General features: G+C 39.6%; 1 protein-coding gene and 1 pseudogene across 1 annotated transcript; both read right to left on the bottom strand.

The window, feature by feature from the left end:
• Positions 1-21,260: 21,260 nt before the first annotated feature.
• Positions 21,261-53,226, bottom strand: LOC119543822 (annotated as a pseudogene).
• An 8,074-nt stretch (positions 53,227-61,300) lies between these two features.
• LOC119544231 (GTP-binding nuclear protein Ran) lies at positions 61,301-62,346 on the bottom strand. Its single transcript, XM_037849524.1, has one exon. It carries the CDS (start codon positions 62,308-62,310, stop codon positions 61,660-61,662), a length of 651 nt encoding a protein of 216 aa, XP_037705452.1. The 5' UTR covers positions 62,311-62,346; the 3' UTR covers positions 61,301-61,659.
• Positions 62,347-72,089: the final 9,743 nt, after the last annotated feature.

Below are 72,089 nucleotides of genomic sequence, written 5' to 3'. Positions count from 1 at the left end.
ACACACACACACACACACACACACACACTTGCAAACACCTCACCACCTTAAAATGGTGCTAGTTCTGCCCAGCTCAGGGCTAGCAGTTGATCAAGTACAATGTTGACTGAGTTCCTTCCTCTATAAGAGTATTCCCTTTAGACTACTGAGTCAGCCTCCTTATCCAAATAAACGTCTGCTATATTTTGTCATTAGTAATGATAAAGACTAGCTGGGGACACTGAGGTCGGGCTTAATGCATACCATCCAAATGGAAAATTTGAGAAAGTTGGAAGCTTTAAAAAAAATGGCAATTGTGTTTGCCTATTTGCTTTCAAAAATGAGACTCTGCCTTATATTAAGATCCTGTTTTGTCACAATGCTCTGGGCACCAGCCCTAGGATTTAGAGTCCAGTGTTTTACACAACATTGTAGGGGGTTTAGGAGCCTGAGCCAGGGACTTCTGAAAGCCTTTCAGGGCATGCAATGAGTGCAAGAAATGCAAGGTCCTAGCTGATAACCTTGGGGCTGACAAAGGATGCTTAGATGGAGAACCTTTCCTTGGAGAGCCGTCCCTTGGAGATCTAGGGAGAAGGGCTTCCCCAGCGGATCAATGCCAGAGATCTCCCAAGTGCAGGGTGACTACCACAGTGCCTGCTGGGAGGCTGATGGAACAGAGTCCAGATGCCGAGAGCTGCGTTTCACTGTGGATCTGGCATGACCCCAAAGCCAGCCTTCACCAAGTCCATATGGGAAACTCTTCCATAGGAGGATCCTAAGGCATGAGCTCTGAGCACTTACTGAAATATCCATGGGAATAATGAATTGTATTATCTGATTGGAAGCAGAAGCTTCTCTGAGAACAATTCTTGCATTTTCAGTTGATGTGACCACAGAACTCAAAGCATTCCATATGTCATTTATTGGAGCTTTATTAAACTCTAGAGCAACTTTAAAAAAAATTTTTTTTTTATTGTGAAATATAACAAATATGCAAAAAAGTAATAAATTTAAAAGTACGGTTTAACAAGTACTTATTGAGCAAATTAGAAAGTATGTTATGGGTTACAGTTCCACTAATTCAGGTATTTCCTTCTAGCTGTTCTAATACATTAGAGACTAAAAAGAAATCGTTATGATGATTCAGAAGTCGTAATCATTTGTCAAATCCTATCTTCTCTGTTACAACACTTTGCTCTCATTTGATCCTTCTCTCTTCAGGCATATTTGGGCAATGCCATTCTGACTTTTAGAGCAGCTTTTAAAGGGAGTTCTCTCAGGCTCAGAAATCTAGAGCTGTGGAATCATGGGATTAACTATCCCTGATTTTACATTGCTGAACTTCATTTCCGCATAAAGTGAGCATGTGTTATAAAAGACAGTGTGTTCAGCCCATGAGTTAATGGTGAGCCCAGGCAATGTTCTTAGAATGGACTGGGTGTGGGTGGTGGGTCTGCATTCCTCAGTTTCCTCAACTAGAGAGCGGGGCAGGAATGGGCCGAACGATAAGAGGAAGTAGGTTGGTACCCACAGCCTATGAGGTTTTCCTCAAGTTTCCATTTGGAGGAGTACTTGACTTCTCTTCATTCTTCTGGAGTCCCTGATGCCTCTTCCAGGCTTTGTTTTAGAAAACAAAGAGTATAATTTCTTAGAAGAGACAAATATCTTCCTTTCCTTCATTGCTGGGGTTGACCCTGAATGGGAATAAGTGTGTAAGTCACCTAACCCAGTTTTGAGGCTGAAGACCATAAAGTGCTTTGTAGTCATTAAGTGCTCCACAGGTATTTTAGGGTAATGTGTTTTTCATGTCAGTCTTATACACAAATTTTATGCCAATTAACTACAAATGTGCTTCACTCTGAAATTCTACTAGATTTAATGAGAGCTGATAAAAACTCAAAAATAATAATGGAAAACCAGAACAACTCCATATAGCTTTCTTCATCTTGTTTCTGTGCTTCTTCCCAGTCCAGGTCTATTAATGCCATTCTGAGTCTGTCTCTTGGAGAAGTAGTATACTGATTAGGAATACTTTTGCCTGCAGGTAACAAAATAATCTAAAAATGGCTTAAACAAATAGGAATTAATTTTTCTTACATCATCAAAAATCTGAAGGTAGCAGTTTTCTCATTGGTTTGTTAGCTTAGTCTTTTTCAGGGCTGATGTCTGTGATTTTCTTGGCTTTCCCCTCATGGTTGCAAGATGGCTGCTGTAGCTCCAGGCAACAGGCCCCCTTTTCAAATGAGGAAGTTGAAGAGTATGATACTTTAAAAATATTGTCTGTAATTCTTTGACACCTCCCATTGAAAAGTAGAGTCTATGTCTCCTTCCCTTGAATCTGGGTAGGCTTGTGACAGCTTAAACCAATATATGTTAAATGAATATGGTTAAGTAATACCATGTGACTTCTGAGGCTAGGTTACAGAAGTCCGTGCAGCTTCTGCCTGGTTCTCTTGGAACACTGTTCTATGGATTCTCCCCTTGGGATTCTTCCTCTCCAGATACTTTCTCTCAAAACCCAGATGACATGCTCTGAGAAGTCTGCGCAATGGAAAGCCCAAGGTAGGTGTTCTGGTAGATAATCCCAGCTGAGCCCAGCCTTTGAGTCATCCCAGCCCAGGTGGCAGACATGGGAATGAAGAAACCTACAGATGATTCCAGTTCCTAGCCCTTTGAGTCATCCCCAGACTTCATGGAGCAAAGGCAAGTCATCTACCCTGTCCAAATTCCTGACCCCTAGAATCTGTGAGCAAAATCAAGTAGCTTTTGTTTTCTGACACTAACTTTGGTGTGGTTTGTAGTGCAGGCATGGATATCTAGAACAGGGAGAAAGGCAGTGCCAAGCATATCTGTCTCTGATGAAGAAAGTAAAAGCTTTTCTAGAAGGCCAGTGGACTTCCCTATGTAACTTTCTGGTCAGGACATGGACACCCCCATCAATAAGCTGGAAGAGTAAGAAAAACTTTTAATTAAAGATGATTTGTTACTGGAGTTGGTATGCCAAACAAAACAAAGGTGCTATTAGCAAGGAGGAGTGGGATAATGGATATTGAATAAGCAAATAACAGGGTCTGCTACAATAGCATATTTTTAAAAAAATAACTTAAAACATATACCTGAGTGTATATATATATATATATATATATATATATATATATATATATGTATATATATATATATGTATATATATATATGTATAGTACATATGTACAATTTAAACACTAATAAAATACTTTACTCACCAGTTGATAAAGAAATAGAAATCACCAACAAATCCGAAACCCCCTGAGTGTGCCTTTCTGATGCTCTATAAAGAATTTCTGAACATCATTGGACATTCTGTAAGTATATTCAGATCGCATATCCACGAGGAGGACAGATAGACTGTCAAAAGAATGTTACAAAATGGAAGACATTTGTGGCATTTTGGAATGTGAGTCAGCAACTGTGGGTAATAGCTTTATGTTAGAAGCAATACTCCGCTGACCACAAAGTACGCAGCAAGACATTCTCCAGCTTTGTGTTTACTCTTGAACTGTACATGTTTTATTAATCAGAATGCATGGCTCAGCTCTGCTTCCGAGGAAGACATTTGGCTTTCCAGAGAATAGCTGGAGTTTTTCAGAGCATACCCAGACAAATCAGGCACCCTTTTTCTTTGTCCTGAGCAATATGAGAATGAGTTGGCACACTTGGTTTTTCTCACTGTTTTAAGGGTCTACTTTATAACTCCCTGTCTTCTAGAATGTTTGTTTGGGCTTTGTTGCTTTGGCAGTGCCCTTCTTTTCTAATGATCTTTGAAAGACATCTCTTTCTCCCTTAAACATATCTCTACTCCTCTCTCTGGCAGCTATTATTCATTACTTTACTTCTCCTTGTATTTTTTCTCCTTTTCTCTTTCAACTTTGTGAACAATACAGAGGGAAAGTTTGCTATTGTGTCCTATTTTTCTTACCTTTATTTCCCTAGTGCCTAGCACAGTGCCTTGCAAATGGTGGGCAGTAGAGAAATACTTTTTGGAATGAATGGATGGATGATTAGATATTCATTTGGAAGGCATGGATTCAAAGTAATGTGCAGCACAGCAATTAAATGAACAACTCCACGCAATGGGTCAGAAGTTTAAGTAAGATTTTGCTGCTCTTCCATTGTCATATGTTGTGAATTTGCAAATTCGTTCATTCATTCATTCATTCATTCACTCCACAACATTTATTGTCTAATTTGCACCAGTCCCTGGCAATCTAGTTTCTTCATTCCTACCCTGGGAGGGGAGATAGGCACTGTGTTTCTAAACACTAAGATCTCCCTATATGGTAGGTTGGGCACATTCCGGGTTGTAATGGTTTGGCTCTTGTCCAGAGAGATGAACTCTTCCCAGTGAAGCATCCACCAAGAGTTCAGTATTAAGGGATAAGGAGCCTATGAGAGGAGACCCCCCTGGACCAGCAGGGAAGGCACTGGATCTGAAGGCCTGTTGCCTAAATCCTGAGGCCTGATTTTTAGAGAGTTGTCCAAAATTGGGTCTGCTTCTAGATGGGTACCCCTGGACTAAGGGATAGAATACTGGGAGGGGCACTGTTTGAGCAGCTGAAAGATGTACTAAAGCCAAGACCTCCCCAGCTGACCTCTGGCTTTCACGTGTATGAGAACTTGGCAAGCCTGCACCAGAGTCCTTTCGCACTGACCGGCCACTTAATAGCCAAGAGTAGTCACAGTACCAGAGCTGCCTCAAGCCACCTCAGCAGGGGTCCTCAGAAGATGCTTCTCTGCAATACCCAGAACACTTGTAAACCTAAGAAGATTCCTGGCCACCCCTGGGGAGGAGCTTCCATACATGTCCAAATGAGCAAGCCAGGCGACCCCTATCTGGAACGGTGGAGATGGTGGCACCCCTATTTTAATTTAAGTAATATTCTAAAATCCCAAAGCTTATGTTTGAATCCTGCCTTCACCACTTACTAGCTGTGTAATTGATAATCTTGGGCAAGTTATGTAGCCATTCTGAACCTCAAGTCTCTCATCTGTAGAATGAGGTCCTAGAAACTAGTGTCTAGTGCCTGGTGCCTAGTACTTAGTGGTTAGGAAGATCCAATAAGCTCTTACATGTGAAGCAATCTTCTCAGTGTCTGATACATAGTAAATACCCAATGTATGGTAGTCTTATTGCTGTTTTTTTGTTGTTGGTGATCTTATTATGATAAGCAGGAAGGACTCAAAGGATATTGCAGGGATATGTAGGTCTCTCCTGAATCCGAAGAAAAGATTTGCGCTCCAGGTTTCCCACTCCCAGCACTTATTTGGGGGCCTTGATGATTCTTCTCTGGGTCCCACTTTAGGATTGGTCTGGGATTAAGGAGTGATGGAAAAGGCAGAGTTTTTCTTTATTTTCTCTTTTTTCCTTTTTTATATGAGAACTAGGTATCTCTATCCAACTGGACTTCTAGAGTAGGTTTTTTAAATGGAAACAAAAGGTCTTTGTCTCCCTTAACTTTTTCCATGCCCTATTTTGGCCTGGTTTCCCACAAGTACATTATTGCCTCTCATTGGCCTTGCTGTTTCTCTCTGCCTTGCCTCCAGCTCCCAATTCTAGTCAGGAGAGATGGCAAACTTGTCTGAGGACATGAGGTTCAGGCCTTGAGGGTACAAGATTAGGTTCTGCCTGAAGAAGAGGAAGGGAATATCCTCTCATGCTCAATTAGGTCCTTATTCAGAAGTGATTATTTTAAACTCATAATTTTAAGCTCAATTTCTCATATAGTTCTTCTCAATCTTTTTTGTCATCATGCTAGATTCAGTAAACACTATCAATGGTGTACTTGGGGCCAAATGCTCTGTTTCATGTACAGTTACACTCTCGCTCCTCCCGCATTCCTAGAATGCAGTTCTCTTATTTTTATTACTAGAGAAAATGCCCCAGATTTCCAGTTATTCAATTTACAGAGCAAAGGAAGAGACATTATACAGAAGGTCACTGGTGGACTGAAGAAGTAAATTACCAAAAAGTGATTTTATATTTTTTTATTTTGCCCTAGAGCACTTTCTTGTTCAGATTCTAAAAGTTGTGTATTTTAACCTAACATGCCTTTAGCTTCAATTTTTGAAAACAGTAGCTATTGTTCTAGAATTGTAGAAGATGATTGAAAAATAAAAAGAAACTTTGATGTTACTGAATTGTCTGGTAATATGTATTCAATCAAGTGACAATGGGGCATCTTATTTTTACAACAGTGACCATGTGCTGGATACCTCTGGCATGCTGGGGATGTTTCCACTTGTTTTTTGGCTCTAATTTCACATGTGCTAAGAGTTGAGTATCTGAGAAACTGCAATGGCTTTAATGTGGAATCATCCTGGTAGATTACCAAAATGTATTGTTCTTCTCAAAGTAGTTGGAGAGCTTTCTTTCTAAGGAAACTGTGAGCTCTGTACTAAGGCCAGAAAAGTAAAGACTTGGATAGGAGCAAACTTTAAACTGAGCACAAAATAGCTTCAGAGCCACCAACTACTTTATTTGGATAAAATGAATATTTTAAAAGCAAAGAGAAAAACAAAACAAAACAAAACTAGATGTGTTTGGATAGCATTAAACTTTATGGCAATAAATTTTGGTTTGTGGCTTAAAAGCCCTCTCAATTCTTTTGCAGTCAGTCTGTAAAAACAGCTGGCAAGGGCAATGGCATTTTCTAATTGAAGAGAGAAAATAATGATATAGCTTCATGAATGAACTTTGACCTAGAGTTTTGCTTATGTATAAAGCAGCAAGTAATTTCACTGATACTGAAACAAAAGGCAAAGGGTTTGGGGTCCCCTGAGCCCAACTTTTAATGGAGGGCTGTCCAGGGCAAGAATTGGGAGGTGAGATAGAGTAATGTAGATTTTGCCAGATTAATACTTCAGAGCAAATTACTTACAAATTCTTATCTTTCTTATCTGTTTTCCAAAGTCTACTCTTTCCTACTATTCTGGTTTGCTAAGGTTGCCAATATGCAAAACGCTAGAGATGGATTGACTTTAATAAAGGAGGTTTATTTGGTTAACAGAGTTACAGTCTTAAGGCCATAAAGTATCCAAGGTAAGGCATCAACAATAGGGTACCTTCACTGAAGGATGGCTGATGGCATCCGGAAAACCTCTATTGGCTGGGAAGGCACATGGCAGGCGTCTGCTTACTCCCAGGTTGCGTTTCAAAATGGCATTCTCCAAAATGTCTCTAGGTTTAGCTTCTCTGGAGCAAAGTGTCAGCAAAAGTCTGCTTCCAGTGGACATCTTCAGAATGTCACTCTAAGCTGCAGCACCAAGCTCCTTCTGACTGAGCACTTGTAGGGCTCCGGTGATCTAATTAAGACCCACGCTGAATGGGCGGGGCCACACCTCCATGGAAATAATCTAATCAAAGGTATTACCCACAGTTGAGTGGGTCACATCTCCATGGAAACAAACTAATCCAAAGATTCCAACCTAATCAATACTAATACCTCTGCCCCCACAAGATTGCATTAAAGAACATGGTGTTTTGGGGGACACAATACATCCAAACTGGCACACCTACCACAACAGTAAAGGGATCTTCCTCTCTTTCTCTTTCCACCTGGAGTTTCATAGCTGCTCCTCAACCCTTAATTTCTTTCCTTCTTTTCTTACAAAACCATTTAACTCTGTCCCAATTTCATCCTCCAAATGGGCAAACCTACCTCTTTTACCATGTGCAAAAGACAGAAAACCCTAGTTACTGGAAAACACTCCCTTTTCTATAGGGGCATCTGAGTCATGTCTCTGAGTCACTGGAGCTGTTTCCTGCGTACACCAGGGGACTTTCCATGTTTAATTCCCTTTCTTGTGTCCCCCCTGCCCTGTATCTGCTCCACAGAGTTAGCTTTGACTCCTTGAGAGTCTAAAGAGAAGCCTGCCACTCCTGTAATTCCCTTGTTTAGCTGAAGGATGCTGGGGTTGGCAAATGCTGCCCTTGGCAAGACAACTTCTGTACATCCTGTTTTAACTGTTTGTCTATCTCACACAATCTGAGGAAAAAAAATAAAACATGCACATGGAAAGAATTCAAATAAAAATGTAAAATGATCCCCCTCCTACCCTAATTTCCCATTTTCCTTCCTCAGAAGCAATTACTGTACCTAGTTGCTTGCATACACTTCCAGAGATAATCTACCTAGACATGTAGATTTGTCTGTCTCCATGTATTGGTCTGTCTAGGCATCCGTCTATCCATCTTTCTATCTCCAGTCCTCTTTTTTCCACACAAACGCAGCATACATTACATGCTAATCTCTACCTTGTTTTTCATTTGTTTGCTTTTCGAAAAAACTTAATCTATTCTGGAAATTTTTTCATATTCTGACTGTAGTTTGTTACACCAAAACTGGGATGCAGCGTGTGACAAGGATTCTTGCTCCTTTGTAGATTTGTTTTCATGAAAAGTCTTAAAGATTAACATGATTGTACTGCATTTAAAAAAGTATTTAATGGGATGGGGTTATGGTCTTTATCAAGATCAGCCCTGCAGGTGTAAGAGAGGTGGGAGGCAGACAGGCCTGGAAGCTTGCGGTCCTTTAAAGGGCTGCTGGAATAAACCAAGTGTGGTGGCAGTGGGGGTGGAAGTAGTAACCACAGATAGGAGAGTCCTAGAGCCCTGTCCCCAACCATCAGGGTTTAAAAAGGCTGCCCTTCAATTAGATGGTATCAACTGGATCTGGATGACGTTTGAAGGTATTACAAACCACTTTTTACTATTGTTTTGTTGTTGTTGTTGTTGTTTTTGTGTTCTTTATTTAAATTGTGGTAAAATATACATAACATATAAAATATTTTAACCGTTTTTAAGTGAACAATTCAGTGGCATTAGGACATTGACAATATTGACAATATTTTATCACTTTTTCCAGAACATCAATCCAAACAGAAACTTACATCCATTAAACAATAAATCCTCCCTTCTTCTTCCCCCATTTGTGTAACCACCATCCTGCCCTCTGTGTTTATGAATTTGCTTATCCTAAACATTTCGTGTAAGAGAAATAATACAATATTTGTCCCTTTGTGTCTGGTTTATTTTACAAATGATTTCTTTGAGGTTCATCCATCATGTATCACCATGTATCAGCAAATCATTCCTTTTTATGACTGAATAATATTCCATTGTATGGATTTGCCACATTTTGTTTATCCATTTCTCTGTTGATGGACATTTGGGTTGCATCTGCCTTTGTTTTCTAGTATGCCCACAACTTCTTCAGAAGACCTTAGCAGATGCTGATGGAGCCTGGCCCCTGTCTCCTTGGTGCAGGAGGATGGCAGTCCACTGTGAGCACTGTGGCTATGCTGGTGGGCTTTCTCTCTCAGCCTGAGTGTGGGTAGGCAAGGATTTCCAGGGAGCTAATACATCCCAGGAATAGCCTTCATTCATAATGAAAGGGAACTGAGGGATAAATGCCCCTGTTTTCTCACCATTCAGTGGGACAACTCGGAGACAACTCACAGCATCTGCGCTATGTACTATGTACTGTATATTGGCCTTCTTCCCTCCTCTGCTTACTTCCACTTGCCTTTGGTGCATCCTAGTATCTCTTCTCATTTAAATACTTGCATTCAAATCATTGTCTTGGGACTTGCTTCTGGGTGAAACCAACCTTTAGATTCTGGGACACCACCCTCCCTGTCCTTACTCAACTCTAAAAAGGCAAATATCATTGTTATGAGTTGAATTGTTTCCCTCAAAATGATACTTGCAAGTCCTAACCCTAACCCTGTGAATGTGACCTTATTTGGATATAGGGGCTTTGAAGATGTGATTAGCTAAAATAAGATCAAACTGGATTAGGGTGGGCTGGACACTGGGGAGAAGGCCATGTGAAGGTGGATGTGTTAGTTTTTTCTAAAAGGTCAGTAAAGCAATGCAATTCAATATAATTCAATTCTGACACTGCAGTTAGGCCAGACTCCATGGGCTAAGGGAAATTCTTTTGCAAGTTCAGGGGCGCAGGCCACATGGATTTCTGACCAACTGACTTAATTTTTGGGTTCCCACCATCACCGCAGGTTTGATAATTTTCTGGAACCATTACAGAACTAACTGAAAGCACTATCCTTATGATTATGGTTTTATCATAGTAAAAGGATACAACAAGCCAAAAGAAGACTCCCATGGGGAGGGTTTCATATGCAAGTTTCTGTGTCCCCTCCCAGTAGAATCAGAACATGTCATTCTCCTGGCACAACAATGTATCTTACCAATCAGGGACCCTTACAGGAGCTTGCAGTGCCCAGAGTTTATATAGGATTTCATTAGAATCAATGCCTGTGTGGTTGGACTCAGCCTCCATTCCCCCTACCCTTTCAGAGCTTGGAGTGGTCCAACTGATATGATGTGGCTTAAAGGGCCAACTCCCTGATCATACTAGACTTTTACTTAATGCATAAATCTAAGACTGCAAGTGTGACTGGCCCCACCCTGCCATCTCTTTAGCACCAGGGCCCACTGTGAATAACAAAAGACATACCTATGTGGGAAATTCCAAGAATGTTATGGTTACTTTCCCAGGAGCTGGGACAAAGGCCAGACCTCTTGGGAGGTCAAATTCATTACTGTGGAGTGGAAGAGGCAGAGATTGCAGTGATGCATCTATAAGCCAGGGAAGGCCAAGAAAGTTGGCAAACACCAGAAACTAGAAGAGGCAAGGAAAGGATACTCCCCTCCAGTTTCAGATGGAGCATGGCCCAACTGACACCTTAATATTTTTGATTCTGGACTACTAGCCTCCTGTCTTATTGACTGTTTCTGAATCCATTGGCTCTCTTTCATCTATACCTACCCCCAACCTGGCCATAGTCCCATTCTCATTTCCAGCAGAGAACCATGCGAGGCGGTGCTGACTGTGGTCTGTGCACTATCTGTTATCCATCTGAGCAGACTCCTGTGGGAGTTGACTCATGCAGTTGACATAAAGCAGCACCTTGTTGGGCTCATGTGAGAAAACAGCAAGCATGAAATGTCCAGCTCAATATCCTGGCAATACTCATTCCATGCATATCCTGTAGATTCCCAGCCAAGGTCTCTGCCCTTTTCTAGTCATTTTATAGCTTGCTTGATCTTAGATGTTTTCGCCTCTTATTTGAGGGGTTTTTGAAGGCAGAAATTGGTGAGGAAGTTTGGAAATGCTGGTGGGATTTTGAATGTGGAAATTAGCTCCATATCAAGGGTTCTGTTTGTAGTCAACCAAGAAGCATGCTTTGAGAGTCCACTAGAGAGAAAAGGGTGAAGCCGGCAAAACAAATCATAGTGACTTGACCAGAGCTTTTTTGGCAGAAATCTTGTATCCTTTTAGTGAAATCATTACACATTCCTGGACAGATTCTTACTAATAAACAAAAGGAATGGAGACATTGTAATTGAGATTTAGGCATGTATTATATGTTGAGTTCTAATTCACCCACGTATCTATATAAAAGCAAAGTGTTATGACTTAACTGTAATGGTTGATTCATCTAGTAAATGTCTGTTGTACCTCACAGAGCTCCCCTTGTGTTAGAAGGAAATGTAGCTGGCGGTGTCAACCTAATTGTCACCAGTCACTCCATGTGGCCTGGCTGTTGAGACCTGCCCTGGAAGCCTGCAATGTGGTGTGGAGATTGGATCTGTGCCTCAGGAGCATGAGGGTTTTCACATATGCATAAATCTGCTCAAAAAAAGAGGGGGGTGGGGCCAGTAACAGCTTATTCCAAAGATATTTATCTCTGGTCAAAGATCTGTTATTTGTTGCTGATTATGAGAATTATAGAAGTTGATTCCTAGAATGAACTTCTTAAGTCATCTTTTCCATTTTGAAGATGAGAGGCTGAAGCTTAAGAAGTTGAAGGAACTTGTTTAAGGTCATTAGCTGGAAAGTGGCAGAGGGAGGACCAGAAACCTGGACCCTTGTGCTGTTGACCTTTGTACACGTGTTTCTCAAGCTATTTGAGAATAAGGGCCCCCTTTTAAATAAAAGAGAAGTTTTGAACATTGGAAGGATAGTGGTTGTGCTTTTTAATAGTTGTGGCTCGTGAATACAACATATGCACCTGTATATGTGGCCACTTTGCAATAACTCGGCCCCACTGTGCCGCCATGGAGTCCTGCTAAATGCCAGGATTAGCCTGGTCTTTCCGTCTTTGCACAGTGGCCATTTCAGTGGCTCATTGTTTGCTTTTCCCCTGGGTGGTGAATAGAAGCAAGAAAGGAAGCTGAGAAGCTGGACTCTTCCCTTTCCTTTAACACCTACATTCAATCAGTCACCAAGTTTCCCTAATCCTTCCTTTGAAACAGCTTGTAATCAGTTCCTCCCATTTCACTTCCACTGCCACCATGCTAGTCCCATTTTTCAACTCTTTGTGTCAGAATCATTGAAACAACCTCCAAGTGGCACACCAGATTCTGTTTCCTTCCTCTTTTAATAATCTGCCATGAACACTATTGTTAAGTTTATCTAAAACACCAGTTTCTTGTCAGTCTCTTTCTGAGAAACCTCCAGTACTGAGAAATCTATTGTTTCTAATATGAAAATACCCCCCACCCCCAGTTCAGCTTTTGAAGTCCTACACAGTCGATTCGGCTTCTCTTAGTAATTGTGCTATTTACTCTTCTCTGGCCTGCATTTGCATCTGTGTGAACATTTTTTTCATTTGATCTCAGGAGAGACACCTTAGTTTGGCTTGCATAGGCTCTGGAATCAGAGAGTCTTGGGTTCAAATCCCAGCTTGGCTAGTTGTTGATTATGAGACCTTGGGCAAGTTTCTTAATCTCTCCAAGCCAAAGTTTCCTTAGTTTTAAAATGGTCACAGCAATGCTTATCTTTCAGGGCTGTTAGGAGAATTAGAAGAAGAAGAAAAAATCTCACAACTGACCAGTACTTTCAGCCTTTATAATTTTATGCTGCATTTTCCTAACATGAACCCTTCTTTCTAATAAGCCTCTGTTCTTCACTGACTTCTAAATGTGCCATGTTAATTCTGGATTCTAAATTTTGGTGCAATCACGTCTTCTCTCATGGGAAGTATCTTTTATTCCTTCTGGAGCTATCCAAATTTTCTGTACTTTTCTCTAGGTCCAGCTCAGGATTGATTTTAAATTCAGTCTCCCCTGGAAGTCTTTCTTAAACCATTCCACCTGTCTCTGTCCTCTAAACTTCCCAAATGAATAAAACAGACAGGAAGCTGTTCATCACTTAACCCAGTGTTTCCCAGAGTGACTGGTTTCATGATCGCATTGTATGGAAAATAGTGCATCCTATATCCCTGTATTACAGCTTCATATTTCTCATTAGCACAATAAAGGCTCATACGTTCTGAGAGATCCTACAATAAAGAAGATTATTTAATTTTGTTCATCCTGGAATTTGCACATCTATTTGACTGTGGAAATGTTTTTTTTTTCCATATAAAAATACTAAATCAAGGAGTGTGTGTTCCTAAGAGCACACTCTGACAATGGTTTCATGATTTTTCTCTCTAGGGGATATTAGTTCCTGGAAGCTGATTACTGACTCATATTTTTCTGTTTCTCTCAGCATTTAGTCCTGCACTATGTATCTTCTAAATGCTCAATGAATATTTGTTGAATGAAACAAAGTTTGGAGTAATGGAGAAGTAGAGTTTTTCTTTTTTTAAAAATTTACTTTAAAAATCATTTTAATTCTCATTGTGGTAACACATATATAACACAAAATTTCCCATTTTCACCATTTTAAATGTACAATTCAGTGGTGTTAATTACATTCCCAATGTTGTACTACCCTCACCACCACCTATTGCCAAAACTTTTTCAGCATCCCAAAGAGAAACACCATACCCATAAAGCAATAAAGTTGTATTCTGCGACCCCTCCCCACCCCTCTCCCCTAATAGAGGAGTTTAACATGTTTTTCTTATCATTCGGGGCTCTGGTCAAAGTAAGGCAAAAAAGGCAAAGTAAGGTAAAAACAAAACAAAACTAGGGCCTGAAATGCAGTTTGGTAACCTGTGGGTTTCAATTAAATATGCCATATTTTTATTCCATTTGTTTAGAGGGCAGCAATTTTATTACACTTGTATATTCCCATTTATTTTTCTTCTTAAATGGACTTGGAATTGCTGTTTAAATAGTTTCAAAAGCACCTGAATATGGACTCGTGTCAATGGAAGGAAGCTTGTGTGCATATTTTCAGATGTGCACATGTAGTATCTATTTCTACAACCCATATACATCATTTAAACTAGATTTCTTTCAAAAGGAACTTGAATATTATTTGGATTTAAAAACCATATGTTGGGGTAAAAGTTTAGAAATAATGAGACCAAAATGATATAATGACATAAAGTTATAATCTTGTAGTGGTCTTTTCTCTGGATATGCTAAATACAGTTTGATTTATTGGAATGACTTTTTAACCATACTCTTAATTCACTGCAGACATTTGGGCCTAAAGTTTTGTTTCTTTGCTATACTTGAGATAGAGTCCAAATACTGTATATGCTTGCACATATATATTATTTTATAGGAGAGACTTTTCATTTAAAATTCTGAGGAGTGTAAAGGAGAAGATATTTGGAAAAAAACTAAATTGAGAGTCATTGCATTACCCAACAAATACCGGAATTTCTAAAGGAAGTTGGATCTGCTGAAAAGAGTCTTTTTGTTCCTGAGATGGGTTGGTTGGGGCAATAAAGGTCTTTGGTTTTGTGTTCCTTGGGTTATGTCTTTTAAAGAGGAAATGCTGCTACTGCCAGGCATTGATAGGGTTGGGGTTCATGCTGTGTGCAGCATTAGTCATGTCTCTCTGGGCTGACCCCTTGTCTCATACCCTGTGGGAGGGTGGTGCTCCTCTGAGGTTCATGTTTGGATGAGTTACCAGCCACAGTGAAGTACCCCTCTTGAATCAGTCCTTTGGATCGTGGAGCAAAATAAGAAAAGCGTCCTTCATTCACATGTTTTTCCATCAGTCTTGCTTGACTGGGTGTGGTGGCTTCATTTCCTCAGATGAGGAACAGGGAATCTGTCACTCTTCTTCAATCTTTAAAAATAGAAGGTACTGGGTGGGGAGGCAGGGAGGTGGTTAAACCCTCCAGAATATAAAGTCTTAAAAGCATTTCCATACATGCAGTGTTTAATATATAATTAGCAATGTGCCTATCTTTTTTAGGCACCTTTCACATTCATAATCTTTGTGCACAATGGTTTGAGAATTACTTAGTTGAACTGTAAGGGTCTTGTTTCATGTTGTAGGCTGAACCAGTTAAACTGCTGATGTGTGACCACTTTCGACCTACCAAAACAGCAGTTTGAGATGATTCAGTCTAGCGCAAGTGAAGAACAAATTCTGCTTGAGTCCTTTCCTTTGATGCATCTTCATCTTCCTGCTAGTGCAGATTGCCTTCATCTCTAACTATAAATTAGGAGGGAGGAGGACTCAGCTTGGGGGGTGTTGAATGGGTTGTTATAGCTAGCCTAGGCTCTTGGGTAAGGATGGCCAGCCTTGGGCACAATTAATTCATCCACAGAAGGTAGACATTGAGCAAAGTATCTCAAGGAAGTAATGGATTTAGATGGTGTCCGGATCATCTAAACAGCACAAAAGTGACATTTATCATTGAGGGTAAGTTTATGGAGCCAAAGCTAAACTCAGATCAGGACCTGACTCTATGTTAAGCTATTTTGACATCTGGCTTAATTTTTTTATGTGACCCTTTAAACATTAGGAGAGTGAAAATATAAGAGAAACACATATCCTTATGGAAAAAAGAACAAGTAGAATTATTTTACTGCATAGGAAGATGGAGACAGGGCTTGGGAAATATTGGAATTTTGGAGATAGGAATGAAAATGAAGGAATTAAAATAAACAAGTAGTAGGGATAATTGCCAGGCACTTAGCACCATACAAAGTCAGGGTGTTCTTGGACAATGCTAGTGGCTGTTGCGGGAGGGAAGAATGATTTGAGGAGCTTGTACTTTTTCTTACAACACTCCTTCAAGCTTGGAAAAGTCTAATCAAACACCTGGCCTTCCAGAAGTTGGAAACTGGATGATTAAGACAAAAATATTTTGTAGAGTGCAACAAACTGTATCATTTCTGAATTCAGTTCATAGCCAATATACAATTTGACAGAAAGGTCCACTTGATAAGGGATCCATTTACACATCTACCTTTCCTTTAATTGGAGCTCAGTTTTTTTTTTAATCCCTCAATCAATTTTCAGTGTTGACCTTAAGCAGGAAATTTTATTAAATGGCTAGAGTGTTTTCTAAGGGAGAAGTAGATGTAGTTCTATTTCTATTCTGTATAATTTCCATTTATATTATTTTATAAACTTAGTATTATATGCTCAGAATATCGTATTTCTACTGCATGTTACCAGAAATTTCCTGACACATACTGATCATGGAATGAAGGAATGAATGTTGCGAACACATAGTTAACTCATGATGGTTAAGCGACTTCGTGATCTAAAGGTGCCGAAATGCAATATACCAGAGAAATGGGTTGGCTTTTACAATGGGAATTTTTAACTTCCAAGTTTACAATTCTGAGGCCATGAAAATGTCCAAATCAGGGTATCAACAGGGTGATGCCTGGACTCTGAAGACAGGCTGCCGGCATCCTCAGCTCCTCTGTCACATGGGAAGGCATATGGGTGTCTGCTGGTTTCTCCCTTCTCTCCTGTGTTTTGTTGCTTCCAGCTTCTGGCTTTGGTGGCTTCCTCTCAGAGCTTCTGTAGGTTTCTCTGTTTTAGCTTCAGTCTCTCTTAGCTTCTGTGTGTGTCCTTCTCTCTAAGCTTCTCTGGCTTTTCTCTCTGAGCTTCCCTGGGGCTTTTTTCTATCTTTTATCCTCTTATAAAGGACTCCAGTAAGAGGATTAAGACCCAACCTGAATGAGGTAGATCACATCTGAAGGTCACCGAAAGAGCCTACTTAAAATGTATCCACACCCTCGGGAATGGATTAACTTTAAGAATGTGCTTTTCTGGGGTGCATAAGCTTCAAACCACCATAGCGACTGTGCTGTTTTCCCTTCAGAACTGAAAATGCTGGGGAGCCCTGGGTTCCTGGTGGGCCCACAGTCACTGTAAGGGCTTTATCGCCTCTGTCTCTGCAGGGGCAGCTTCTTGCCTCGTGTTGCCTTATCCTCAGGCCATTTCTTGCCTGCCTCTGGAGGAATGCTGGGCAGACGTTTTTAGGACAGAATTTCCTGGATCTGAATCCACCTCTTCTTGCAGGCCAACCATCAAATGTTTCCTTTGGAATATGTCCCATTTTGCAGCAAGTCTACCTGACCCTGATACAAGTTCTGATAGACAAGTTTGAAACTAAGGGTCCAAGGTAGATCCTAGAGTACTTGTTTTTATGAATCCTAGACAAAACCTGAATCCAAAAGAAAAATAAAATCTAAAGTTGGGGAGACTGTTTTTGGTCAGGAGGCTAAATCAGATTGCTCAACTCTCACTATCTGAGCAAGTTTCCATTTTTGGCTTAGGGCTGTAGAGTAAATCTTACTGTGTTCAATATGGAAAACAGTGTTGAAGGGAGTGATGTGGCTTAGAGTCCTACCCACTCTGTTCCTTTTGTTCCTCCTGCTTTCCTGAGACACTTTGAATGATTTCACAGAGCCTAGGGGTTGCACAGAGCCTGGGATGAAAAGCAATGGAATGGTAAGCCAAGATTCCTGACGATCCTTTAAGATTTAAGATCTACATTATAAATATAGATTTGCTCAGAGATAAGATTACAAAATAAGTTAGGAAGCATGTGGCAACAGGCTTGGTTTAATTGAGTACATCCTTGGGTGAACCAGGCAGCTTTTTGACTCCCTAAACATATTGAACATATTGTACAAATGGGTTGGAGAGAGAGGAAAAATAATACATAAGGTAGGAAACAGTCCCAGGCTTGGCTCATTCTGTCTTTAGAGGATGAGAGTATTTGCTCACCGAATGAAGAAAGGACTGATGACTATGATCTCAAACCCAAGCCCTCTTAAATGGTTGGCCAACTTTCAGCATATACTTTATAGTCAACACAGAGTTCTTTCTCCTCCAAGAACTCGTAATCAATTTGGGATACAAGACATAGACATATGAAACAGATAGCTATCAATACAAGGCAGTCCATGGTAAACATTTATGGAAGGGCAGAAATCCTCACTGCTGGACGGTTACTTGGGGGCTGAAATAGTCAAGGAAGATTTTCTGATTAAAAACTCTTATGAGAAGAAAAGAAGGAGACTGTAAGATTCTTTGTGCTAACTTCGTTCTTCTCTTTGCGAAGAATAGGCCTAGATGTTTAGAGGATGCACATGGAAATAAGGAATCTTAGCCCTGTGGTGAGGCCTCTGCTATGCAGGGAAAGTTGAAAAACTGGGTTTCCTGGGAAGACCAGAAACCGTGGAACAGCTCGTCTCAGTTGATGACAAAGCTCAAAGGATCTTTGTCTTACTTCCTTGCCAGCAGCAGTTAAGTAGTTTGTGGATAATTATTCTTGGGCTCCTCATTAACATGACTTGGTCATGTGGTTCTCACACGTGTGGATCCTCTGTTACATGCCCTTTTTCGTCTGCTGCAGCTCACATTCAGAGCTTACCTATCTCCTCGAAATGGCTGATCTCAGTTAGGGGCCCACCCCGATCCAGTCAGGTGTGGTCAAGAAAGCAGATTCAGAGTACAAACATGGAAATTTGTCCATCAGCAACACTTTATTTATTCAATGTGTTATCCCAGGGAAAAGAGGGGAAGGGGAAAGGGTCAGCATGTGTTACAAAATGATAGCAGAAGGGAAAGGAAGTGCCCAGTATAAAATCAACCATCAAATAAACACCCCAGTGATAGGGTCACCAAAGCTCAAGGGAGCTCAGTCTCCAGCCGTTCAGGAATGAGGGGACGGGATTAGGGAAAGAACAGATAGGTACATGCTTTCCTACCCTCCCTTCATCCCCATAAATTCAAGATTCCACTCAAAGCTTTGGTTTCTAGCAGTAAACATGGAGTTACATTCTTCAGTCTCTTATTAAACAATCTTGTGGCCACTTTGACATAGTTTCTTGCACCTGCATAAAAGTTTATGAGTGACTTGGATATATATTCATTTATCTTCCCTTTTTTGATCTCTTACCTCTACCTTCTTCTACATGGAACCCCCCCCCCCCATTGTTTTTCTCTATCCCAGGATTAACGATTAAGTAGGTTTGGTCAATCCAAGAATAGCAGCACTGATCTTTTGGCATGAATCATGTCGAGAAATTGTCATAACTCAGAGCGTTGGGAATGAGGGATGGAGTGTTCCTAGAATTTTCAGGTTTTTTGTACAAGTCATTGAAGAGTTGTGGAGATATCCCCCAAATTAAATGTGTGTGGGGGGGTTGGGGAGGGAGAACTGAAGAAAGGTGATGGGGTAAGTTTTTAGGACAGCAGATCTAGTCCAAATTAGGAAATAGGGGAAGGAGAACATGAAAGAAAGGGTGGTTCAGGATCCCCACTTCAAAGAGAGGCCCCCAAGCATGTTTCAGATCCTTTTGCTTGATGCTGAATCTTGTCAAAAATACCTTTGGCTATTTTTCTTTCAACAAAAAAAGAAGTTTGTGAACAATAAAAATTCCAAAAGAACCAACCTGTTATATTTACACAAATTAGGCCACTTAGCAATTACCAGATCAGCAACTTGTGAAGTTCTACAAAACCCAGACAAATGCATAACTTAGAGGGGGGCAGCATTTGGGGGAGATAAGAACCAGGGATTAGACACACATCACCCAATGCGTTCCACTGCATCTGCCCCATTTCAACACAGTAAGGTAGGTTTGCAGTGATCCCACAGCACGGGATCACTTTTCTCGCAGAAACTCTGACACTATAATCACTACCAGCTGGGTAGTACATTGGCTCTGGATGTCACAAAGAAGCCTTCACTTATGGTCTCTCTGGAAGCCAAGCAAGAAAAGTCCCAGAATTTTGAAAGGTCAAGGATTTTAGTCTTTGCTTCATGCATCCTTATACACACACACACACACACACACACAGATGCACGCATGCACACACACACACCGTCCATTGCGCATGTCAGGCCTAGCTTAATCCAGTGAAGGAAGGATCTAGTGTGCCAAGCAAGTCGTGCACCCTAGGATTAAGAGGTTGGGAACAGGACTCCCTTATTACATATACAAATAACTCTCACCTAACTTTGGCTTCTTCTCTTGACCTTTGACCTGTGCTAGCCTCTCCTAACCTCTCTGTACCATCTTCTCATTTAAACTGAGTTCCAGTCTTCCAATAGGAGAGCAAGACATGGGGCAACCCAATTAAAACGTAGTCTCCCACGAAAGAGAGGGATTTCAAGCGGAGACTATGTCAGAAAAGCCAGCTCTAATTGACAGTTGGCAAAAATGAGATAGTTCAAATAGTTGTTCTTTGTGGTAATAAAGAAACAACAATAAAAAAGTATTCCTGCCGTGCAGACCTGGAGCTACTGCTGACTTATCTCTGAGATTGCTCATGTACCTGAGAATGCAGTGCAGGAATGAGGGCCTTAGATTAAAATGTACAAAAATACAAAACCAGAATATTTATATTAAGAAAAAAGAAGTTAAAATGCATAGAATATATCATTCGTGCACAGCTAGTGTAGTTGGCATCCTGGATAAAGTGGGACCCAAGGTGCAGTTATCCAAGGGAGCGAATAAATATAATCGTATTGGCCCAGAATGGGATAGGAGTGAACTTAGGAGCAGTAAGTCTGTAGCTGTCCCACCAACCACCTTTTTGTCTGTCATCACAACCCACTGCTTGGGACAGTCCCCAGCACCCTGTCCCAAGAGTGGGTTTTGAGGAAACAAGACCTGGAAAAACCCTGCCCCATCCCTGAGAGATTCCTTCCCACAGAATGTAGTGGCTCCTGGGTTGGGCCCATCAATCTATTCTAATACTGTGGCATGAGAACTTTTTATAAACCCTCTTTCAAAGGAAAACAACTCCCCTATGCAGACCACTGTCAAAAACCTGGAGATTCTAGGGGTATTTCATGCAGGCTCTAGGGGTATTTTTCCTGAAATTCCTCACTTGTATGTGGATAGAGCATGGTTGGCGTTCCCTTGCCTCACCTCTTTCCCCCACCAGGATGGAGGAGGTGGTGATGCTGTGGACCCCAGCCTGAGATACGTGGCAGTGCCAGCTACCCCCTCCTCACCCTATCCCACTTTCTTCTCTCTGCTGATTGAGGCCTGCCCTTTGGAACTTCCTGATCACAAAAGGATTGCCCCCATGCACTGTGGCTCAGTTCTGGGCCTCTGGGAGCAGGGCAGGGCTGTGGATCTCTTCTTCCTCCCAAAAGTAGGAGGACTTTCCCTGTGAGCTGGGGAGTGCTGAGCTTTCAGTGGCTATGAAGCCACCATATGGCTGATGCTGTGGCAGAAGTGACACTTCTTGGGTTGGGGTGGCAGCTTCTATTTCTTGGCTTGATGGTCTAGATCGCCACAGTTGTAGCACCTGTCTCCTTTGGATCTGCGCTTCTGCGTGTTCGTCCCCTTAGGCCGCCTCTCACTCCCAATACAGAACACCCCACCAGGCCCAGTGACGCGGATAGATTCCAGGCCCTTGGCGGGCTTCTTAAAGGTGAACTCCACTGCCTCACTCTCCTTGTGCAGCTTACTCTGATGCACAAAGACGTCCACTGGGGGGTCGAGTGTGACTGTGGTGTGGGCTGTCACAGACAGGAAGCCAAACCCTATGCACTTGTTGAGCCACTTAGAGATGCCTGAACCGTGTAGCAGCTATGGCCCTTCTATCTCTTCTGCAGCTCCATGGCATCACCCACTCCTCCGCCTTGGTGGGAGAAAGGGGGTGAGGCAAAGGAACTCCAACCATGTTCCATCCAAATACAGGTGAGGGCCTTCAGGAGACATGCCCCTAGAGCCTGCATGAAATACTCTAGAATCTCCAGTTTTTTTTAGTGGCCTGCGTAGGGGAGTTGTTTTCCTTTGAAAGAGGATTTATAGAAATTAGCAAAACAAATTAATTCTGCTTTATTTTTCGTATTTGTCTTTTAAGATCTTTTGGGGGGAATTGTATATTTGTGTATATATATGTCAATGCCTGTTTTTCAAGAAAATCACATTTTATTATTAAAAAACATTAATTTTTTGATATGCTGATACAGTAAAACTGCCTATCTTGCATTCTAGAAGTAGCCCCAAAGAGGAAGCCTACAGTTTCTTTTCAAAATGATGGATCATTTTTAAATTAATATGAAACATTCTTTGAAGGCACTAGAAAGGCCTTGGAAAGAAATAAACATTATCTTACTAAGAAGAGAATTGTAAGTTCTTAAAAATGGTCATGACCTCTCAAAGCCATTTTGCCCCAACGTGGACAGAGTCCGTAAAAGTCATCAAATGCCACTTTGAAGCCTGACAGGGAGGCTGAGACGGCTGAGTGTCTTGAACAGAAATTAAACGGGACGAGCCTCAGCTTTTGCTGGGAAGAAAAAGAGTGAGAAGAGGATTTCTCTGAAGAGAATGTCACAGTGGAAGGTACCCAATGGGACATTGTTGCTAAGTAGAGGTGGGATTTTTTCCCTTTATATTGACTTCAAGGGAGAGGTTATTTTTAATATATGATAATGACCAGGAGAGCTGGGGAGGCGGTGGATATAATTCCATGCTTTTGACCCTTTGGCATCAGCTACTCTGAATCTCCTTCCCTTAAGGTTTACTTTCTTGTCAATATTTTCTTCCCAGCTAGGCCCAAACTGCTTCCCTCTTTTGTTACTTTGTATTTTTAACTTTTCTGTTATTGTCTTTGCCTCCTGCTAAAATTTCTAATAGAAGTGTTTTATTTTTTTTTAAACAATTCTAAGATAAAGGCATTTGAAGAATCAAAGTGTATTTTTTTTTGTCTCTGGACTCTTTACCCTCCTCCCTAACATCCAATGCAATTGTTTCTCTATTGTATACTTATATTTTAAGTGACCTATATTCATGATACTATGGACTTGGCATACACAAATAATTAGTCATTTAAAATGAAGAAGTAGTGATTTTTACTCTCAACCAGTCCTGCCCCTATTCCTCATCCATACTCTTTGCTTTGGAATTGTTTTCAAAGGTTTTTCAATAATCCTTTCATTCTATCATCATATAAATTGTTTTGTTTTAATTTCACATTTATCAGTTAAAGGGCTAGTGAGGTACAGTGGAGAATTCGAATTATTTTCTGTATATATATTTTTTTCATTTAGTCATCACAGTAACCATATGGGGTAGATATTCTTACTCCTGTTTTGTAACATTCTCAGTCTCACACAGCTGATAAGTGATGGAGCCTGGATACAAAACTCAAAACCTGTGGATTTAATGACTACACTTTTTCTTATTTGATAACTGCTATTTGTGGAGTACTTACTGCATACCAGGCAGTTTTAAATCCATTGTCACATAAATTATCTCACAACTCTATGAGGATTTAAATGAATACATAACTTATTACCTCATCTGTAAAAATAAAACTAGTAATAATACTTGTTACAGTTACTGTGACGATTTCATGGGAGAATGTATTTGAAAATAATTTTTAAACCATGAAGAATGATGCAATCACAAACGTTGCAAACATGGAAACTTCATTTACTCTGCTAATTAGACAGTTTTCCAGATGAGAAATCCCAGGAACTGAGAGGTAGATGTAAATTTAGCCAGTGCAGTATTAATCAAGTGCCTGGTGTGAGCCAGGTGCTGTTCTCAGCACTTGGCGGAGTGATTTGCTGAAAGTTTTGGGTTCATTTGGTGTAGACTTGGAATTAGAACTGGCTGTATTGACACCAGATGAATAGAAGACTTTCTAAGACATTCCCTACCCCAGAGGTGAGAAATAAACTGAAGAATGTTTATAGCCAGAGTTGATTCTGAATTTAAGAATGAAATTTCTTTCTTGCTGACTTTCCCTTCCAGAATGTTGCACTGGATGCATTGCCTTTTGCTGGGCATTTCCTGATCCTGCATTGTAATATGCATTTCCACTGTGAGAGATGCTATCCAGATTCCTTTAGCTCTGTTGGGAAAATCTTGCTGTAGGGGCTTCTTGTTATTTATTTATTGGTTAAATTTCTAATTTCAAATGAAAATAGAAGCAAAATGTTCAATTTGAAAGCATTCATGGTTTGAGTGTGGCCATGCTTGTTCTGCAGGCACTCAAGTGTCACATACGTTTTTTGGGGGAACACAGCCTCACCCAAAGCAAGGCGTGGGCCACCAGTTTAGATTTTTGTCAGCTGGGGTATACTCTGTAGGGAGGAGGATGGTCCCCTGCCCTTTTTCCCAGGTGATGAGACAGAATGCTCTAGGACTCTAGGCAGGGATAAGCAGCCACTGGGTTTATCTTCCCACTTGTGTTGTAGATTCTCACTGTGTCCTCAGATGGGGAAGGTCATTATACTGTGTCACTAGACTGGATGATGCTTGCAAGAACGTGGCTGCTGTGTCTAAGCAGGGATATATTTGAGATAACGAGGAACCGACTCCTACCAGGGAAAAGAAGCTTTTCATCGCCGGCCTCTGGGGCTCCTGCCAAACAAACCCAATGCTGAGCTAATCACAATTTTAAAAAGTGATACTCAAGTAACAATTTAAGGGAAAAGGAAGATTATTTGGCAAAAAACACACACAAACCCACACACACCACTAAAGAACCAAACAAAACCCCCACAAAACCCAATATTTAGAATAATCTGGATGAATGATGAGTAAATGCAAAAGTATTAACATGAATGCAAATTTCTATTCAAGAGCTCTACTGCAAATTTATAGAAAATTTGTGATTTCCCTAGAGGAAAAGTTAGTAATTATTTAATTTATATTAAAAATAATCACATTTAAGTTTACTTTTCAGGTGGTGTGTGTGTGTGTGTGTGTGTGTGTGTGTGTGTGTGCGCACGCACGTGTGTGTGTGAGGCGGTGGGGCACTTTATTCATTCATCTCAAATTATTGAGAAGTCTATAGCTTGGGTGGAATATGGTTTCAATCAGTCCTGAATGGTTTTCCAGATGTCTTATTATTTGGAACAGATAGGAGAAGAGATGGCAATAATATTAATAAAATTAACAGTGATGATAATGGTAATAATAATTACATTTGTATAGTGCTTTACAGAGTTCATTTGCAAAATTGATCTCTTTTGACCTTTAAAACTCTCAGGGAAGTTTTTGACTTGTGGTCCAAGCAGGACAGGGGTTATTATGTTATTTTTTATGATTAATGAGCTATGTATTACCATAAGATAATTAAGAGAAATTAAATATTTTATCATAGCCATATAAAAGCCTAAAGTCAAATATTTTTTAATTAATAAAGTGAAAAGGATTATAGTTTCAGAATGTGGTGCATTTCCAGTAAAAACTGTCCCAGTAGGCAGCAAGTATTATGCTGAGAAAGGTATTTAAACACCTAGAGCTATATAGAGTCTATGAAGAGTGTAGCACACGGTCAAGTGCCCAAAACTCATTTAATCCCTTCCTCACCTGAGCATGGCTGTGTCTTTAGTGCCCATCACTGTGCTAGGTTATCTGGAGGACACAAGTACATTTAGGACAGGCTCCCTGCCCTCATGTTGCATATGATCTAACTGGAGAGACACGGCATGGTCATCCCCGAGCCAGTCACCATGGCCAGAACTGCCTGCATCAGGCTCCCCTCACTATTAGAAGGGTGAATGAATGATGGGCAAAAAAGACAGCAGAAGTCCATTGCATATCTTTTTTCTGATGTCCGTAAAGTTAAGAAGTCCCAGGTACCCCTGCCCTCCAAAGCCCTCCCTCTTTCTTTTAAAATTCAGTTTTATTAAGATATATTCACAAACCATACAGTCATCCACAGTGTACAATCAGTTGTTCATGGTACCATTGTATAGCTCTGCATTCATCACCACAAATTTTGAACATTTTCATTATTGCAAAAAAAATATGAATAACAATAAAAATTAAAGTAAAAAAGAACACCCAAAACGTCCCATAAACCACCTTCTCCCCATCACTCACTGTTGTTCATTTACTTTTTGTCCTCATTTTTCTACTCATCTGTCCATACACTGGACAAAGAGAGCGGGAGGGAGAAAATTTTTACAATCACATGGTCACACGGTGTAAGCTATATAATTATTCAGTCATCTTCAAGAATCAAGGCTGTTCAACAGTTTCAGGTATTTCCTTCTAACTATTCTAATACACGAAAAACTAAAAACGGCTATCTATATAATGCATAAGAATAACCTCCAGAATGACCTCTTGACTCTATTTGTGATCTCTCAGCCACTGAAATTTTATTTTGTTTCAATTCTTTTCCTCCTTTTGGTCCAAGAAGGCTTTTCAATTCCATGATGCCATGGCCACGCTCATCCCTGTGAGTCATGTCCCACATTGCCAGGAAGATTTACACCCCTAGGAGTCATGTCCCATGTAGGGGGGAGGGCAGTGAGTTTACCTGCTGAGTTGACTTAGAGAGAGAAGCCACATCTGAGCAACAAAAGAGGTTCTCTGGGGGTGAACTCTTAGGTGCAATTATAAGTAGGCTTAGCCTCTCCTTTTTAGTGACACAACATCCTCCCTCTTACCCTCATCTTTGCTCTCTCCCAGTGAAATCTTGGCATCATTAGTTGCAAAATGGAATGTACTTCCCCTAGAAACAGGTTATAAATGCTATCTGTTTAAAAACATTTGAAGCACAAAAATACAAGAAAATATGAAAAAATCTTATGTAGAGTGTAAAAGTTAACTATATCTTTAACTTTTTGAGGAATTGCCAAATTGTTTTCCACAAAAGTAGCACCATTTTACATTCCCACTAGCCATATATGAAGGTTCCAATTTCTTCACAGCCTCAACAACTCTTGTTATTTTCTGTCTTTTTGATTACAGCTATTATCTTAGTTTTCCAGGCTGTGATGACAAACACCACAGAGTGGGTTGGCTTAATAACTGGAATTTATTAGCTCATGGTTTGGAGGCCGGATGTTCTTAATCAAGATATTGGCAAGACTTGTTTTCTCCTGGACTCTGCAGTGTTCCCTGGGGTTCCTTGGCTTGTATCTCTACTTCCATCATGTTAATCTTTTTCTCCTATGTCTCTCTTTTGCTTTCCACTGACTTCCTGCTTTTTTTGTGTGGCCTTCTCTCTTTCTGGCTTCCAGTTTCTTCTCTTTGTAAAGCCTCCAGTAAAATGGATTAACCAACCCTCATTCAGTTGGGTCACACCTTAACTAAAAAAATAACATCTTCAAGAGGATCTGTATACCATGGGTTCATACCAGCAGGAATGCAGATTAAGATTAAGAACTTGTATAAATTGGTGTACATAATTCAGTCTACCACAGCCGTCTAGTGTGTGTAAAGTGGCTTCTCATTGTAGTTTTGATTTGCATTTTCTTATGACTAATGAAGTTAAGCACATTTTTAAAATGACTTTTTTGGCCATTTGTATATCTTCTTTGGAGAAATTTCTATCCAACTCCTTGGCCCATTTTTTTTTTATTCAATTTTATTGAGACATACATACCATACTATCATCCAAAATGTACAATCAGTTGTTCACAGTACCATCATATAGTTGTGCATTCATCACCCCAATCTATTTTTTGAACATTTTCCTTGTACCAGAAAAAGTGAAAATAAGAATGAAAAATAAAAGTAAAGAAGAACACCCAAAACACCCCCCCACCCTATTTTTCATTTAGTTTTTTTTTGTCCCATTGTTCTACTCATCCATCTATACACTGGGTAAAGGGAGTGCAATCCACAAGGCTTTCACAATCACACTCTCACCCCTTGTAAGCTACATTGTTACACAATCGTCTTCAAGAGTCAAGGCTACTGGGTTGAAGTTTGATAGTTTCAGATATTATTTCTAGCTATTCCAATGCATTAACCCTAAAATGGGTTATCTATATAGTGCATAAGAATGTCACCCAGAGTGACCTCTCGACTCCATTTGGAATCTCTCAGCCACTGAAACTTTATTTTGTTTCATTTCATATCCCCCTTTTGGCTAAGATGATGTTCTCTATCCCACGATGTCAGGTCCAGATTCATCCCCTGGAGTCATATCCCATGTTACCAGGGAGATTTACACCCCTGGGAGTCAGGTCCCATGTAGGGGCGAGGGCAGTGAGTTCACCTGCCAAGTTGGCTTGGCTAGGGAGAGAGGGCCACATCTGAGTGATAAAGAGGCACGCAGGGGGAGACTCTTAGGCACAATTATAAGCAGGCTGATCCTCTCCTTTGCAGTGATGAGCTTCATGAGGGCAAGTCCCGTGATAGAGGGCTTGGCACATCAAACCACCAGTCCTCAATGTTTGTGAGAACATCAGCAACAGTCCAGGTGAGGAAGCCCAACATCTCTGCATTTCCCCCAGCTCCTCAGGGGGGGCCTGCATATATGTTTTTATTCTCTGTCCATATTGCTTTGGGATGTGTCGCTATTTCACACTAAACTCAATTCTAAGTTTACACATTGTAGTTAGTCCATAAAATGCAATCAGTATTGTCCTTTACCCTTTGGCCTGATTTGCCCTAGTTGTAACCACGTCTGCTTCATTCATATCTCTAGTTGAAGTCTGGATTCTTTTTCTGCTTTTTTAACAGTTGCTGTAAGTGCTAATACTGGCATTCATATCTCACAGTTCTAGCTCTTGAGTTTAAGGTGTCACACAGATACCCAAAGTTCCAGGGATTGATCAGGTTATACACAAAGGGAGCAGCGTCTCGGAATCTGGAGATAACAACTCAGGAATAGATGTGACTGCTGTAAGAGCTTACTATCTAGGGACCATTACAATAAGCGTTCCCCTGATAAGCCATGCGCCAAGTTTCAATTCTGAGTTTACACATTGTAGTTAGTCCATATTGGTGAGGCATTATAGTGTTTGCCTTTGTTTCTGGCGTAGTTCACTCAAAATACTGTCTACAGGTTCCATTAATCTTGTTGTGTGTCTCACAGCTTCACTCCTTCTTGCGGTAGCTCAATATTTCATTGTATGCACATACCACAGTTCACCATTCTGTTCCTCAGTCAGTGTACCCTTGGGTCACCTCCATCCATTGCAAATCATGTATACTCTCTCTATAAACAGCAGCGTGCAAACGTCCATTCATGTCGCTGCTCTCAGATCCTCCAAGTAAATGCCCCCAATGAGGTTGCAGGACCTTATGGCACCCACATGCTTACTTCATGTGGAACCACCCCATTGTCCTCCAGAAAGGCTATACCATTCTGCCTCCTAACCAACAGTAAATACATACAACCTTCTCCCCATGTTTTCTCCAGCACTTTTATCCCTGTTTATATTTTTCCATACAATTTTATAGTGCTGTGTTCACATATCATATAGTAGGCAATCAGTTGTTCATGGTATCATCATACAGTTGTGCATTTATGATCACAGTCAGCACTTGAACATGTTGATTACCATGAAAAAACATTTTTTTTAACAAATAATAAAAAAAGATAAAAAGAAAAATAAAATATCATACAATACAATATAATAGTAGGGTCAGACAACAGCACCACCACCAAGAATCCCGTATCCCTCCCTTATATCCCCCTCTCATACTTATTTAGCTTTGGTAAATTGCCTTGGCAATTTTTGGTTTTGTGTTGTTATTTTTTAATTTTTGATTGGGCTATTTGTCTTTTTGTTGTTGAGTTCTACGAGTCTTATATATATTCTTGATGCAAATCCCTTATCAGATATATTATTTGCAAATATTTTTTCCTCTTCTGTGGATTGACCCTTTCTAGAAAGTGTTCCTTTTGATGCACATGCAAAAGCTTTTTTAATTTTTATGCACTCCAGCTTATCTATTTTTTTCTTTTGTTTCTGTGCTTTGGTGTCATATCAAGAAACCATTGCCTAATCAAATACCATAAAGATTTATACTTTTGTTTCCTTCTACAAGTTTTATACTTTTGCCTCATACATTTAGGTTTTTGATCCATTTTAAGTTAATTTTTTATATGGTGTGTCCTGGTTTGAAGCTGTTATGTACCCCAGAAAATGTCATGTTCTTTTAATCCATTTCTTTAGGTTCAGACCTATTATGGGTGGGTCCTTTTGGTTAGGTTTTTTTAATTGAGATGTGACCCACCCAATTCTAGGTGGGTCTTAATATTTTACTGGAGTTCTTTATGAGGATAAAAGAGAGAACCCAGAGAGCCCAGAGAGAAATACCCAGAGATTTTTGGAGAGAGCTGAGAGAGAAAAGCCCCAGAGGAGCTAAGGGAGGACCTGCAGAGAAAGCCACTGGAACCAGAGCTTAAGGCAGCGAAACCTGGGAACAAAGGACCAGCAGACTCCAGCCATGTGCCTTGCTATTTGACAGAGGAACCCTGGATGCCAGCAGCCTTTCTTCAGAGAAGGCATCCTCCTCTTGATGCCTCAATTTGGACATTTTCATGGCCTAAGAACTGTAATTCACAAGCTAATAAATTCCATTGTTAAAAGTCAGTCCATGTTTCATATATTGCATTTCAGCAACTTTAGCAAATGGAAACATGGTGTCAGATAAAGTCCAATGTCATTCTTTTGCATGTAGATATCCAGTTGTCCCAGCATCATTTGTTGGAAAGACCATTCTTTCCCCATTGGCACCCTTGACAAAAATTTGTCATAGACATATGGGCTTATTTATGTATTCCTAATCCTGTTCCATTGGTTTATATATCTTTCACTATGCCAGTACTTTACTTTTTGATTAGTGTAGCTTTGTAATAAGCTTTGAAATTGACAAGTGTGAGTCCTCCAACTTTGTTTTGTTTTGTTTTATTTTTCAAGATTGTTTTGCCTTTTCAGGGTCCCTTGTGTTTCTACATGAATTTTTTGTTCAGCCTGCCCATTTCTGCAAAAAAGGCCATTAGAATTTTAATAGGGATTACGTTGACTCTGCAGATCACGTTAGTAGTATTGGCATTTTAATATTGTCTTCTAATCTTTGAACACAGAAGGTATTTCCATTTATTTAGATCTTCTTTAAATTGTTTTAAACAATGTTTTGTGGTTTTCCACATACAAATCTTGTACTTTCTTGGTAAAATTTTTTCCTAAGTATTTAACTACTTTTGATGCTATTGTACATGCAATTGTTTTCTTACTTTCAATTTCAGGTTGTTCATTGCAAGTGTATTAAATCCAGTTGATTATTGTATGTTGATCATGTATTCTGCAACCTTGTTGAACTTAAGTTTATTAGCTCTAATAGTTTTTTAGTGGATTCCTTTGAATTTCCTATATACAAGATTAGTCTTCTGCAAATAGGGTAGTTTTACTTCTTACTTTCCAATATAGGTAACTTTTTTTTTTCTTGCTGAATTGCCCTAGCTAGAACTTCCAGTACAATGTTGAATGGAAATAATGACAGGGAATAGCCTTATCTTGTACCTGAACTTAGGGGGAAAGCTTCCAGTGTTTCACCAAGAAGTATAGCATTAGCTCTAGATTTTTTATAGATGCTCTTTATCATTTGAAGAGGTTCCTTTCTATTCCTAGTTTGTTGAGTTTTTATTTCTTTTAACATTTTTAAATTTTTATTATGAAAGGTTGTTGAATTTTTGTCAAATATTTTTTATTCATCTCTTGAGATGATCATGTGTTTGCTTTTGTTTTTTTATTTTATTCCATTATTATCATTTAATCTATTGATTGAATTTTGTATATCAAACTATCCTTGCATTCCTGGAATAAATTCCACTAAATCACGGTGTGTAATTCTTTTAATATGCGGCTGAATTTGGTTAGCTAGTAATTTGTTGAGGATTTTTGCAACTGTATTCCTAAGGGTACTGGTTTGTAGTTTAGGTTGTTTTTCCAAAACTGCTTTTGAGCAATGATTTCAGCTACTCTGCCTATTTTTTTTTTTTTTCATTTTAAAAAATTCAGCTATTATTTACCTACAATAGAAAGCACAAATTTTAAGGGTTTAGTTTGATTATTTTGACAAATGCACACACTTGGGGAGCCAACACCTCATCAAGGTACATAATATCTATCATACTAGAATGTTCCATCATGGCTCTTCCCAGTCTATCACCTCCTGGTCACCCCAGAAAACACTTTTCTGTTCTTTCACTATATATTACTATTGTCTATTATAGATTTCCATATAAATGGAGTTATACAGTACATACTGTTCTGTCTTTGTCTTCTTTTATTCATCCTAATTTTGGGGGGTTTACCCATATTGTTATACCCATGTTGTTACATGTAACAGTAGTTCATTTTTTGTTTTATTATATAAATATGCCCAATATATTTATTCTTCTGTTGAAGTACATTGAATTTTTTCCAGGTTTTGGCTACAATGAATAAGCTGCTATGAATATTCTTATCCAAGTCTTGTTGTATACATGTTTTCATTTTTCTTGGATAAATATTTAGAAGTGAAACTGTCAAGCTTCAGTGTTGGGGAATATTTAAATTTATGAGAAACAGTCAAACCCATTTCACATGAGCAATGTGTGAGAATTCCAATTGCTCCAGGAGCACCCATTTATTATTGTCAGTCTTTTTAATTTTAGCCATTATAGAATGTTTGTAGTATATTTTATTTTGTTTATTTGTGTTTCCCTGATGACAAAAGTTATTGAGCACTTTTTCATGTGCTTGTTAGCCATTCACATATGTTCTTTTGCCCTATTATATTAAGTTGTTTGTCTTTTTATTATGTTGTAAGGGTACTTTAAATATTCTGGAATTTAGTACTTTATTATATACATTGCGAAAATTTTCTCCCAGTCGTTCATTCACTTACTCTTTTTCGTGAGAATGTCTTTTGATGAGCAGAAGTTTTAATGTTGATAAGGCTAATTTTCTTACCACTTAGTCATAATGTTATTCTGTGTTTTCCTCTAAAAACTTTATAATTAGCTTTTATGTTTTGGTCTTTGGTAAATTTCAGGCTAGTTTTTGTGTATTATGTGAAGTAGTAGATTAAAGTTAATTTTTTCCTTATGGATATAGGCTATCCTTAAGTGTATTGTTCAGTGTCTAAATATTTAGAGATTTTCCAGATATATTTTTGCTAATGACTTCTACTTTAGAACCCTTATGGTCAGAGAATACAGTTCAATTTGGATTCAGTCCTTTAAAACTTATTAAGACATGTTTTAATCTATTAACATATTATCTATTTTGATGAATGTTACATATGTACTCAAAAAAAAAAAATGTGTGTTCTGTAGTTCTTGGGTGTTGTATTTAACTGCCTGTTAGATCATGTTGGATGGGGTGTTGTTCAAATCTTTTATGTCCTTCCTGGCATTCTGTCTACTTGTTTGATAAATTATGGAGAGAAGGATGTTGAAATATCCAAATGTAATTGTGGATGCATATATGTTTACTATCAGTTCTATCAATTTTTGTGTCATGTATTGTGAAGTTCTGTTATTGGGTGCATGCCAATTAAAATTTTTTTTTGTCCTCTTGATGAATTGGTCCTTTCAACATTAAAAAATGTGCCTCTTTCTCACTGGTAATACTTCTTGTCTTGAAGTCTGCTTTGTCTGATATTAATATGGCCACACCAGCTTTCTTATGATTCATATTTACATTGTACATATTCCTCCATTCTTTTACTTTTAACTGATCTATATTTTTATATTTAAAGCACCTTTCTTGTAGAAAGCATATAGTTGGTCTTACTTTTTAATCCAATATGGCAGCATGTATCTTTGAATGATATGTTTAGTTCATTTATCTTAATGTAATAATTTATATGGTTGTGTTTAAGTTTACCATATTTCTATTGATTTTCTATTGTCTCATCTGTTCTTTGTTCTCTTTTCCTTCTCCTTCTGCCTTCTTTTGAATTAATTATTTTTTTCCATTGTCTCTGTTGGATTATTGGCAAACCTTTTTGTTTCATATTCTTTTAGTGGTTACTCTATGATTTACAGCATATATCTTTAACTTATTACAGCTTAATTTCAAATCACTTTATATAAGAACTTTACAATAGTATACTTCCATTTCTTTCCTTCCAAGTTTTTTGCTGTTGTTTTCATATATTTTTCTTCTACATATATTCAAAACCCACAACACTTTTTTTTTTTGCTTTAAACAGTCGTTTATTTTTTAAATAAACTAAAATAATTAATAAGAATTTTAGGTTTACCCATATAGTTAGCATTTCTAGAAGTCTTCCTTCTTTGTTGTTGATTCACGTTTCCATTTGATATCATTTTCTTTCAGCTTGAAGAATATCTTTTAAAACATTTCTAGTAGCGCAGATCTGCTGGGTGACAAATTCTCTCATCTTTTATTAGTCTAAAAATATCATTATTTTGTATTTATTCTTCAAGGATATTTTTGCTAGGAATAGAATTCCTGTTGTTTTTTTTTTTGTTCCCCTTTCAGATATTTGAATTTGTCATTCCGTTTTTTACTGGCTTGCAATATATCTGATGGGAAGTCAGTGATTTTTCTCTTAATTCTTCCCATGCATGTAATGTGTCATTTTCCTTCAGCTACTGTTAATAACTTCTTTTATGATTTGTATTCAGCATGTTGATTATGAGGTGCCTTAGTGTGTTTCCTTTGCATTTATCCTGCTTGGAGTTAATTAAGCTTTTTGGTAATTGGGATATATTTGGGAGAAATTTAGCTATTATTTCTTCAAATATCTTTTTCTGCCTCTTCACCTCCCACCCCCCCTTGCCAAATATTTGATTCTGAAATTCTATTTACAGCTTAATCCTTGAACTCCACATTTGTTTGCTAAGTTCAGCAAATCTACTGTGCTCTACTTGGGTCACCTGATCCTGTGCCATCATCTGGAAAATGCCTGCAGCAGAAACCTGGGGTAATTATGGTTCTATCCTTGTTTGTTTCACTTCTCTCAGAGATCACATAATGTGCTTTATTTTTTGTTTTTCAATGTCTGAAAGCAGGTATTTTTTTTTCCATGTATTTTCAGTATTACAGTTGCTGCTTATGGGAGGGCTAGTCTTCTATCATGAGTGAAAGTAGAATAGTCTATGTTTTCTGAAGTCTGATGTGATGATGATAATAAAGATGGCTCCAAGCTTTTAGGTCTTTATGTACATTAACTTTTTTAATCCTCACAACAAACCTAAGAGAAAAAAAATCCTTAGTATCCTTATTTTACAGTTGAGAAAAATGAGGTACATAAAGTTTAATTTATTTTTACAAGGTCGTAGAGCTAGTAAATATTTATAAGAAGCAGAATTTGAATCCAGAATGTCTGTCTTCAAAATTCATGCACTTAACCACTATAGTGATTAAGGAGCATCTGTTTACTTTTTAAATATGTAAATGAAATGGATTGCCATAGATATTAGGGATAATATATTTATAAATTATTAAAATGCTGTATTTTTTTCATTTCTAATAAATAATGTACACCTGTGGCTCCTGTCCTCTGAAATTGTCTTTGCTTATCTTTTAGTTATAACGCTGACTCTGTTGAGAAAGAAAAGGGATTTCTAGATTTCAAAATATTGCCTTCACATAATAAGAGTGTCCCAGTTTGCTAAAGCTGCTGTTATGCAAAATACCAGAAATGGATTGGCTTTTATAAAGGGGATTTATTAGGTTACAGATTTACAGTTCTGAGGCCATAGAAGTATCCAAACTAAGGCATCAACAAGAGGATACCCTCACTGAAGGAGGGCCAATGGCATCTGGAACACCCCTGCCAGCTGGGAAGGCATGTGGCTGGCATCTGCTAGTCCTTTGCTCCCGGATTGCATTTCAAAATGGCTGTCTCCAAAATGTCTCTGGCCTTCTGTCTCTCATAGCTTCTCTCAGCTGTCTGCTTGGTTCTCCTGAGGCATTTCTTTTTAAGCATCTGGGGGTCCTCTCTTAGTTTCTCCATGGCAAACTCTGGGCTTCATCTCTTAGCTTGGCATCTCCAAACATCTTTCTGTGTGCATCTCTAAGCATCTCCAGGCATCAGCATCTGTGTCAGCTCTTGAGCTCTTTTAAGTTCTCCAGTGAACAAATCAAGACCCACCCTGAATGGGCAGGTCCATACCTCCATGGAAATAACTTAATAAAAGGTCTCACCCACAGTTGGGTGAGTCATGTCTCCATGGAAACACTCCATTAAAAGCTTCTACCCAACAAGATTGGATGGCATTCTCAATCCCATGTTGCCAGGGCCAGATCATGGCTCTTCTGGGTCCATAATAGTTTCAAACAGGCACAAAGAGCTTAGTTTGAATATCTGAATGTAGAGTTTTACTGTAAGCAATTGTGTAAAGAGACTTTAGGCTATGACATGACCAGATAAGGAAGCGCAATAGAAAGTCCTTCCTCCTGTGGAAAGAAAAGAGGGGTGAAATGCTGGGTCAATAGCTTAGATGCCAGTTTCATTTTTCGTTTGTTTGGATTCCAACTTCTGGAGGTATGTGGGGGAAGGGTAGTGAGGGATGCTTAAAACATTTGTATAATTTAGGGACACCTCCAAGTTAGTTGGCTTACTCCTCCCTTCCAGGGCTGAGATTGAGAAAGCTGCAAACTCTGTTCATCATAGTGCTGTGCCGCAAATTGAATGAGAATAGTGGTTGACGGAAGTTAGTGAAGATAGCTTTGATGAGTCCCACCAGGGGAGAGTTGGTGTAGACATGCTGAGAGAACTGGTGATCAGGAAGAGACCCAGAGTCTAGCCTGGAAAGTTACAGAATGTGGAGATATTGAGATGGAGGTTATGGCAGTGGCCTATACTTTAGTAGTGGATACCAGTCTCATGAGCAAAAGACTGGTAGGATTGTCCATGATGCAGTAGATGCAATACAGAGTGCCCAGGACCGGATCAGATCAGCCACCCTATATGAAGCCATCAGTACCAACTTCAGGGTGATTCAGAGCAAAGCCCTGTGACCAGCATCTCCTCTTACCACCGTCATATCCAGATGCTATGTTAAGGAGGAGAAGGAAGGAAGACAGCTTGAGAAGGAAGAAATAGCTCTGATAGGGTGTTGGAATTTTGAGTGGATTGCAAATTTATCTGCTTTATATTGGAAGACATTGAGGTTTTTAAAAATTCTTTAAACATTTTTTTATTAGCAAGATTATTTCCCTGAAATCTGCAGGACTTGGGGCTTAAGAGCAATGTGAGATCACTATAGAAGATAAAAAACCAACTGTCGTTTCTGCACAAGCCACCTCCCCTCCCCCAAACGTTTGTGTTATAGTGCGTAAAATTTGACTCCACTATATATAGCTTATTTTAATATCCCCTTATTCTTCTCCTACAGTTCCCTTTTTGGCTCAGAATTATCTTGCCATAATATTGACAAGCCCACATTTTCCTTTCCAGTTGTCATATAAGTGGGATGGAACAGAATCAGTTAATTTCCACAAAGCAGATGGAGTATATTCCAGTGATTCAACAGTTTCCATGAATGTTGGCCTAAGTTGTGTTTTGTGCCTTTAGTTCAGTGTTTTCTTACTGTGAGATTGTCAGGGGTTTAGAAGATTCCTTTAATCATTTACTCATACTAGATGCTGGGAAGGAAGTGATGGATAAGATCCTGGTTTGATTTTGAATCTAGTGGGAAGACAGATAGGAAAATAAATAACTTTGACAGAATTGTTAAAGTGCTATAATAAGATATGTACAAGCTGTGCCAATAAGAAAGAAGTCATGGGTTTAATCATCCTGTGTGTTCTTAAGCCCCATTGTCTCTAATGAACTGTCTTGAAAATGCCTGATGATGGTGACAAGTGTAGATGAAGGTATAGAGGAGCAGGTAACAAAAATAAATGAAGAGACCTGATGTTATTTGGGGCAGATTAAGAAAATGATCCCAGCGTTGCCAGATCTTCTGATTTTTAAACATGTGAATGATACCAATATTTAAATTAATTTGCTAACATCAGAAACAATTATAAAACCCTGTTCAGGGCAAATGATCACTCTGGGCCAGCCATATTTGGCCTGCAGGTCACCATTTGCAACCACTGATATAAATGGGGTGGTTCAATGCTAATCCACACACATAAACAATGAGAAAATACCATTGTTTTACATTTAAAACCCATCTGTGGTTGTTGCTGATGTGCTCACAAACATAGGGGACTGGTGGTTTGATGTGCTGAGCCTTCCACCACAGGATTTGCCTTTGGCAAGACTGTTACTGCAAAGGAGAGGCTAGGCCTGCCTATAATTGTGCCTAACAGCCTCCTCCCGAATGCCTCTTTGTTGCTCAGATGTGGCCCTCTCTCTCTAGCTAAACCAACTTGGCAGGTGAAATCACTGCCCTCCCTACTATGTGGGATCTGACACCCAGGGGAGTAAATCTCCCTGGCAATGTGGAATATGACTCCCGGGGAGGAATCTAGACCCAGCATGGTGGGATTGAGAACATCTTCTTGACCAAAAGGGGTATGTGAAAGGAAATGAAATAAGCTTTAGTGGCAGACAGAGTCCAAAAGGAGCCGAGAGGTCACTCTGGGGGGCACTCTTATGCACAATATAGACAATGCTTTTTAGGTTCTAATGAATTGGAATAGCTAGCAGTAAATACCTGAAACCGTCAAACTACAACCCAGAACCCATGAATCTTGAAGATGATTGTATAGAAATGTAGTTTATGAGGGGTGACAATGTAATTGGGAAAGCCATATGGACCACACTCCCCTTTGTCTAGTTTATGGATGGATGAGTAGCAAAATGGAGGAAAAAAAAAAGGCACCCAGTGTTCTTTTTTACTTTAATTGTTCTTTTTCACTTTAATTTTTATTCTTATTATTTTTGTGTGTGTGGTAATGAAAATGTAAAAAATTAATTTTGGTCATAAACACAATTATATAATGTACTGTAAACAATTGAATGTATGCTTTGTATGACTGCATGGTATGTGAATATATCTCCATAAAAATAAATTAAAAAAAGAATAAAACCCATCTGTGAGCTTAATAAGCAGAGTTTTCTTTTTTATTTTAGACTCAAGACATTGAATGATAATTACTGATTATTTGTCTATTTGCCAGTTTGCTGTATCAAACAATAGGAATTTAATGTTTCACATTTTGGGAGGGTCAAAGTCTAAAATCAGGGTGTCGGCACAGCCATTCTTTTTCTAGCGTTCTGGTGGTGACTTGCGGCATCCATTCTTCGATCTCTGCCCCCGTCACATGGCAAGCTGCCTCTTTCTGTCTTTTCCTCACGCCTACTACTGCGTCCAAATTTCCTTTGTTTATAAGAGCTCCAGTCATATTGGATTAAGGCCCATCCTGACTCAGTTTGGCCTCATCTTAACTGATACCACCTTCAAAGATCCCATGTACAGATGGGTTCACACCCACAGGGCCAGGGGTTGGGACTTGAAGATGTCCTTGTGGGAGGCATGATTCATTACATGACAGTATTCTTTTTTTATTAAGGCAATTTTATTGAGATATACTCAGGCACCATATAATCCATCCAAAGTATACAAACAGTGGCTCGATGTATAGTTGTGCATTCATTGCCACAATCAATTTTCAAACAGTTTCATTACTCCAAAATAAAGAACAAAAATATAAAAAAAAGTAATAAAAAAGAATACCCAAACCATCCCATACCCCTTAAACCCTTCTATTATTTATGTATTTTTTGTCATTATTTTATTATTCATCTGCCTATACATTGGTTAAAGGGAATATCAGTCATCAGGTGTTCACTATCACACTGTCACACAATAAAAGCTATAAGTTATAAAATTATCATCAAGAATCAAGTCTTCTGGCTCAACAGATTTAGGTATTTCCTTCTAGCTATTCTAAGACACTAGAAACTAAAAGGAAATATCTACATAATGTGTAAGAATAACCTCCATATTGACATCTCATCTCTATTTGACATCTCTCAGCCACAAAAGCTTTATTTAGTTTCATTTCTTTTCCCTCTTTTGGTCAAGACGACATTCTCAATCCCATGTTGTCAGGGCCAGGCTCATCCCTGGGAGTCCTATCCCTCATTGCCAGGAAGACTTACACCCCTGGGACTCCCATGGCAATATTTTTTTAACAACCCGTTTACTTGCCCCTTTCTATACTTTTCCCAGATTTCCCTCTCTGTGGATTCTCCTTCTCTCCTTCCTTCCACCTGAGTAAACCATTATCATTCTCCAAGTGAGCTTAAATGCTGCCTGATCAAGAGAATTAACTACTGCTCCATCTGTTCCTGCCTTATTCATCTCTGTTTCTCATATTCTTTAGTATTATGGCTCATCTTTCTCTCCCTCATCTTTGTATCACTCAACATAACTTACACTCTGTAAACATTTCTTGAATTGGGTGGAAACCAAAATCTTATCCAGGGCTATGTTCCCATTATCTTCTCTTTATTTTTGCCCTTAATTAAACCATAGGGACCATATTCTAGAGAAATTAGTGATACTCTATCCTAATTCCTCCTCTCTGCATTTTCCTTCCATACATATATATGTCTATTAAAAAAATTATTTGTATCCTGCCAGTAATCAATAAAAAATTCATTTTTTTTTTTTTTAGTTTTAATTTGCTTTTGGCTTCTTTAGCTTGTCAGTGACAGATTGAGTTATTGGTTTCATTATCACTAACATGTTTAAATGTTTTATTATGTACATTGTGATAAGCCTCTAAACTCTCAAATTTTGCTTCTCATACATGTTGGACATTCTTTACTATATCTATTTTAGTGCTTAGATTTACCAATTTTCTTTTCCATTTAATGAAGAGAATTCATAATACATTTTAAGAAATCGTACCTATTTCACAGCTATTGTGGACATTTCTAATGTTTCTTTTTTTCTAACATTTTCAGTAGCTTCTGAAAATTTCCCATGGATTTTACAAGGCAACTTGGAAAATGAGGATAAAATGATGAAATCGAGAAGCACAGGAGATGGTCCAGAAATGTGGACACCCGACAGGCCTGTTTGTGCCAGTTGACCCATCTTGTGCCCGCCAAGGGCAGACTCGCTCTTCTCCATCCGTTTTAGTTGGGCTTATCTGAGTGCACCCTCTAGGGATCCTATGTGTGATTATATGGCTAAAAAGAGGAGGACTTGGCCAGCAGACCACATAAATGGGCCAATTCACTGTCAGAGAGGTAGTGGTTTGTTGTGCAAAATTCTAAAATATTCCTTTCACTTAGATCAGACTCAGCTGGGCCAAATAATTTTGGATAAAAGTGATCATGGTCATCAAAATTATGTCAAAGTGCAAAGTAAAAATAAGTCTGCACACCTATCCTCCTCTTCTGTAGCTGTCTTGATGTAGAATATTGTCACTAATAAGGATCAGGCAGCACCTAATAGTTGACACTCTGTTTTGCACCTGTTGGTTTTTGCTGCTTTGGTTAAAACTCTCATTGGGGGATGTTGGGTTCTCAGTACAGACTGTGCCTTTTTGTAAGTAGGAAAATGTGCAGATATCTTGGATGATTTACACTTAGCAGAGGAGAGGGGCAAAGCCAGCCTGAGGCCAGTCTTTCTCACTTTCCTCTCATCTTCTTATCTCCTGCTAGGACTTTGCAAGCCTAAGCAGAAGCCAGAGGGTGTGGGAAGCCCTGTCCACGTGGTCTGTAGAGGTCAGCACCCCAGGCAGAGAATAGGGTGGAGAGCATGGACAGTGCATCTGGAGAGGCAAATGGCAGATACCAGGTAGGCAGTCAAAAGTTTCTCCATGGTGAAATTCATGCTTCTCAAGCTTTAATGTGCATCCGTATTACCTAAAGATCTTGTTAAAATGCAGATTTTGTTTTAGGAAGATTGGGGTGGGACCTGATATTCGGAATTGCTATCAAGCTCCCAGGTTGCTGAGGCTGCTGGTGCATGCGTCACATTTGGAGTAGTAAGACTATAATCCCTTTCTGTTATCTTTGGAACTTAAAGTAAATCTTGTCAAAAGTTATAGCCTGGTCTCGGCTCTATGAAGGAAGTGTCTGTTGTACACCTGACAAGGAAGGGACAGGGAACAGCATCATTCCTCTCTTTCCTTCCTTCCCCAACCAAGGGAAATAGCAGCATTTGCTAGTGGCAGGTCAGCAGTCCTAGAAGATTAAGAAGCAGTTGGCTGCAGCCCAAGTGACCTGTGGACAGAGTGGAGATTGATGACCTGAGCCCATTGAAGCAGAAACCAACTGACTCAGGAAAGCACAGAAAATACCACCCCCACTGAGGATTCCCTGGCAAAGGGGCTGAGCCCCAGCTAATTTGATAAATGGGGGCTTGGAGTCATTGTAAATAATGGCAAAATGACCTTATTTATGTTTACAGCTAGGGAAACCTGGACTTCCAGTGAATGAATAAAGTTTGATAGTTCAGGCTCAAAACCCATTCAGAATACCCTGTACTTTGTTTTGTATTTGCACCATTGTTAACAGTCTGCCTTTCACAGTTGTTTGTATTTAGTTCATGTAATTATTGAGAACAGATAATCCCAAATGGGCTAGGGCCTCTCTAGAAGAATCTTGTGTGTTAAAAAAGCACAAAAACATGTTTTTGACTGCACACAGGCTACCTCGGCTTTTTGCTACATTGCATTTCTGGAAATATCATTGAAAGCAACGGAATGACTAGGAACGAATCATATTTTCTTCTCTTGCCATGGTGTAACCTATACTTACCTTCTTTTTCCACCCAATGGTGTCCCTGAATTGGTAAGGCTTTATGTCGACAAATTGACTGAGACCAATGGATCAGCAGGGAAGCTGTTGAATGAATGAATCAATGAGGGGAGACATGAAATAGAGGGTTTGTCAGCACCCTCGGGACAGCAGATGGATGAAATTTAAGAGGGGACAGAAGTGAGGGCTGCCTGCACATTTTCCTTTTCCTAGTAGCATAATTGAGAGTAGTTGAAGTCCCTTTTCTAAGAGCTATATAAAGAGGAGATTCCTTTTTAACTTCCTCAGTGAGATTAATCAAAGCATCTGAGTAACTTTCTTCAGGGCATAAGGCCGTGTGTGGGGATAAGGAGGTCAAGGATACAGGGGAAGGTGGGAGTCGACTGGCTTATGGACAGGGAATTCTGTATTAGGATACTGTTTTAGTTTCCTAGGCTGCTCAAAGCAAATACCATGGAATAGGTTGATTTAAACAATGGGAATTTATTCACTTATGGTTTTGAGACTGGGAAAATGTCAAAATCAAGGCCTCAATAAGATAATACTTTCTTCCCAAAAACCAGCTGCCAGCGATCCTTGGCTCCTCTGTTACACAGCAAGGCACATGGTGGTGTCTGCTGGTGTCTTCCTTCTCTTCGGGTTTCACTGATTTCAGCTTCTTGCTCCTGTGACTTTCTCTCTTTCATGTCTGAATTCATTCTGTTTATAAAAGACTGTAGTTAATAGGATTAAGACCCATCCAGATTGAGGTGGGTCACACCTTAACTGAAGTAGCCTCATCAAATGTTCCTACTTACAATGGGGTTATACCTCCAGGAATGGATTAGATTTAAGAACATGTTTTTCTGGAGTACACACAGCTTCAATCCACTACGGATACTAATACCAATGCAAAACGCTACTACCTGCAGCAAATGCTTCTACAGCACTTGCTGTGTGCCGGGCAATGGTCTAAGGGCTTCACATAATAAAGTCTGAGGTCAAAGTCACAGATAACCCCTATCACAGGAGGTTTGAAAGTGTGTGTCCAGTAGTTTAGTAGCTATGTCCCCACCTGTCCCTCTGCATGAAAATGCAATAGGCAGAGTGGAAGGACGGGGGGACCTATTTTATTTCTATTTTTTTCTTCTTCTGGCAACTCACATTTTACCAAACACAAATTTTTAAAAAATGAGTTTATGAAGCCCATCTTGAATAAAGGTGGATTAAAATAGGAATAAGGGAGATGGTTGCGGTCGCAGTTGACTCGTCTGGGGGGGGGAGGTGGCGGCCGGTTGCCAAATCCTAGGCTCTCAGGATTGCTTGGAGGGTACCGGCGGCGGGGGCTCTTTCCCAGAGGCGAGGGCGAGGCGTGGGACTGGGCCCGGTCCCCGGCGTAGGCGTGCAAAGTATGGAGGGCGGCGAGAAAGGAACAGGCGGGACACGGTTCTTTTAGGGTGAAGAAGCCAAGAGAGTTTATTAGGGGAGAGTACAAGCTTATATCGGGCGTTTAGAGGGCGGGGTAGCTGTAGAGGTTAAAGGCTTGGATTGGTTCTGAGAGGGCGCGGAGGTTGATTGAAAAGGGGCGAGAGTTGCTCCGGTAACGGTGTCTGGCAACAATGTATGCGCACTGGAGGTGATGGGAGTTGCACTGGCAACGGGGAGTGTCCAGGCAAGATAAGGGGGTGGGGAAAAGGCGGTTCCCTCCGGCAAGCCTCCCCTAACAGTGGTATTTTGGGTGAGGAAAAGGGGCCTGCCTCCGGCCTCACTTTCCCAGGCCCGGGGGGCTGTGGAGGGCGCTGTCGCCCGTGCCCACCACCCTCCCCAGGGGCTGATCAGGTCCCCCAGCCCAGGCCCGCCAAGTTGAAGCACGTAATCAGTGTCCCGCAGATGTTTTTATTTCTTTTGTGCAATTTGGTGACAAATTATTTTGAGACTTACACAGGTCCCTGTCCCATCTAATATGAACTCCCTCTATTTTACAATTGTCTCCATTCCCTCTACCTGTCTCCCCACCATTTTCTCTAAGCACAGCTGAAACCTAGGGATGATCACATTGATAAACCTAATCCTGTGGCCCTCATAGAAAATATTCATTAAGAATTACCCCATTCTTTGCCAGATGATGTACACTAGAACCAGATAACTTTTTAGGCCTTTGCAGCTCTATTCCAGAATGCATAACCAATCTCATCCTGCCCAGGACTAACCCATCAATGCCCTCCTTGCTGAAACTTGGACTCAAATCCCTGGAAGCATGCACTCCAAAGGAATTGTAGCTTTAACCTCAGTTCTGGGGAACTCCAGTCATGACTTGTCACAGCGGAAATGGAGCAGTGGGGTGGGAGAGAGTGTTAAAGAGAGGGTAGAAGTAGGATAATTCATCAGTCAACCCATCATAAATTTTGACCAAGCATCTCTAGGTACTCCTGGTTCCTTTGAGCTCAGGGAACACAGGGAAGGTAATTACTGGGTTTCCATTTTGTTAAAATACTACGTCATAGGGCAAGCACATCCTGGCCACCTTTGGGAGATCTTTCTGTGTTCAAGGGCAAGAAGTGTCTGAGGGGGAGCAGCCAGAAGCTGGAAGCTAGAAATCAGTGGAGCCTGGAAGAGAGAGACTATGCCATTGAGTGTATTGCCATATGACAGAAAAGCCAAGGAACCCCAAGGATAGCTGGCAGCCAGAAGATACTGACTCTGGGGAGAAGCAAGCCTTCTAGCCTCTGAAAACATGAGCCAATAACCTGCTATTGTTAAGCCGACCCATCGCATGATATTGCTTTAGGACCTAAGACACTAAAACAGTTTTTGGTGCCAGAAAGAGGGTGCTGCTATGACAAATATCTAAAAAGGTGAAAAGGACTTTTGAATTGAGAAATGGATAGAGGCTGGAAGAATTGTGAGGTGCTTGATAGAAAAAAAACAACCTAGATTGCTCTGAAGACTGCTTATAGAAGGATGAATGTTAAAGGTCCCTTCACCGAAGCCTGAGAAGGAAATGATGAATGTGCTGTTGGGAATTCGAGAGAAGGTGATCTGTGTTACAAAGTAGCAGAGAACTTGGTAAAATTGAGTTCTGATGTTGGATTGAAAGTGGCACTTGAAAGTGATGAACTTGCATATTTAGTTGAGGAGATTTCCGGCCAGAAGTTACCAACCCTGGGAGGAAGTAAGCTAAGTGTGGAAGGTACAACTTGGTTTCTTCTTACAGCTTATCGTAAAATGCCAGAGCAAAGGGATAAGCCTAGTATGAAACTCTTAAACATAAATGAACCAGAAACTGATGATTTTGAAAATTCTCAGCCGATCCAGACAGCGTGCTCTGAGACTAAGGCCAGAACAGCTCCATCAGGCACCTCCCTGAGCCTCTAGGAATTGAGTCCCCAGAGGACAAGGCTCCATGTGAGGGTTTCCCTGAAAAACCCTTTGCTGAAGAGAGATGGGCTGAACATGGATCCAATCATCCATTTCAGGGGAAGTCAGGATCAGAAATGCAGTTGTCCAGGAAGGATCTGTGGAAAGTTCTGTTGTCTGATGGTTTGAACTCTTGTGAACTGCATGCAAAGCTGACAAGGTTTTTGCAAAATTTGTATGAGCATAACTACTGCCAGACTAGACTGAAAGGGACAGAGAATGGATGTATTGAAGGAAGAAACTTCAAGAGCAGAACAATGGAAACAAAAGTCTGGACTGAAAAGATTTCCTTGGGCCAAGACAGTGGGCTCAACAATAGTGTGGAAAGAGGAGGTCTGCCCCTGCACATGGAAACAAGCCTTCTAGCCTCTGAAACCATGAGCCAGTAAATTGCTGTTGTTAAGCCAGTTCATTGTATGGCATTTGTTTTAAGCAGATGGGAAACTGGAACAACAGGAAAAGATGCACAACATCTTTAGCCATCAGGCAGATGCAAATCAAACCTCAGTGTGATACCAATTCACATCCACTAGGATGGCAACAATCAAAGAGAGACAATAAAAAGTGTTGATAAGGATGGGAGAAACTAGAACTCACACACCAATGGTGGGAATGTAAAATATTGCAACTTTGGAAAATAGGTTGGCAGTTCTTCCAATGGCTGAAAAGAATCCCCTTTCAGGTATATATATCCAAGAGAAATAAAAGTATATGTCCACTTAAAAACTTGTGCACAAATGTTCATAGCAATAGCATTCCTAACAGCCAAAAAGTGGAAAGAATCCAAAAGTCCATCAATGGATGAATGGATAAACAAAATGTGTTGTACACATACAATGGAATATTATTTGGCAATAAAAAGAATCAAAGTACTGATACATGCTACAACATGGATGAACCTTGAAAACAGTATGCCAAGTGACAGAAGCCAGGCACAAAATACTATGTATTACATGATTACATTTATATGACATGGCCGGAACAGGCAAATCTAGAGACTCAATAAATATATTAGAAGATGACTAGTGCTAGGAGGGCTGGGAGGAAATGGGGAATGATTGCTCATGGGTATGGGTTTCTTTTGGAAGTGATGAAAATGTTCTAAAATTGATTGCAGTGATGGTTGCATAACTCTGTGAATATACTAAAAACTATTGAATTGTACACTTTAAGTAGGTGAATTGTATAGTAAGTGAATTATATCTCAATAAAGCTCTTGCCAAAAAATAAAGTGTCTGAGAATGTCAGGAGTGACTTGGAGATTCTGTCTACATCTGACTTATATATTTAGTAACATGGCCAGCATTCTGAGTCAGGAAATTAGGAAAGTTTTCATGCACTTCGTTTTTATCTGTGTTTGGCTAAAGTTATGAGTTGCCATGAGGAAATAAACAAACAAATGCAGCTCTCCCTCTCTTCCACCTCTTCACGCCGCTCTGTGCAATATGAGTGTTCCAGGCTGATGACAGTGGCCCTTTTCCCCTGACTTACCTCATCGTCCCCTGCTGTTCTTTCTGCTTGGCAGCCCGGGGCTGAGCAGAGGCCCCAGGGCTGTGTCACTGTGGAGGAGAAGGCTGGGAAATCATAATGTGACCACTGGACTCCCTTTCTGAAATCCCTACTCTCTTTTACCTGACCTCTGCCTGCAGCCTCAGTCCCACTCCAGATCTGGGGAACAAACTTGTTCCTTGTTGGGAGATTAAGGAATTCAGCACTTCAGTTAATGTACTCGTGGTTCCCCTGCTCTGACGTTATGTTCTAATTCTGATAACTGGGCCTCTGCCTTGACCTCAGGCAACTGGGTCATTGTCTTGTTTCTCTGGTCTTGTGTCTTGTCCTGAGTTCCCGTTTAAGCCTGCGGTCATTCCTCAGAACTTTAGGTCCTTGACTAAAACTCTGTTCGTCAAGCCAGACCTCCCTACTGTGACTGTTAGGTTGTTTGCTTTATGCTTTTGTGTTTTGCTGTCTCCTTGGTGCTCATCTACTTATCCTTAATGGCTCCTGCCTCCCTGATGCTAACTAGCTGTCCCCATACTCTGATCTGTGGGATTTGCCCCGTTTACTTGGGTAAGTATACTTCTATTTCACTTAGGTGAGTTTCAAAAATTACCACTGTAGGAAAAAGGAATGTAGGTGGGAGATGTCAATCAAGCCTATACTAGCTCTACTTCTTATACCCCACCATGTGTCTTGCCCTTGGGAATCTCCTCATAAAGGAATGACTGCTGCCATCATGTATTAATATTCATTTCATTGGAGAGGGAGAAACTGACTGTCCAGCATAAGTAAAAAGGAGAATTTGTTGGGAAGATCTGAGTTCAAAAACTAAACCCCAGGAGAGTAAGAAGTAAGGAAGTTCCAAGGACCTCAGCTGCTGGGGTTCCTGAACCTTCCTTTTAGAGTACTTTGGTTCAGCTCCCTGACCCCCAGAGGCTGTTTCTCTTAATTCAATTTTTTACATTCCCAGAAGAGACGATCTGATTAGCCCAGCTTCACTTAGGCATCCACCACTGAATAAATCAGCCCTGGTTCATGTCACCTGGTAGAGACAGCTGCTGGGGCTCACCTCTGTGAACTGGGGCTGGTTCCCAGGAAAAGGGTCAGGGATATGACCAGACATGTTTATACTGGCCTCATGTGGCATGCCTTACCCCCTGCCATGCCAGCCCAGCATGCATCTTAGTCCCCCCAGCACGCATCTTAGTCCCCCAAGCACAGCCGGAGCACCCTTGAAAGTCTTTACTAAAGGCTAGATTGTAAACAAAATTGAAAGTACAAAGAGGAGCATAGAACTAGATACTCTACTGTGTAAAATAAGACTAGTTGTCTTCAGCTTGAGATCTCTTGCAGGATGTTTCCTTGCCTTCCTCAGATCTAGGTCCATGGATCAGAAGCCATTTTTAAGCCTTCTACAAGGAGTTGCCCCCAAGCCAATTGAGCTGTCTCAAGTTCAGAGGGAGATCCAAAGAAAGGCTAGGAATTCTATTTCCTGCTTGGTAAAGACTGCTTATGAGAACCATTTTTCTGACTTTTCCCCATACTGATACAGGGACTGGTCTCTCTTATCAGGAGTGATCCTTTTCCCTTCTTATAGGAGTATGGTCCAGTCTGATGGCTCAATAATATAGTCTATTAGAGTACTGTGAAGTGAGCCCAACATTGGTCCACAGGATATTCACATATGGTAGCAGGCAGTTGATTCTGTTACTCAAATGCCAGGACCTCTTCAGAGGCAACATCTGTAATTGAGGCCCTGGCCTGTCCCAAGGTGGCTTGCTGCCATGACTACTGTGTTATGGGTTGACTTAGTCAACACACACTGAGTACATGTGGGGGACCTGCTCGGCTAAGTGGGCAGGCATTTGCAATTGCATTATCTAATTCATTATTTCCTAAAATATGTTTGATGGAACACTTGTCTCATGAAATTCTCTTGCAAAAAGAGCATTGTGGTCAAATGTGTTTGGTAAATACTACCTAATATATTTTCCTCTTGCAGACTCAGAATGCTCAGTACCTCATTATAGATTCTAAGATGTAGGAAGGAGATCTATTTAACTCTGTTTAACCCCACATTTCCCAAATTTAATTGGTAGTGGAACCCATTTTCTCTCTATTCACATCTTGCAGAACTAGCTCTCAGTGGAACATTCTTAGGGAAATGTGGATTTAGTTTACTCCTCCCAGTATTCCTACAAAGGTATTGTTATTCTCATTTTACAGATGAGAAGACAGAGACCCATCTCAGAGGCTTGTGTAGCTTGGCCAAAGTTCACTCAGGGAGCAAGTGGCTCTTCAGAGCTCTGGATTCAGTAACTCTGACTTAACTCTTGTTCTCTGTCTGCCATGTCTGGATCACCAGTTCTGAAACTTACCAAATACTCTTTGGGAACAGTTTTAATGAATTCTAGCTATCTGCTAAATCTAGATGCCAACTATGGTTCAGGTTTTTGTTTCACTATGAAACTATTGGTTTGGATGGCAAATCCCTAAACAGCCAAAGAGAGGTCACTGAAAGGTGATCTCCCTGGATGACTTCCAAGGCCACACATAAACCCTTCCTTTTCTCTCTCGCTATTTATTGCCTCCACCTACCTCCATTATCTGGATTCCCCATCCTAACCTGGCAGGTGATGCTCTGCAGAAGGCACATTTCTGGGATAGCTCCCAATGATCCAGGCCTGTGTGTAATCCTCTCTTCTTGAGTGTGGGCTGCAGCTAGCAACTCACTTATAACAAGTAGAATATGGCAAAAGTGATGGGATATACGTTCCAAGAGTAGGTCACAAAAGTCTTTGCTGATTTCTGTTTTCCTCACGTACTATCTCTCTTTGGCTCTTCTTGCTTGCTTGCTCTGATGAAGTAAATTACAGAGAGGCCCACATGGCAAGGAACTGAGCTAGCCTCCAGCCAAATACCAGTGAGAAATGGAGCCTTCAGTCCAGCAGTCCCTGAGGAATTGAATCTTGCTAATAACCATGTGAGTGAGCTTGGAAGTGGGTCCTTCCTTATTAAGCCTTGAGTTGGCTGTAGCCCTGGCTGACACCTTGACTGAAACTTGTGAAAGACACTGAAGCAGAGAACCTGGCTAAGCCATGCCCGGATTCCTCATCTAAAGATACTATGAGGTAATAAATGCTGCTATTTTAAGGCACTAGACTTTTTCTTAGTCATAGTTAACTAATATATGCCTCTTCCATTGGTTTTTTCTCCCATGAATAGAGCCTGAAGATACCTGACTTTTCTGGTCCTTCCAACTGTTCTCTTTCCTCAAGGGAGGACCTGGACAGCCTTTCAAAAATGCGTATCTTTTACTAGAAGGGTTGCCCACATAGTTGAATAAACTCTACCTGTGGCATTAGGCAGTATAGTTTTGGGAAGAATACTCACAAAGGATGAGGCAAGTTCAGAGGAAACTTTTCTTTTCTGAAAATTCTATGTCAATCAGCATATCTCTCAATTTCCCCCTTCTTCCCACCACCCTCCCCACTGACCGACTTCCCAGGTCCCCAATACCCTTTGCCGACTGCCCTGGCTTGCTCATCCCAGACAGCAGAAATCACTTAGGGTGTCAATCAACATATCTGGAGACATTGCTGGAAATGAGGTGATATTTGATTTATTTTTGTCTTTTCGGAATTGTACTAGGTGAAAATAGATGTAGCTTTTTGGTGGTGGGGGAAATCTAGGTTATACAATTATTATGACATTTTTCTTTGATAACACAAAGGAGCAGAGTATGAGCTTGGAGACATAGAGAGCCAGTTTTGAATTTGCAGTTTCTGTATTAGTGGCTTTCTAAGTACCTGAATGTCTTGGAACCTCAGTTCCTTCATCTATAAATGAGTGTAATGATTCTTCATAGTGTTAATGTAAATATGAGATAGTATAGCAAAAAGACTAGATGAGATAATGCATAAGCAAGTGTATAGCAAAAGTGCCTGGTACATAGTGGTAGCCTAAAAATGTTAAGTTCTTTCATCTTCCAGGTGTAGAATGCTCTTCTTTGTAGCACTAAAGATGTTGCTGGGTCTACCTTAATCTTTAGGTACAGAAATAAGAATGTTCTAGTTTCAAATTTTGCTTGTAAAAAGCAGGTTGATGGCCAAAGTCAGTGATTCACCCTAAGTGATTCAGATGAGGAAGTTTGAGTAGTTTAGAAAAGTCAAGTCAAAGTGAAGAGCCGTCAAGGGATAGAACATTGGCCCAGCCAGTCATGGATCTAGGATAAACCTCCAGGCCACACACCCATGAGGCCTAAGCTAAAACTAATTATAGCAGATCAGTTTCTGCCTAGGAAGTTCATTGTCCAATGGGGGAAAATGTTGCTTTTCAGACAGATTTCCTGTGCCATCGGGAGCAGGTTCCAATCTCTGTTATGCAAAGACCCCGAGACCCAGGCACTGCCTGTGAACGAGCATTTTATTTGGGTCCATTTGCCCATTGGTATTGCTTTAGCACATGGGTATGGCAGGGCTGTTTTTAACCCTCAGACACTGGGATGCCCATTTGGGGAGAGAACAGTGAGGAGCACCTGCCACGTGCCAGGCACTGAGATTTCCCTGGGTTGCACTGCAGCCTCGATTCCCTGGAGGTGCTCATGGTTCCTGGTACATTGTAGGGCCTAGCATCTGAGCACCTATGCTGTAAAAAGTAGGTTTGTCATTTCCCTGCTCCTCACCTCCAGGTGGTTGCTGGCATGTCAGAGGTCCCCTTCACCTGCTCACAAGTTCTAAGGTGTAAACAAGGCCTAGAGTGATACCAAGTCCAGTAATCCTGCTCACGCTGAGGAAAGTGGGAGGTGCTTCCAGGGGAAGACTGAACGGTTGGCTATCAAAAGCCCTCACTGGGGTCTTTTTCATTGGTAAGACTGATTCACAAGGAGCTTTCACATTATAAGACTGATTATCAGTCTTACAGGTACAGAAACAAAACATTAGGATACCCAGACTTAGAGATAGATTTGCATAATTAATTTTGCATGCAAGTAATGGAAAAGTAGAACACTAGTTTATTAACTTATGGGGAGGATATCCTTTCCGAAGTACCAGAATATTTTCATCTTCAGTCCCTGGTGTCTCTCCTCTTGCCCTACACAGCCCCCAAACTTTCTCCACGTCAAGGTACCTGGCAAGCTGAGCAAGTAAACTTTAAGTTCCTTGGTAGTGGAACTTTCATGATGAGATTTTATCCAGGCCATGGGGCGACCACATGAAATATACATGCTTCTCAGTCAAGAATACTTCTCTGGTGATAAGCACAGCACAGTGCCCCTGATCCAGAATCCATCTCTTTTCTGGAGGCAGCTAGACACACACAGCTCCTGCTAGTACAACTGTTTGTTGGTACATTCTTTCTTAAGAAGTATTAACTAAAATGTTACCTACCTCTGATATATATTGATTTAGCTTAACTTCAAGAGGGTCCAGTGAAAGGAATCAAGCTGAATCATTCCAGATTTTAGGGGAAGAGGTGGCCAGAGAGGAGGTGTAGGCTTTTGGGGAAGTACTTGTTGGAATCAGGAAGATGAGAAGGAGGTTTGCTGTTATAGCAGGAAGCAGAAACTGGGATCCTTTTCTAAAGCAGTGCCGCAGAATTTTCAGGATCTCAGTAGGGAGAATGACAGCTTTGTGTTGGTTCAGAAGAAGCCTGAAGGCAGTTGTGAGGAGCCTGCCCACGGGGTGTTAGGTAACAGGAAGGCCTGACCTTCGGAAAGGACCAGCAATCACCGTGGCGTTGCGAATGAGCATCGTTGATGGCAGTGATTACATATGGGAAGGAAAAGGGGCTTTTCCTCAATTTTCTTGAGCTATATAAACCTTGAGGATTATGATGCATATATATGACGGAGGGGATAAGGGCAAGGAAGGATGGGGAAGGGCTGCCCAGGAGAAAACTCTTCTGAGGATCTTTGTTGTTAATGCCTGAGACATGTTCAGTGGCATGTTATGGCCCAACACACTTGGGTTCACCAGAAGGTTTGGTACAGATATGCCTATATATCTAAGAGGGCTAAAAGGACTGTACATTAGCCCTTTAAGCCATCTTCCTCCTCCTACCACCTCGTCTCCCTTCTAAGCTAGCATCTAGTCCTGATGCACTACCTCATCTTTAAGAGAAAAGGATGAAGCCTCTAGGTACTGTCTATAGGGTACCCATTGGGTTTTCTCTAAGGCAGTAGTTCTCAACTTTGGCTGCACATCAGAATCATCTGGGAAGACTTGGAAAAAGAAAAGTGACCTTGCCTGGGCCCAATCCCTGAACAGTAGATCAGAATCTCTAGTGGTGGGGTCTAGGCATGGTTGCCTTTTTGAAAGTTTTGTGTATAGTTTTAATACACAGCCAGTGAGATCACTGCTCTGGGGTACCAAGGTAGATTATAGTAATGTAATTCAGAACTAGGGGCTCTGCTAGGATAATTGAAGTATCACTAAGCTGAAAAGCAGACTCTTATTTAAAGTCTTGATGTCAACATTCTAAGAACAAGGAGCTGAGTGGACACAGGAGCTTGACCCTTCAGAAGAAAGGCCAACCAATGGGTAAGGGGAGTGAGTGTAGCTTTGAGGAGTAGAAATACTGGAAGCTTTGAGCTTTTTGGAATATGCTTATGGCTTGACATAAGTCTGAAGGTTGAGATTGATATGAATTATTTAGAACTTTGGGGAGACTCTTTGCAATGGAATCAAGTTTTCTTACCCTTTCTCTGCATAATCAGATTGAAATGTTTAAACCTTAGAATAAAACTGACTTTACAAAGAACGGCAAAGAGAAAGTTCTGTGGTTTTTTACTGTGTTGCTAGATAACACTCAGATTGATTGAGATGCCCCTTGGGAGGTGTACTAGGGTTCTCCAGAGAAATAGAACCTAGAACCAATAGTATATCTGTGATTGTGAGAATTGGCAAGTCTGAATTCTGTAGGGCAGACTGCAAGTTGGGAACTCCAGTGAAGGTTTTGATGTATTCCCCAGGAGAAGCTGGCTGGCTGAAGTAGAGATAGAAATTCTTCCTTCTAACTGATGAAATCATCCGTTCTCCCTTTAAGGCCATCAACTGATTGGATGAGATTTCTCTCCTTGCTGAAGGTAATCTTCTTTTATTGATTGTAGATGCAGTTAGCCACAGATGAAATCAACTGACTAATCATTTAAATCCATGAAATACCCTCACAGTAACAATCAGGCTAGTGCTTGCTTGACCAAACAGCTGGACACCATAACCTGGTCAAGTTAACACATGAACTTAACAGGGAGTCTCAAGAAAACCTAAATCTTGTTGCAATGAATTGTCCTAATAATTTCCTTTGTATGTCATATTCATGAGATGTGTGATGCATTTAAAGCTAATTCAGATAAGGGAGTACAAGTTTGGACTTTTCAAAATGCAGGAGAATAAAGATTTGGAGGCCATATTGCAACTTCATGTTTTCTTCTTTTCCGGGGAGTTTTGGCACAAAGAAGCATCAAGTTCAAGAGTCTTTCTGCTTTTGGTGTGACTGGAGTCCAGGCTTGCCAAATGGTTCCAGTTTGTTTATACCTGTTGTCTTAGCCTAATTATTGTCAATAGCACACTTTTTCATCTTAAAAAGTGCCCTGGGTTTAGGTGATCAATCACCCTTGTCATGATGTGGTGTACCCCTGTATTGGGAAGAGGAGACCTGTGTTCTAGTTCTATTTCTTCTCTAACTATCACTGCATTTATAGCAAATAATTTTTCTCTTAGGGACTCAGTTTCTTTCTCAGGCAAGTAAAGGGAGAGCTAAGCCACAGATCCAGATTGATCTTCTGGCCAGAGCACTATATTCCGTGCAGATCTTTGTATGAATTTGCTCTGGCACACACATATATACATATATGTGTATATAATACACATTTTTATGGGGAGAGTTTCCATAGCTGTTATCATATTTTCAGGGGTAAAAAACAGACAAGATGAGCTCTATAGTCCTATGAAATCTCCAATATTCTGTGCTTCTGTGATTAGGATGCTTTTTAAATAGGACTTGGAAGTCAGTTAAATATTGTCTGAGAATACCTCCACAGTGAGAACTGTGTTGTAATTGATTTTTTTGTACAAAACAAATAAATAGCATTTTATTTTTAGAGACAGGGCAGCACATGCATTGGAATGATAAAAGGATTCTCAGTGGAGACATATGGGAACCCTTCAGTTGGGACTACAGAGCTTCTCCTTTGGGAAGAACACAGGAGGGGAAAGATAGGCACCCCTGGGGAGAGGCTCCAGCCTCTGTGAAACAGAGATGATTCACAAGACAGATGACTGAAGAAATGACTTGACCTCCCTTGCCTAAGACTGATAGAAAAGAGGATGGGAGATAAGTTATTAAGGAAGTAATTATATTACAGAATAGAAGAAAGGCTGGTGAGCTGGGAGTCTGGAGACTTCTTCTCAGCTTTGCCACTCAACTGTGTGACCCTGGGCGGATCAGTTTCCTCAGCTGCAAAAGCAGAGTCGAACTGTGTGATCTTTAATGTCTCTTCCTGCCATGACTCGAATCCCTACACTTGCTCATTTCAGCCCCAGTATTGACACTGCTATCGTTTCCCTCTTTCAGTGGCCCTGATGCAATCATTCTGTGTCTATTTCCTAAGAATCAATGCACTTGCCAAAGGCCTCCCTACACTGTTTTTTAAAAAAATGCCATTCCTCATTGAGATACTTAGTATTTTATACCTATTTATCACACAGAGAAATTTTGCTTTGAATTTATGGACAGAGTTTTTTAGTGCCTTGTTTTGAAGAACGTATATCACTTTCTGGTTTGGAGTAGCCATTGAACCAATTATGGAACTGACTATAGACTGATCAAAAGATGACTTGGGCAAAGTTGGAGGATCAGACTGGAGTCTGTCTGGGAAGTCCCAGACACCTACCCTCAGAATAATGGGAAATGTTTGGTATGAACCTATTTCATTAGAATCTTTACTGAAATAACTTGTGGTGATTGTGAAGAATTCACTCTTTACCTTGTGTGCATTGCTGTAAAATACTTAGTAAGAATTTTAGATATAATATTTATAATCTGGGACAATTCAAGTCACAAAAGTAATAACTTTCTGTCAGGCAGCATTATACAGTAGACTAGATCAGTGGTCTCTGGAGTGAGGTTTGAGCACCTCAGGGTGATGCAAGATGAACCATTGGATTATGAGAAAAACATTAAACTTCTATTTAAATTTCTATTGGGTGTACTGAAAGATATTTTACTGAGTGTGTTAACAAAAATGTTTGGAGAACCAGGGCTAAGCCATTGTCTATTCTATGCAAGGTGTTTATCTTGGGAAATACTATAAAGAATGTGCTACGCTTTAGTGAGTGATAAGATTTCAACTCTGAGAGAGCCTTGGGCTCTGGAGAATATGCACTAGGACATTCCTAATGTAACAAAGATGGACATGGTTGCGCCTGATATCATGTGATAACAGCCTGAAGAAAATGAGAAAGTGAATTGCACAAAATGGATGACTGATGGCAATGGGTTTAATGTATGGTTCTCTGAAAGCCACTTTTGAGACTAGAGTCTCACAATTAAGGCATCCAGAGACTCTGGCAGGTGTCACCATAATCAATACCCCTTGCCCCCCAAACCAATGTGTCCTTTTCCTCTGTTACTTGTTTTATCTAGTGGAAAGCAAAACAAAACTCAATTTTGTTATAGCTCTGGTATTCCTTATACCAGTTCTTTCAAAAGAATCAAGCATGTGGAGAAAAAATGAACAAACCCTTCTATGGAAAACAACAGAATCCTCTGAAAGGATAATATACAAGCTAATTAATTCCTGGTCTAGACAGTGACAGTCTTCCCTCTTCATTAGAATCATGTGGGGGGGATTTTAAAACTACTAGTGCCTGGGACTCACTCCCAGAGATTCTGTATTCACTGTCTGGGGTGGAGCCTGTATCAGCATTTTTCAAAAGTCCTCTCAATGATTTTGATATGCATCTGGGGTTGAGGACCTCTGGTGTAGGCCTTTAAAAACTCAACTCCCATGTCTGACTGGTCTGAGGGTTGGCAAGAAATATTCTATATTTGGTTAACTTCTGTGATAAACATTAAACACGTTCCAGCTCTCATTCTCTTGGACTCCTGGAGAGAACATTATTTTCCCAACCAGTTGAATATCCTATGTCCTTGAGAACTGATAAAAGTAGGAACTGGCACTTATCCAACATAAAAATTACATTTGAGAAAGCAAGAAACTTGGCATTTGAATGAAGAAATATTGGTCATCCTATCAGAAATTAGTTTCTATCATCCTAATCCCCTGGAGAGGTACTTGCTGATTTAAAGTCCCTCTTCCCTCTCTTTCCTCCTTGAGTTTGGACATTAACTTCTTCCGTGTCTGTCTATTGGTAAAATTAAGTAAAGGAAAATGTTGATGAATTGTATAATGTTTGGGGGACTCTAAAAAGAAAACTTGAATTGGCTACCTCAATTCATCTGCCATTTTTCAAAGGAAATGAATCTCTGGATTTCTCTTTTAAATTATTGGATGCTTTGGAAATGTGGGAATGAGATATCTGGGGTTGTTCATCCACTCCCACCAAACTGGAGACTGTAGACAGAACTGACCCATCATTTTGTTGTCCCTTTGTGGTATAAACATCTTCCTGGTGAATTCCTTCTTATGAATTATGAAGTCACAAGAATTTGGGAGAACAGAAATGGTAGCATAAATATTGGGGGGATTCTTCTTTTCTGTTTTTTTTCAAGGCACTTTAAAGGAAGAAAAAGTAGGAAGTGAAAAGCACAAAAATTGGCATAAAAATGAAGTGGACAAACGAAGAATCTGATTACTTTCCAACTCTCTCTGCCCCTATGTCTGACCTCTGTATGTAGGGGGTTCAGTCAGGAAAAGAGCCCAAGCCAGGCAGCTGTATAAAGGGAATCTAATATGGTGAACTGGTTAAAAAAAAAAAAAAAAGAAAAAACAAAACATATATGTATATGTATATGTATGTATGTATGTATACATATGTTGTGGGAAGAGCTAAAAAGCCAAACAGAGGATTGAGAGGCAACACAGGGGTTAGCATCATCAGAAATCCACTACCAGGAGAGAGCTAGGGAAGAGGCTGTGTGACCAGAAGCAGGAAACCATGGCTGCCGGATGGAAACTGTAATCTTGGTGGATGCCACCAGCAGGGCCTGGTACCATGGAGGGAGGAGCTTTTTAGCTAGAGCTAGAATCAGGAAATAGAGAACAAATACCCTGACTTCTTCCCTTCTCCTGTCCTCCAGTGTATCTCCAGTGTCTTCTGTTGGCACTGCAATACAATTTTAGCAGAACAACACAAATTGTCACATTAAATTAATCTTGTTAATTTGAGATGAATTGGTTTGGTAGTTTTATTTCTAATTTGTAAATTTGTTTTGGTGTTATAGTTGTGTGGCATAATGAGTTTACATTTGTACGTATATTTAAGTAACATTCTAATGAAAGTAATTTGTCAACATTAGGGGCTTGTGAGAATATTTTTCTTCCAAAAAGAGGGTATACATTATTCACATTTGACAATATGGTATAAAATTTTGACAGCAGGAATCATCCAGGATTAAATTGGGGAAACTGGGAAAGGGCGGCTGGGGATTAGCTTTGAATCACAGAGTAGAGAGGTCTCAGTTTTGCCTAGGACAACTCCTTTAAGTACATACTTTAAAATGCAAAGAACATTTACCAAAAGCTTCCACTCATAGGCAAATTTTGCTTTTATATCAGAAGTATTTAATGAAATATCTTTCTTAACAGGAGTCTATATAAACGTGGTCAACCACGAGAAGTGCCCCCAGGGTTGACTCTGTGTGTGGGTGATTTTTGCAGTATGTTCCCTTTTCAAACAAGAGCTTGTAGCCTTTTCTGCTCATCAGTAGGAAGTATTTTTGACGGACCTGAAGGTGACCTCAGAGGCCAGACTGAGAGCAACTGGTCTTGAGTCTTGAGTGACAATGAGACACAGAGACTGGGGACAATGAGGTACCCTGGGTTGGGTGATGTCTTGCATTTTGCTGAATTCCTGTCTAGTCCATACAAAAAAACAAACAAACAAATCCTTGCCAATTTCTCTATTGATTGAGATATGAATAATGAAATGGAATAGGTATTTTAATTTTTAAATAAAAAATTATTATGAAATATTTCAATTATGCAAAAAACAATATAACAGGCATTCTAGCATTGTTTTGAAAACTGCTAATGTTTTGTTATAGTCATTCCAGATCTCCCTCTCTTTTTCTTAAAGGAATATTATATTATTGATATAGCTAAAGAGCTGGTGTTCATTATTTACCATTTCTTTACGTTTTAATTTTCCATTATGAATTCTTCTTTGACCCATGAATTACTTTAGAAATTTAAAATTTTCCAAATGCTTGGAGTGTTTTGGGCTATCTTTGGTTTGCATTGTGGTCAGAGAATGCAGTCTGTGTGGTACCAATTCTTTGATATTCCTTGAGATTTTCTTTGTTGCCCAGTAAGTAGCTATGTTTTTATACTTGCTTTATTTGGGCTTGAAAATGATGTTTATACTCTAATTATTGGGACAGGATTCCATATATTTCCATTAGCTCAATCATATGCATTGTGTTGGTTAAATCATCTCTATACTCATTAATTTTTGTCTCTTCGATCTATCCATTTTTGAGAAAGCAGCATTAAAATATTCCACTGTTATTGTGTATTCATCAGTTTCTCCCGTATTTTAATTTTTGATTTGTATGTTTTGAAGCTATAATATTTGGCAAAAACATGCTCAGGATTTTGTTATTTTCTTGGAGAATTAGTCTTTTTGTCAATAGGTATTAACCTCTTTATCCCTCAAAATAATTAGTTTATTTTGTCTACTATGAATGTCAATGCACTAGCTTTCTTTTGTTTAGAAAATATTGTTCTGACCCATTATTTTCTGTTTTTCAATGTCATCATGTTCTAGATGCATCTAACTTGTAAAAAGCATTAATCTGGATTATTTTTTGTCTGTTTATTTTTAATACAAAGAGGCTCTATCTCTTACCAGGTGTTTAAATCACATTATATTTTTTATCATTATTTGCAAAATATATTTTATGATCTCTTCATTTTTTCTGAGAATGAAGTTATTTTTAATCTACAGATACAATTCTAAGTAACACTTAGGATATATTACCCATTTGTTTTTGAAATTTATTTTATATTTTTTATTCTTTGCCTCTCCTTTTATTTTTATTTTATTGAGTTGTTCAAACTGTCTTTTGACTTTTCTCTTATACTGATTTAGAAGTTCTATATTATTTTTCACTCAATTTCACTCTTTTTTTTTAGTGGTTACCAGTACATTTTTGACATGCACCCTTGACTTAACAAAGTCTAAAATTAATATCTCTAACCCACATCCTGAACAATAAAAAGACTTTATTACATTTTGATAAGTAATTGTGTTTTTCACATCCTGTGTTTTAGCTCTAACTTACTTTTTTTTTTTTTTTTTTTTTTTTCCAAACCACATACCATTTTTATTTTGATAGTTCACGTACAAATCTTTAACAAACTTTCATGGCTTAGCCAAAATGAAGGCAAGTGGACGTTATTCTAGTTTGACTGCACTGACAATAAATCCCTTACACCAAACGGAAAACTGTTGACCTGTCATATCCAGCCTATTTGTGGGATATCATTCAAATGCGCACACACACAAAAGTAGACACGGGGTGACTAACCTAATAAGATTTTGAATTAAGTAACAGCAAAGGCTATTAAAGCATAACATGGCACAAATTTCCCTAATAATGGTTTTGAAATTGTTACAAACAAGGGATGAGTTCACTAGCTTAGATATTTGAAATACAACTTTATTCTGATTCTAAACGAAAAGGAATGGGTATGACAGTAACAAACAAGACTTCACCACTGAATATTGTGATGTGACTGTAGCAGTCTTATATTTGAAACTCAAAAAGGAAACAACGGTGTTCCAAAACAGCTAATATGCAGGTCCAAAAAATGAAGGTTTTTTTTTTTTAACTGCCACATTCACTCCGAAGCCCATTCATCTCCTTCAGCATCCCAAAGATTAAGCACATGTTCTGCTTAGCTATATAATAAAGTGGCAAACACGCTGCACCACTGACATCACAGGACAGTTGCCTATAAAACTAGACTTCTGACGCTGGGCTCCAGCTTCACGTTCTCACAGGTCGTCATCCTCATCCGGCAAAGCGGTCGTCTGAGCAACCTCTAAGTCGTGTTCATACTGTGCCGCCAAAGCCGGGTCCATGACAACCTCTGGGGGGGCGAGAGCAGGCATGGCCACGAACTCCAGGTTAGGGTCTCCAATCAGTTTTCTAGCGAGCCAGAGGAAGGGCTTTTCAAAGTTGTAGTTACTTTTGGCAGAAATGTCATAGTACTGAAGATTCTTCTTTCGGTGGAAGACGATGGATTTTGCCTTAACTTTCCTGTCCTTAATATCCACTTTGTTGCCACACAACACGATGGGGATGTTTTCACACACTCGTACCAGATCTCTATGCCAGTTAGGCACATTCTTGTAAGTAACTCTTGATGTTACATCAAACATTATAATGGCACACTGGGCTTGGATGTAATAGCCATCTCTCAGGCCACCAAATTTCTCCTGACCAGCCGTGTCCCACACGTTGAATTTAATAGGCCCTCTATTGGTATGGAACACAAGGGGATGGACCTCCACGCCCAAGGTGGCTACATACTTCTTCTCAAATTCACCAGTCAAATGACGTTTCACAAATGTAGTTTTTCCAGTACCCCCATCGCCAACCAATACAAGTTTAAACTGAACTTGGGGTTCTCCTTGGGCGGCCATCGCGATGGTTCTTCCAGAAGCGTCTCCGTCCCCCGTCTGACTCTCTAACTTACTTTTAAACTTTTCAACTGATTTTTTTTTTTTTTTTTTTTACAGAAAACATTTATTTAGATTTACACACCTATTTACCAGTTTCTCTGTTTAACATTTCTTCTTGTTCTCATTCTCTCCTTGATTTTACTTTCTTTTATTCTGTGAGGGCCCACATGTGGTATTTTTCATTCTTTGTTAGTCTGAGCTATTTATTTATTTAATCTTCATTCTTGCATGATAGTTTAGGTTGGTAAAGAATTCTAGTTTGAAAATTATTTTCCCTCAGGACTTTGAGGATACTATGTCATTTTCTTCTGGCCTGTATTGGTGCGTTTGAGAAATCTGCTGTCAATTCAATTCTTGTTCCTTCATAGGAATTCTGTCTTTGTTTTTCATTGATTTTAAGAATTTTTCTTTTTTGGTGTTCTACAGTTTTACTCTGATGCATCAAAGTGTGGATATATTTTTAAATTTCCCCTTCTGGTCTCTTAGTGTATCTTCTTCAATGTGGGGATTCATGTCATTTTTCAATTACAGGTAATACTTCTTTTAATCTTCATTTTCTCTATGTTCCTTACTAGAAAGTCTATTAAATAGATGTATTTTGGACCTTTTTAGCTTGTCTTCCATGTTTCTTATTTTCTATTTTCTATATCTTACATTAAAAAAAAAAAAACTCTCTCCATGCTACATTCAGAGTAATCTTAAGAGTTTTCTTCCAGTTAGCTAGTTCTCTCTTCATCAGGATCTAACCTGATATTTAACCAATCTGCTGAATTTTTAGATTTTATCTATCATTTACAGATTTCTATTTGGTTATTTTTTAAATTGCGCATGTTCTTTTTTCATAGTCTTTTGTTCTTTCATCAAGAATTTTATTCCTTCTTTAATCTCTTTAACCATTTAAAGTACTTATTCTATACTGTCTTCCAGATAGCATCACGTTCAATTGATATTTGCTTTTCCAAGTGTGTGTGATGTGGGTGGAGCCTTTGGACCCTCAGTCATAGTTGGATCTTCACTTTAGGTTTTATATGTATATGTTTCATATATTATTTGGAATAATTCCAAATGGGTTATGATGAAACTTATTCACTGAGTTTGTGGAGTTTCCCAAAAACTCTTAATGAAGACATGTTCACCAATGAACAACAAAATATCAGCAGAAATATCATATACTGGGTGAAGAGTCTGATACCAAAAGCAACATGTAACATTAAAAAGATATAAAGGAAGACAATTTAGTGAGTATTTAAAATCATCTCAAAACAAACTGTTTGCAACCAGCACAAAACTGATTAACTATCAATTTCAAACTATACCAAGGGAAGTCTGGCTGATGGAAGCCAAGAGTCAATAATGGGAGAAAAAAAAGTTCCTCCGTGCAAGAGATCTGGATAGTGTTTTGGAGCATTTCCCTTGCTGGCGAAAGCAGTTGCATATATATATACAATTTTAACCTTACTTTTAGTAGATTTTTTCTTGTGGGAATCCCTTGTGGTACTATATTCCTAGAGAAATTTTGCATTTAATTCTTCAAGAATCCCTGGACAGTGATCCCAGGAGCAATGTCTGTGTTAAACCTGTATCACATGAAGAGTATAAATACCATCTTTAAGCCTATATGAGGCAAGGACTTGAGTCTTCAGTTTCCCACCCAGTTCCTAGGTAGAAACAAGCTTCCCAGATGTTTTCATGGGCTGGTAGGTGGACTTTGTCCAGGTCCTTTATACTGCGGTTAGAGACCTTCAGTCCCAGCTTCATCCTTAAGTCTCAACTGCAACTGTCCTTCTTGCACAGACTCATTGCCTCATATCCTGTCCTTAGGGCTTATTTCTCAATCTGACCTAGGCCGCTGTACTGGTTTGTATATATATTATGTCCCCCAGAAAAAGCTATATGCTTTAATGCAATCTTGTGACATGTTAGTGTGGATTAGGTTGGAACCTATTGGTTTGGTGTTTCCATGAAGATGTGACCCTCCCAACTGTAGGTGATAGCTCTGATTAGGTAATTTCCATGGAGGTGTGGCCACACCCATTCAGCGTGGGCCTTGATTAGTTTACTAGAGCCTTATATAAGCTCAGACATAAGGAGCTCACAGTTGTAGCTGAGAAACACATTTTGAAGACGGCCGTTGGAAGCTGATGCAGACATTTTGGTGAACGTCATTTTGAAACGCAACCTGGGAACAAGCAGATGCCAGCCATGTGCCTTCCCAACTAAGAGAGGTTTTCCGGATGCCATTGGCCACCATCCAGTGAAGGTACCCAATTGTCTATGTGTTTCTTTGGACACTTTATGGCCTTAAGACTGTAACTGTGTAACCAAATAAACCCCCTTTTATAAAAGCCAATCCATTTATGGTGTTTTGCATTCTGGCAGCATTAGCAAACCAGAACAGCCCCCAAAGACTCCCATTCCAGAGCCACTGCAGCATCATTTTGTATGTTCTCTGCCTTTCTGGCCCCTCTTTGTTTTTAGGACCTTAGAATTCCTCTTTATTTGTTGTGAACTTAGCTTGATATTTTTAAAGATCATAAAATGTAACAATTTATTATTATATTTTATAAATTTTTATCCACTATTTCTAGATATTTATAGCTGGAGTCATTTTATTTTGCCCCAGTTGGCCACAATGACAGAACTATTTATTTTCTATGGGAAAATATACCATAGTTTAATGTACTATAGGCTTCTAATTAAAATTTACAGAATTTCATGTAGAGAGCTAACATACTATTACATAATGCCTAAAAATAGTGGTTACATATATGAAAAAATATCTATTTAAGGAACGTTTAGCACCAAAGACCAAAAGTCTTCTTTATTAAGCTTTTACATTTTTAAGCCATTAAAAGCTTATTTTTTTTTCATATAGATTGTGGTTGTGAATGCATAACTATGTGATTATACTGGGAGCCATTGATTGTTCACTTAGGATGGATTGTATAGTGTGTAAATAAAACTGTTTAAAAACCAGAATGATACAAGTGCAGGAGAAGATGTGGAGAGAGAGCTATGCTATTCACTGTTGGTAGGGAAGTAGAGTGGTGCAGCTCCTCTGAAGGATAGTGTGGTGGTTCCACAGAAGGCAAAGTATAGGTTTGCAATATGATCCTGCAACCCTGTTATTTGGTATATACTGGGAAGAACAAAGCAGGGACATGAATAAACATTTGCACAGTGGTGTTTATGGCAGCATTATTCATGATTTGCAATGAATGGAAGTGGCCCAAGGGTACATCGATGGATGAATGGAAGAGTGAACATACTCCGGAATATTGAGCAGCTGCAAGGAAGAATGAAGTTGTGAGACATGCAACTAGGTGAACTTATGTTGAGTGAAATAAGGCAGAAATGAAAGGACAAATATTATAAGGCCTCACTAATATAAACTAACTATAACGAGCAAATGCTGAGAATTGAATACAAGTGCATAGGTTATCAAGGGATAAAACATGGGCAGAGATTGGGCAATCAGTGATTAAGGAGTACAGAGTGTTCAGTAAGGCTAACTGTAAAGATTCCTAGATTATAAGCTCTTACTGCAGTCACATCTATTCACAAGTTTTTTTTTTCAAGTTTTATATAAAGTTTATTTTTATTTTTTTAATAATTCAATTTTATTGAGATATATTCACATACTATACAGTCATACAAAACATATAATCAGTTGTTCACAGTACCACCATATAGTTGTGTGTCCACCACCAAAATTAATTTTTGAACATATTCATTACCACACATACAAAAGTAATAAGAATAAAAATTAAAGTGAAAAATAACAAAGTAAAAAAGATCACTGGGTGCTTTCTTTTTTTTGCCCCCATTTTTCTACTCATCCATCCATACACTGGACAAAGGGGAGTGTGGTCCACATGGCTTTCCCATAAGCTACATTTTTATACAATTGTCTTCAGGATTCATGGGTTCTGGGTTGTTAGTTTCATAGTTTCAGGTGTTTACTGCTAGCTATTCCAATGCATTAGAACCTAAAAAGGGTTGTCTATATTATGCGTAAGAGTGCCCACCAGAGTGACCTCTTGGCTCCTTTTGGAATCTCTCAGCCACTGAAACTTATTTCATTTTTTCACATCCCCCTTTTGGTCAAGAAGATGTTCTCCATCCCACGATGCCAGATCCAGATTCCTCCCCAGGAGTCATATTCCACATTACCAGGGGTATTTACACCCCTGGGTGCCAGATCCCACATAGAGGGGAGGGCAGTGATTTCATCTGCCAAGATGGCTTAACTAGATAGAGAGGGCCACATCTGAGCAACAAAGAGGCATTCAGGAGGAGACACTTAGGCACAATTATAAGCAGGCCTAGCCTCTCCTTTGCAGTAATAGTCTTCCCAAGGGAAGTCCCATGATTGAGGGCTCAGCCCATCAAACCACCAGTCCCCAATGTCTGTGAGCACATCAGCAACCATCGAGGTGGGGAAGCCCAACACCCCATGCATTCTTCCCCAGCAATGTTCACATTAGTGGTAGCATATAATATTTCTCTTTTTGTGCCTGGCTTATTCCGCGCAGCATTATGTCTTCAGGGTTCATCCAAGTTGTCATGTTTCATGACATCGTTCCTTCTTACTGCTGCATAGTATTCCATTATATGTAAATACCACATTTTATTTATCCACTCATCTGTTGAAAGACATTTGGGTTGTTTCCATCTCTTGGCAATTGGGAATAATGCTGCTAGGAACATTGGCTTGCAGATATCTGTTTGCATCACTACTTTCAGATCTTCTGGGTATATACCGAGAAGTGCAATTGCTGGATCAAAGGGTAACTCTATATTTAGTTTTCTAAGGAACTGCCAGACTGCAGTTCCTTAGAACTGCAGAGTGGCTGAACCATTATACAGTCCCACCAACAATGAATAAGAGTTCTAATTTCTCCGCATCCTCTCCAGCATTTGTAGTTTCCTGTTTGTTTAATGGCAGCCATTCTAATTGGTGTGAGATGGTGTCTCATTGTGGTCTTAATTTGCATCTCTCTAATAGCTAGTGAAGCTGAACATTTTTTCATGTATTTTTTGGCCATTTGTATTTCCCCTTCAGAGAACTGTCTCTTCATATCTTTTGCCCATTTTATAATTGGGCTGTCTATACTATTGTCATTGAGTTGTAGGATTTCTTTATATATGCAACACATCAGTCTTTTGTCAGATACATGGTTTTCAAAACTTTTTTCCCATTGAGTTGGCTGCCTCTTCACCTTTTTGACAAATTCCTTTGAGGTACAGAAACTTCTAAGCTTGAGGAGTTCCCATTTATCTATTTTTCCCTTTGTTGCTCTTGCTTTGGGTGTAAGGTCTAGGAAGTGACCTCCTAATACAAGGTCTTGAAGATGTCTGCCTACATTATCTTCTAGGAGTTTTATGGTACCGTCTTTTATATTGAGGTCTTTGATCCACTTTGAGTTAATTTTTGTGCAGGGTGTGAGGTAGGGGTCCTCTTTCATTATTCATGAGTTTTAACTGTTATTTCTAAATTCTGAGATGCTGAGCTCTTTGTGTATAACCTGGTAGTTCTCTGGAACTTTGGATATCTGTATGACACCTGAGACTCAGAGTTAAAGTTCTGCAGCTGTGAAAGTCAGCATTACTCCATATAGCAACTATTCAAGAAGCTGAAAAAGAGATCAGACTTCAATTAGAGATATGAATGAAACAGACTTGGTTAGGTCTAAGATAAATTAGAATACAAGGTAATGGATGATGTTGACTGTAGTTTAAAACTTCAACTTCTGTGTGAGACCAAAGGAAGACAGGTTTACTTGGTACAAAATTTATCTTTTCTGTAGCACACTATCTGATATAACCTGTATGGTCAGTTTATTTAAACAACCTAATTACATGGAACCTAAAATAGGGAATGAGATCTTGTTATTCTTTACAGGCTAATACATCCAAGAGTATTTGGGGCAGAAAATAAAAAAGTATTTGCAAAGTCCTCTTGAGGGACTGGGGGAAAGTGTGGAACTATTAAACTTTTTTACTTGAGGAATTCCTGATATTCTTGCAAGCATTAGGGGCACTTTATTTAATAAGTCAAGCCCTTGATCTTGGGGCTGTGCTCATGAAACACATTCCTGCAAAGGAGAAGCTAAGCCTACTTATAATTATGCCAGAGTCACTCCAAGAGAACCTCCTTTGTTGCTCAGATGTGGCCTCTCTCAGCCAATTTTGCAAATAAACTCACTACCCTCCTCACTATGTGGGATGTGACTCCCAGAGGTGTAAGTCTTGCTGGCAAAGTGGAAAATGACTCCTGGGGATGAGTCTGGCCCTGGCATCATGGAATTGAGAATGCCTTCTTGACCAAAGTGGGGGAAAGAAATGAAACGAAGTCTCAGTGGCTAAGAGATTTCAAATAGAGTCGAGAGGTCATTTTGGAGGCTGTTCTTATGCATTGTATATATGCCCTTTTAGTTTTTAGTGTATTATATTAGCTAGAAGGAAATACCTGAAATTGTTGAACTGTAATCCAGTAGACTGTATTCTTGATGATGATTGTGTAACTATATAGCTTTTATCATGTGACTGTGTGATTGTGAAAACTTCATGACTGACACTCCCTTTATCCAGTGTAAGGGAAGATGAGTAAGAAAATCAAGACAATAAATAAATAAATAAATAATGGGGCAGGGGGTATGGGATGTTTTGGGTGTTCTTTTTTATTTTTATTTTTTTCTTGGAGTAATGAAAATATTCTAAAATTGATTGTGATGATGAATACACAACTGTATGATGATACTGTGAGCCATTGTTTGTATACTTTGGATGAATTATTTGGTGTGTGAATATATTTCAATAAAATTACATTAAAAAAAACCTTATTTTTAAAAACACTTTGCATTACTTGGAACTCTATTTCCAGCTTTCCTTTTTTTTTTTTTTTTTTATTGTGACTGCCCACTATTCTTAAAATAATTTACCTTTTACCAAACAATCCTTGGGGTACCTTGTTTTATGCAAGAAATATATTCCTGTATGGCTTTTGGTGAATTAAGCTCCATTTAAAAACTCAACATTTGAGTGACACCATTGGTGAAAAAAAATGTAAAACTCTTAACCGGTTCTTAATAGATCCATTTTAGAAACCAGATATTTTTACATTTTGAGTATTCTTAAAGTGAGTTTCACCTGTTTTGTGCTTTTAACAAATGTAGTTGATTAAACTTTGGCAATCATAATCTGATCTGGGGTCTGTCTACATCTATATAATAATTTATGGTGTATATATGAGGATCCACCATGTTCATATAGCAGAAAAGTTTTTATCTTATTATAGAGCTTGTTCAAACAAGGTTGGTGGGGGTTGTCTGCAGGGTGGTCACTTACCTTGTGGTCACATATTTGCTGAGCAGAAAGTGGATTTGGTTCAAGTTCCCCTTTTTTTGAACTTTCATAATTAAGAAAGAGTTCTCAGTGTTTCATCGTTTTGAAATTGCTATGTGTAATAGGAACTAATGAATCACTTTGTCATTATGAAAACCAAAGTAAAATTAGAATGTTATTTTGCAAAAGCACATTGGCAGTTGTTCTGCTCAGAGTTGTGTAAGTTGCTCTATGTGCGGCTGTTCCATGAACCTTTAAATATATATATATACGCCCTGATTTCAGCCTCTGTGGCTTGGCTCAGCAGGTTCCTCCTGTCTGGAGTGCCCCTTCCACTGCTCCTTTGCCTGTTGAAGTTCTATTCATCCCTCAAGGCCAACCCAAACATCACCTTCCCCTGCAACTTCCTTAATCCCACCCAGCAGAATTAGTCATGCCATCATGTGGGCTCCCTCATTCCTTCTCCATTCCAATAGAGACTTCATCGCCTCATCCAGTCGACTGAGCAAGCTGGGAAAAAGGCAGGCACTGGCACAAAGCTCTGAGCAGAGTAACTGCTCAACACCTGTAACCAAATTAGATACTCTCTTTAGCAACTGGGTCCTCTGCTTCCTCATGTATACAGAGAGTCCCTTCAGTACATTTCTCAGAATATGTAGTATGTGCAGTGTTGCCAAGGGACCACAGTTATCTGCAGTAGGACATTAATGATGCACATTGTAGATGCCAACAAATCCCTTTCACCTTATTCTTTATTTGTTTCATATTAAATGTTACCAAAATGCTTTTCACTTTGATTACTCTAATTTTTGCTTCTCAGGGATGAGTCCATTTTGGGGAGATAAAAGAATTTGAACTTTTATCAGTCATATTGGAGACTTGGACTTGAAGAGAAATATGTATTAGGTTTTTTTTGTTTGTTTGTTTTGTTAATCTTCTAACTTAAAATGAAATCTGTCCCAGTTTGGAGTTAAGCATGCCTATGCTCATCTTTTGATGGATATAAGTTTGGATAGTGCCCTTCATAGGTTCCTGTGGTTCACATGAGATAGTCTTGGGCTTTATGTGGCCCATGGCCCAAATGTCTTTTTGGACCATGTCACCGCAGCTACTCCCTGATTTGGACTTCATGTTTCATTCATCCACTATTATTTCTCTGACTCCTGCACTCTTTTTTGTCTTGCTTCCTCTGCCTGGAATATTCTACCCCTAGTTCTTTGCCTGGGCAAATCCTACTCATCCTTCAAGTCTTTGTTACTAATCTACCATTCATTTTCAAAAAATAGTCTCTGACTGCTTATTATTTGCCAGTGATACCAGACAAGTAAGGTCTCTGCCCCTGAGGAAGGGAGGGGAGACGGATAAACAAGTAAAAATAAATAAGATAATCATTGATTGTGATAACTGCTCCAAAGAAATGAAGAGTGTGGTATGGTAGAGTCTGTCTGGTATTAGGGTTGTTTAAGTTGGTTGTATGGGAAGGCCATTCAGAGAAGTAACATTTGCCCTGAGACCAAAAAGGGAAGTTGTTTTAGTTTCCTAGGCCGCTGAAAGCAGATACCATGACAAGGTTGGGTTAACAATGGGAATTTATTAGCTTACAGTTTTGTGGCTGAGAAAAGTGTCCAAATCCAGGCATCATCAAGGTGATACTTTCTTCCAGAAGACGGGCTGCTGGCAATCCTTGGGTCCTCTGCCACCTGGCAACCACATGGCAGTGTCTGCTGGTCTCTCACTTCTCTTCTGGGTTTCATTGCTTTCAGCTTCTTGCTTTCATGGCTCTCTCTCCCTCTCTCTGTATTCATCCTATTTATAAAGGACTCTAGTAAAAGGATTAAGACCCACCCCAGGCTGCACCTTACTTCAGTTAAGCAATCTCATCAAAAGGTTCTACTTATAATAGGTTTACACCCACAGGAATGGATTAGCTTTAAGAACATGATTTTCTGGGGTATTGCAGTTCCAAACCACCACAGAGGTTTTCAGTGATTTCTCCTAGTTATTTTCAACACCCTTTCTTAGTACACTCATTATATCATATGCATATCTTCAGCATTTTTCGCATTGTTAGCCATGTTTATGCATTGCAGGGGTACCCTAGTAAATGTTTAGCAGAAGACTCTGATTTGTAGTGCTTGCCAGTTTCCATTATGTAAATATTCGCATCATGGCTGACTTCGAGCTGCTAACATGATGTTACTGAAGTGAAATTGGGAAGAAATATGCAGAATCATCTCTTTGGGAACCAGTGCAAGCCAGCTTGAATGGGCTCTAACATGCTGCTGTATCTGTCTCTTTCTCCAAACTATTCCCCAACATAGGTAATAAATATATTTTGAATCAATGAATTCACCCAAGTGCAGGTACCTACTGAATCTAAGTCCATTGTTGTT

This window comes from Choloepus didactylus, chromosome 9 (assembly GCF_015220235.1).
Source record: "Choloepus didactylus isolate mChoDid1 chromosome 9, mChoDid1.pri, whole genome shotgun sequence".
NCBI lineage: Eukaryota > Metazoa > Chordata > Mammalia > Pilosa > Megalonychidae > Choloepus > Choloepus didactylus.
Note: the sequence above shows the minus strand (reverse complement) of the source record. Positions and strands in the feature narration are given on the sequence as shown.

Bases quoted from the DNA above. Each gene is read 5' to 3' on its own strand.
- LOC119544231 (XM_037849524.1), bottom strand. From the start codon at position 62,310: ATGGCCGCCCAAGGAGAACCCCAAGTTCAGTTTAAACTTGTATTGGTT.